The sequence below is a fragment of the Diabrotica undecimpunctata genome, chromosome 1 (assembly GCF_040954645.1).
Source record: "Diabrotica undecimpunctata isolate CICGRU chromosome 1, icDiaUnde3, whole genome shotgun sequence".
In the NCBI taxonomy this organism is placed as follows: Eukaryota; Metazoa; Arthropoda; class Insecta; order Coleoptera; family Chrysomelidae; genus Diabrotica; species Diabrotica undecimpunctata.
This window is the reverse complement of record NC_092803.1, coordinates 68,696,063-68,761,896: the sequence shown is the minus strand read 5'-3', so window position 1 is coordinate 68,761,896 and position 65,834 is coordinate 68,696,063. Positions and strand designations below refer to the sequence as shown.

General features: G+C 34.0%; 1 protein-coding gene across 1 annotated transcript; it reads left to right on the top strand.

Annotated features, from left to right (window-relative positions):
- The first annotated feature begins 5,790 nt into the window (after positions 1 to 5,790).
- Positions 5,791 to 55,379, top strand: LOC140452172 (glutamate receptor ionotropic, kainate 2-like). Its single transcript, XM_072546307.1, has 12 exons — positions 5,791 to 6,187; positions 12,640 to 13,101; positions 18,432 to 18,682; positions 24,552 to 24,830; positions 35,049 to 35,267; positions 42,783 to 42,989; positions 43,102 to 43,186; positions 43,386 to 43,662; positions 47,508 to 47,706; positions 48,134 to 48,356; positions 54,897 to 55,012; positions 55,095 to 55,379. The coding sequence occupies exons 1-12, from the start codon at positions 6,097 to 6,099 to the stop codon at positions 55,377 to 55,379; spliced, it is 2,694 nt and encodes an 897-aa protein (XP_072402408.1). The 5' UTR covers positions 5,791 to 6,096.
- The last annotated feature ends 10,455 nt before the right edge of the window (positions 55,380 to 65,834 follow it).

Here is a 65,834-nt window from a genome sequence, read left to right as displayed (position 1 = left end):
AGACCCTGATTTTTGATCTCCAGTGCGTGTTTTTGGAGCGAAAAGTAAGCTTTATTTCCCCTTTACTATTCTTTTTTGAATTTCTGGTTCTTCTGTTCCATCCGCGTTTAATGTAACTCCCAGATATGTGAGAATTTCTACAGTTTCAATGTCCTCCTCTAATTCAACTGTGCGTCTATTGCCCCTAGCTCTTGCCTGTGTTAGTTTTTTTGTCTTTTAAATATTTATTTCTATTATTTCTGTTGCCTCTTCTGTTCTACGAAACATGATGCTAATGTCATCGGCATAGGCGGAAATCTGTATTGATTTATTTGTTAGGAGGTTTCCTCTTCCTATATTCAGCTGTCTTATTCAAGAGTCAGGTTGAATAGTGTCAGTGCCAGCCCGTCTCCTTGTTTTAATTATTTGATTGCATATAATCCTGGTTTTCCAGTCGCTAGGGATCTTTTCCTTCTGCCAAATCTTGTTCATAAGCATACGCATTTTTCTTACTAGGTGTTCGCCACCTAATTTATATAGTTCAGAGGGGACATTGTCATTACCTGGAGCCTTTTTATTCTTCTGTGCTCGTATTGTTTGTTTTATCTCTTCCATCGTTGGGTGTTCTATATTTTCTGTGTCTCCCTTCATGTGATACATGTCAATATGCTCTTCATTTTCTTGCATCTCTAGGAGAGTTTGGAAATAGGTTTTCCAGACTGATTTTATTTCTTTTGGATCACTGGTTATTTGCTCTTTTTAATTTCTGTATTCTAATTGTTTATAAAAAAAAATCGGCATGTTTATTAAAATAATTTGACAATATTTAAAATCGTTTTTCTTTCATTTTTTTTAATATTATTAATAGAATAAATCTTTTTCTTTTAAAAGCTATTTGTAGATTTATTGTAACTTTATCATTTTCTGGCATATATTGTTATAAAAAAATTAATTTGAGGTAAAAAATTAAATAACTTTTTACGTATTTGACCAATCGCTTTTAAATTTTGATCATACTTTAAGCACCATAGGAACCAATACTCCATAGAATATAAAGGTTCTAGGTTTATTTTTAAAAAAGTTATTAATATTTATAAAAAACCGAAATTTCCAACTTATTTTGCAACTTTCTATGCAAAAAATAAGGATAGAAACATTTAAAAACTCAATTTTGGAGGTTTTTATATGACTTATAAGTTTATTACTCTTAAATTTGTTTCAAATGCTTCAGTTTTTGCTGATAGACAAAAACAGTGAAAATTTGTGACCTTAATTTGTTAATAACTAATTAATTCAAAAAAATCTACTGCAGGAAACATATAGGTTCTTGTTACAAGGTCCATACTACTGAAAACAACTTTCGTTTGCCTGGCCGGTTCAGTGTCACAAAGAGGATACTTTTTTGCTTATTTTCCTGGCCTACAAGACACATTTTTATGCAATAATTAGTAATTTAAATCACAATGTAATTTTCATTCTTGGATTGTTTATAACCTATTTATTACACTTAGTAAAATACGGAAGAAGCCTATTTGTAACTGAAATAAAAATTATTTTTACTGAAAATCGGTATATTTGTTATTTGGCAACTATTTACAAATTATTTAAAAGAACGTTGTTATCTACTTATATTCATTTTTTGAAGTAAATTTCTGAGAGATACCCCCTATGAAACGCAATTGATAGTAAAAAGTAAAGAAGTAAGGATTGTTTGCTAAAACGCAACGTGAATACTGGAACGTTACTTCAAACGTGGAAGTAACTAGAAGGATAGGAAATGAAGCGGAAATAATATTAACTATCAAAAGACGAAAACTTGAGTACTTAGGACATGTGATGAGAGGGCAAAAATACGCATTATTACAACTTATTATGCAAGGCAAAATCCGAGGAAAGCGAAATGTGGGAAGACGAAGAATATCCTGGCTTAAGAACTTAAGGGAATGGTTTGAATGCAGTAGTTCAGAACTTTTTAGAGCGGCAGTCAACAGAGTCCGCATAGCCATGATGATTTCCAACCTTCGATAGAAGATGGAACTTAAAGAAGAAGAACGTGAATACGTCTGTTGTTAGAGCCTAACTATAAAGAATCTCATATTATCCATTAAAATTTAAGGGGAGCTATTAAAATGTTATTAATTTATATAATTTGAATTTTTTTTTGGTAAATGACATATCTTATTTTCACCTCGAACAATTAGTAGATTCTGTATTCTTTATGTATGCGTCACTCTCCTCAATTTCTTATATGTTAAACTATAGACTATAGATGATTGTTCAAAGGCTATCCGATCAAAAATGTGTGATTTCAAACTATGTGAATTACATAATGTAATACTATATGTAACAGCGCTACAGAACTTGTAGGCCCATGGCTTCTTAAAACTTGGTTATTTCCCTCCATTTTTTTGGTCCCTTGCTTTCTCTCTCCAATTTCTTGCCCATATTTCTAACAAGTCTTATTTTACTACTTCCAACGATTTCTTCTTTGGACGTCTTCTTCTTTTTTCCACATTTCTCCCTCCTTCAGTATTATTTTAACATTTCGATTCTCTGGCATTCGTATAATATGCCCAAGCCGACTAGTTCTTTGGGCTCGTATTTTTGCCGTAATTGCTGGTTTTCCATATATCCTCGTTATTTTTTATTCGCTCGTCTTCTCCAAATATTCTCTGCCGTCTTTATTCCTCCCAAAACTCAGGACAGCTCATTGTCGCTATATTCCTGTTATCTTAATGTGGCTTATCCGCGAACTAAAATTACTTACTTGGGCCTCAAGTCTCCGCTCTGAACCAGGCTCAGTTCGGCGACTTGGTGCTCAAGGGGTTGGGCCCTACGTGCCCGGGTTTTGGGGTTTTTGTTAATTTTTTTGTTGGCTTGCGCTGGTTTTTGTTAGTATTTTTATAATTTTTTTGGTGGCCGAGGCCGGTTTTTTGGGTGTTTTTTATAGTTTTTTTTTGTAGGTGGCCCTGAAACATAAAATCAGAATTAGTGTAAAATCTTTACTATAATACTGAAAAATATATAAAATATAGAACATATAACAATATAGAGTTTATCCTCTTTCAAGGCAACCGGGCCCACTTTGTGTTTGGCGATAGTCGATGAGTGTTTTTGAGCTACGAACTATCTTCTTTGTGCATTGTTGTTATTTTTTAAGTATTTTCTCTCTAGTGTTTTGTTTTCTCTCTGGTTTAATTTTCTCTTTGGTATTATTATTTTAATCTACTATTTGTTGTTTAGGTCTTTTGTGCTTCCATCTATGGAAAGCGTCATACCTCATTATCTCTCGTAGTATGTGATTGGGGTGGTTCTCTATTTCCGCGAACTTTGTCCTAGCTTTCTCTTTCATCGTGTCCGTCAATCTGATTTGTTGCAATTCTCTAAAGAAAAATCTTTCTGCGACGTATCTTGGTACGTTGACTGCTTCTCTTAGGCTGTTGTGGTGTGCCACTTGTATTTTCTTTTTTGAATGCATATGTGTCCCCATGCTAGGGATGCATATGTTAGTATAGGAAGGATTATACTATTTATTAGTCTTATTTTTGTTTTCAGTCTGAGTTTGCTTTTTTTTCCTGTTAGTCCTATTATAGATGCTCTTGACGCGTTGGCTTTTTGTACTGTGGCTTCTACGTATTTGCTGAATGTTAAGCCTTTGTCCATGATTACTCCGAGGTATTTTGCTTTGCTTTTCCACTCGATGCAATTGTCTTGCACAGTTACCTATTCTTCTGGTTGTTGGTGCCTCTTTTTGAAAAGTACAGCCTGTGTCTTATCGGAGTTTATTGCTATTTTCCATTTTAAAATCCATTCTTCTATGTCGTCTAGCGCTGTTTGTAGGTTGTTAACCGCTATGTCTACGTTTCTATGTTTGGCCGCTATCTCTGTATCATCGGCATAGAGGCTTAATAGTGTACCTGGTGTTCTAGGTATGTCTGTTGTGTATATCGTGTAGAGTATAGGTGACAGTACCGCTACTTGTGGCACTCCAGCCTCTGGGTTCCCGGTTCGGATAGGACTTGCCAAGTACGACGAGATCAGCCTGTCATTGCTCCGCTGCACCCGTATCTTCTCATTTTATATATCAGTTCTTTATGCCAGACTCTGTCAAATAAATTGCTTACGTCTAGGAAGGCGGCTCCTGTAAATTGTTTATCGTTGAATCCAGCTGCTATGTACTCTGTTAGTCTGAGTACTTGTAGCTCGCTGGAGTGTTCTGATCTAAAGACAGATTAGATATAATACCCGAATTGAGCTTCGGGTATTATATCTAATCTGTCTGTTTCGGCTTGGAGTCTGCTGGGTATTATTCTTTCTACAATCTTGCTGATTGCAGGTAGTAAGCTTATTGGCCTGTAGTTTTGCGGGAATGTGCTGTCTTTTCTGGGCTTTGGTAACATTATGACATGGGCCTCTTTCCATCTGTTTGGGAATTTTTTGAATCTTAGCATTGAATTAATAATGTTTGTTAAATATACTATGGCTCTCGCTGGTAAATATTTTAGAGCCCTGTTCGTGATTTGATCGGAACCAGGTGTTTTTTTCGGCGAGCTGTTTTTAATTAGTTCATTTATCTCCTCCGGAAATGTAGGAGGGATGATTTCATTTGGATTTTCGGATCTTTTTCTTTGTCTTTCGACTTCTTCTATGAAGTCGATGTCCTCGTCTGGGTGGTAATTTAATGTACACTCTCTCGAGAGAGTACTCCTCATTACCTCTGCTTTTTCTTCTGTAGTGTATACTATTCCATTTTCTCCATGTAGTGGAGGGATTGGCTTTCTGTCAGTTCTCAATATTCTTTGAAGTATCCAGATATTTTGCATGTTTGGTCCTTGCTCCTCCATGTCCCTTATGTGGTTTTCCCAGCTTTCACTACGGTGTTGTTGTAGTGCTGTTTTGACCTCTCTGTTTAGTCTATTTGCTCTATTTTTGTCTGCCTGATTCCTTGTCCTTCTTGCTGTCTGCTTTGCTCTGTTCTTTTCCCTTATCAAGTCTTTTATTACTTGTGGTATATCCTTAAATCTTCCTGTGTGCATTTCTACTTCTTCTTCTGTAGTGCTATTTCTGAGCGCTTGTTGGATCATATTTTCCAACTCTAGGACTCTGGCTTCTATTTCTCATCGTGTTCCTAAGCGTCATTCTCACTAGCCTTATAAGCTTTTCTAATATTTCTAATGTTCTCATGGCATCGGTCGATTTAGAGAATCATATGCTTGTTTAAAATCGATAAATAAGTTTTGTTCGTAGCTATTATTTTGTATTAAGTTTAACATTACTTATTTGATCAGTAGTTGTTCTTCCTGATCTAAAACCTCCCTGGTAGTCTCCAATCACTTTGTTATCATATTTTATTAATCTTTTCCTAATCATTTTTACAAGTATTTTATAGACTACTTCTAATAGTGCTATACCTCTATAGTTTTCGCACTCCGTTTTGTCTCCTTTTTTATAGATAGGAAAACTAAGAGCACTATTCTCTCGTTTCGGCATTTCTTCCTTTTGCCAAATTATTAGTGTCAAGTTAAATATGTAATACTATACATTATTGTAAATCCCATATATGATAGTTCATTCAATTTGCTTAACCGTTCACCTTTGTTCATCATATTGTCACGTGAAAAAAATGTACGTATTTGTTACGACATGACTATATAACAAAATGTTATGACTAAAGAGCACTTAATAATACACACCCAACTATAAAAGACGGAACATTTACAAAACTTTTTAGAGGAAAACAAATGAAAATTGTTAATTGTGTCCTCGGTCTCCCCATTTACCGCATAGATGTAGTATGGTGAACTTCATTAATGATACAAACTTGCATAATATCTTGAAACCTCATTTGCTTCTAATTTAGAACAAGTTACTACCGGGAGAGTGTTCCTGAGTTTTTAATTTTTTTTGTTTCAATAACACAAACTATTAGTACAAACAATGTCGCTCTCCAGGAAATATCCCGTCGAATGCTGTCTGACCGACAAGCTAAATATAGGTACCGAGGTCTAAACGAGTTCAATGGAATAAAACTGTCACACCCATCTGTTTAATACTAAGCGATCAATGATAAAAGAATTTGTAGGAAAAAATTGACTTTTTTGAGCTAAAATTTGCAATATGATGTTTGTAAGTCGACTGGTTTGTTTAATTCTGATGTTTTCTTCTTTAAAAACGACTGAATCTTACAAAAAGAAAGTGTATAATATAGGTAAGTAGATTCAAGTTGATGTATTTCATTTTGATTTATGTGTATGAGTTTTGGATGGAGCAATGCAGAAAATTAATTAGAAAAATTATTTGGCAAACGTATCTAAATAAATATTTTGATTACATCACGTCTAACGTATCTAATACACGAAAATTTGAATGAAAATATTTATTTTTATACTACAGCGTACGGTATATCAAATATACAGATTTTTAAATTAAGTTTGTTATTTACTGTAATGATTGTTTTTGCTCATACCTAGTTTCATGTACGCAATGAACAAAACCATAATAATCTGATTTCTAATATGATTATATTAAATACGATTGGGATAATATATACGACATAAATGATATTTCGAAAAAACTAAATTGATCCAAAATACCTTGATACGTGTTTTAACGTTCACATTTCGGCTGCGTTGGTTTCAGCCATTGCTGAAGTTTGTAGCTAACGATTTTAAGCTTAATTTACTAAAAATGTTTCAGTCAGAGTATTAAAAATCTGCATTCAATAAAAAAACATGTTCTGACTTCTAGAAATTAATATCAGTAAAAGTATATTATCATTGTCATTATCTTTGTATTGATCATTATGAATTTGCACACACAATAGATCTAATTTTCAATTTCATCAGAATTTTTCTGTCAAAATAACACTTGCTTTCTTCCACTTCGTCAATTTTGGTCTAACGGTAGCTACACACGTCTCCATGTTTCTCTATTGCTCTACAATATGGAACCTAGATACCTAATTCCTTTATAATTTGAAATGATTTTGTTTAACTAGTAGCCCATCTTGGAATGAAGATTCTAGATATTCTGTTTTGATTTACCAACATCACATTATCAGCATACATGCCAAATAATCTCTCCTTACAATTTCCTGTCAGCTGACTTAACAATAATGATAATAGATATCGATTCATCACGGGGCCCTATTCCCTCAAGTAGATGTGGATATGGAGAAAAGGCCTTTAATGTATGCTGATTATGTGGCTTTTCATTGATTGGTAGTTGCATTTATAGTGTTCTGGACTTATGTCAAATATTTTTAAAATTGGCATAGTAACTGGATCTATATTTCAACATAAAAACTCTACGATGAGTATCTCTGTACTACCTACTAAACCTACTAAAAAATGTATTAATTTTTTACCAAGCTTATAGTACACTAGTTATTTTGCTCGGTGTATGCGACGGGAGATCCAATCATTTGTCATATACAGTCACTCAATAACTTTAAAGAAATAGAAACGCCGCGTGGCACTTGGTAAGTGCCGACAGAAGTGAATACTTCTTATAGTGCGTTATTACGTTAAATAGTTAATATTTTTTTATAATTACACCACACATTTCAATTTTTTAATCTTTAAAAAATTCCAAGTTTTTTGTTTTAATTTTGTTTAATAATTTTATGAATTTTTAAAATGTGTTAAATATTAGGTATATAAAATTCTCTCTAGTTTGAATGGGTTTACCGCTTTCAAATTTGACGAATTTAGTTTTGGAATTACCCGTTACGGAAGTCTTGACATATGGCATCACCCATTGTTTATAATCTCTTACTTTAAGTACCTACTTTGTCACCTGGACCTAGATCTTCGCTTGATCTCAGACTGTGTTGAACAAAAACAACATCAAAGGAATTCTTTTTTTCTACATGTCTTAATCAGCTCAACGTAAGTCTCAGGATTGTTAATCACTTCCAGTTTCAGTCTTTTCTTCTTAATTGTGCCAAAGTCTCTATCCACTGACATCATAGAGTGTCCTAAAAATACGTTGTCACAAAAAATTTTTAACTTTGTGTGCAGCGAATCTTTGTTTTTTTCAATATAATCATTTAAGCAGGTTATAACCTCATTCGGCCCACTCTGGGCAAAATTTTCCGTGTAAGTATACATTATTGTTTTATGTGTTTTTAGATTGTGAACTCCAAAAACGTAAAACTATATCTGACTAATATAATATTCATCTTGTGCGTTAGTTACAGGCAAAGGCAGGTTCTTCTCACAATCAAAACATATCATCATTTCAGAAGAATCAGTTAATTTTTGAACTTTAGTTAGTTGTGTTTTAAATACATTTGCTTTTCTAAGATTAATCTCCTTATCCATTTTAAGTATTTTTAAGGTTTCCTCATTAGATTCCCGTACAGCTTGCCTTATACTAACTAGAAATTTTGTACAGGTATTGCATATATCCTTCCCTGGAGATCCTGGACATAAATGCAAATCTTCAAATAGAGGTTAAGGGTCATCGTCAAGGCCACATACCATTACCGTAGGGATGTAGTTAAAGCCAATAAAGTTTTTTTTTGAAAAATAACGAGTTATGCAATAATTTGTTTTGTTACATATACTTTAAAAAGACTCTATAAAATTAAAAATTCTTAACACTAATAGGTAATAATAAGAAAATAGAAAGCACGAATTTTGTTCAAGTTGTATCTTAGACAGAAAACTACATACATTTTCTTTCCGCCCTTTAATTTTTTCACAAAGCAATCTCTCTCTGTTAATGGAAGTACTATTTTTGGATTGACTTTGACGAATTTGACCAATCAACTTTGGCGTACCGGCCTACCTTCCGACCGAGTAAGGGAAAGATGTGACGAATTTTATATTGTCTGTATGCGTTAAAATGGCATCATCGTTTCAATTTGTTGCTGCTAAATTTAAAAACGGCGCACATTCTCTGAGAGACAAAACTATTGTGTTACATGTTTATGACTCCCTTGTTCATCAACAACCTTTAACAAAAGTTAATAATGTAGTGATTATGTGTTCCGGTATGACAGGTGTTAGTGAAAGAACTATTTACAGATTTTTAAGTAAAAGAAAACAAGGAAACATTACTGAGCCAAAAAGCCATAGCGGAAAACATTCAATGAAAATTGATTACTTTCATAGAAACTTCTTTCGGAGAAAAGTTCACGCGTTATATTTAATCAAGGAGATTCCTACATTGGATACAATATTAAATGCAACAAGAGACAGAATATAGAGAAAAAGATAGAGAAGTGAAAAAACAAATAGCACAGCAAAAGAATGAAGAATGGGAAAGAATCTGCTCAAATATTGAAACATATATAGGAGGTACAAGAACTTCGGAGTCATGGAAAGTACTGAGAGGATTGAAACACAACTCAAAAGAAAAAATTAAATTGGGAAATATACAGGACAAAGAATGGAAGGACTACTACAAGGAACTATTAACAGAACAAAGACCACAATTCATTGGAAAAGAAAACAGGCGAAGACGAAGCAGATTCCCACAACAAGAAATATAAATAACAGATAGGGAAATGAGAACGGCCATAAAAGCAATCAAAAATAAGAAAGCACCAGGACCTGGAGGCATCTCACCTGAGCTTATAAAATACGGATCAAAAAAATTACACCGGATGATACAATGGATATTTCAGAAAGCCATAAATGGAGAACAGCCCCCAAAGGAATGGACGGCAGCATATATGACATCTATATTTAAGAAAGGAGATAGAAAACGATGCGAAAACTACAGAGGAATAAGCGTAATATCATCAATAGGAAGATTATATGGGAAGGTACTGCGAGAAAAGATAGAGCAAGCGATAAAAGGCAAAATCGGGGAGGATCAGGCAGGCTTCACGGCAGGAAGATCATGCATAGACCACATATACACACTGGAACAACTGTTGGAAAAGAAAAAAGCTAAAAATAGAGATATACACTTGGCATTTGTGGACCTGAGAAAGGCGTATGACTCTGTACCAAGGTCAGAACTATGGGAGGCAATGTACAAATTAGAAATACAGACGGAACTCATAGAAGCTACAAAAGCTCTGTATAAAGAAAATAAAGTGTCCATTAAAATGGGAACAAGAATCATAGGAGACTTTACCACAACAAAAGGGCTCCTGCAGAGTTGTTCCACATCTCCAACCCTATTCAAAATATACTTAGAGAAAGCCTTGACTACATGGAAAAGAAAATGCGAAGGCATGGGAGTACCGGTACGGAACGAATACCTATATACGTTAAGTTTTGCAGACGATCAAGTAGTGATTGCACAAGACCAAGACGACCTCAGCTACATGATGAAGAAACTACAAGAAGAATATACCAAGGCTGGCCTAGATATTAACCTCGCGAAAACAGAGTACCTATCTACAAGTGAAGAAGACATAGAAGATCTACAGATTGATGACAACGTAACAATCAAAGGAAAGGATAAATTCAAATACCTGGGGTTTATAATCACGAAAAAGGCAACAACAGAGGAAGAAATTACACAAAGATTAGGACAAACAAGAACAGCAATCCGACAACTTAACTCAGTATGGTGGGATAGACACCTAAATATGAAGACAAAAACGCAGATTTATAAAACATATAAGACATATGGGGCTGAAAATTGGATCATAAACAAGAAAAATAGCAGTAAGATAGTAGCAACAGAGATGGAATGCCTGCGATGATGCTGCAGAGTAACAAGAATGGATAGGAGAAGTAATGACAAAATAAAGCAAAGAACATCAATAGAAACAGACATACTAACATATATAGAACAAAAAAGACTAAAGTGGTATGTACATGTAAGAAGAACTAGCGACAGCAGATGGATAAAGAGAATAACCGAATGGAGCCCCATAGGAAGGAGGAAAAGAGGACGACCCCGAAAATCCTGGAGGAACGAAGTAGACGACGCCATGAGTAAGAGAGGACTAAACGATGGAGAATGGAACAACAGAGAGAGATGGAAACGGTTGAGCGAGGGAAGGCAGTGAATACTGTAGAATCCCTAAAATATATATAACAAGAGACAATAATTTTTCTGGCTTTGGTCGAGATACATAAGTTATGAAAATTACTTAAAGAAATCGGTGTTTACTATGAAAATCAAAGAAAAAAACCTATATTGAACGATACAGAAAAGATTGTTTCTTGGCGAAGGCAATATTTAAGAAAAATAAAAAGTCTTGTATTACAAGGAAGATGCATTTTTTTTATGAAACCTGACTAATGAAAATCATACCGTTTTAAAAGTATAAGTACATAAAAACTATTACAAATTCTCGATAAGCCTTTCTAGAGAGATAGTCCACTGATTTAAATGCTCCCGCAGGAAAGGGTCGAAGATTAATAATCACACATTGGTAGCTAACATATTTTTCTGTAGAATGATTTATTTGAGTTCGTTTTAAAATCCATTTAATATTACCATGAAGAAATAAACTCATGCGTTTTTGAGGATTTCGCTTCTCAGGTATTGAGTTTTCTGCCAAATAATGCTGACGTTGTTTTGATAACGCCAGCTATCACTCAAAATTAGTGTAAAAGTTACCGACCGTCTCATAAAAAAGGAGATATAATTGACTGGCTCCAACACAAATGTGATCAGACTATGCTTAAAATGAAATTATTACAAATTGCAAGGCAACATAAATTGTACCGTAAAAATATGTCATTGATGAAATGGCAAAACGAAAAGGAATAATGGTATTGCATTTGGTCAACTAAATCCAATAGAGCTCTAATATGGGCTCAAGTAAAAGGTGAACCGGCCAGACAAAATAAAACATTTAAATTAAAGGATGTCAAACAACTTTTATTAAATTCCATAAAAACGTAACGAAAGATCACTGGATCAATGCCGTAAACCACTTAAAAAGAGGAAGAAAGATTGTGGATTGTTGATAATAGCTATTTTTATTGAAAATTGTGGCTTATTCCCAATAAAAATAGTAATTACATTAAGATGCCACAAGAAAATAGCTTCAGAACAACGTTGATAATAGCATTGAAGAACTTTGTTAATCTATAATCATTACAATCGGGCCGTACAACGAATCTGACAGAAAAAGATGAAGAGATGGAAATTTATAATTTCTAATTAAATCAGTAAGTTTTTAATTTATGCACATTGCTTAAATGTTAGATATCAATACGATCTTCTTCTTCTGGTGCACTCCATTACTGGAGGTTTGCGATCACTAGATCATAATGTTCTCCATTCTGCCCCACTCTTAGTAATTGTTGAAAGTTCATGACATGTCTGTTTTGCCTACTCCACTTCTTCCCTTAAATTATTATTCGTAGTAGGTTATATTTGTTATTTCTCATTAGGTATCTAATAATAATTTTAGTTAACCTATAATTCTGTCCCTTTTTGATTCTCCAACACTAACCCATGATTTTCGTACCTATTAGGGTATTAGGCTCACCTATGTGAGCAGGGTGAACTCTTTAAAAAAATAATATCTAAAACTACATTTCAACACGAGAGAATATTTTGAGTGATTTTAGTTCAACCACTTTACCTGGTGTTTGCAGAATTCTGAAGATTTGCATTTTTAATTACCTACCAGTTGCAAACAGATAAACAGAGACTTTAATATAGGATAATAAAAATAATCTAAAAAAATTAATTTTGATAAAAATAATTTATACACAAAGTGATTGTTTTTAGGTGGAATATTCACCGATGAAAGTCAAGCTTTGGCATTCAGAATAGCTACCTACAAGATGAACGACAAATATCCACATTCAGACATAGAGCTAGAAACTGTCACGTACCAGATATCTCCTTTCAATACCGTGGAGGCTTACAAGAGCACCTGCGATCTTTTGAAGCAGAAAATAGTTGGCCTTTTCGGCCCCAGTTCCTACTTTTCGTCGTCATTTGTTCAGAGTGTCTGTGATGCCAAGGAGATTCCTCATATAGAGACCCATATGGACTACCATATGGGAAGGAATGAGAGTTTAGTCAATTTACATCCACAACCGAGAGCGTTGTCTATGTTGTTTAGAGACTTGGTTGAAGCTTATGGCTGGCGAAGCGTTGTTGTATTGTATGAAGATGAAGAAAGTTTGTTGACTGTGGAGTTTTTGCTACAGTTGAACGAAATTAAGAACATAAATGAAAAGAAAGGTATGAGACAAAAATTAGAATTTATAATTATTTTTTTATATATTGAGCACTTAGATATGTCTAATGAAGAGGCGTTTGGACTATTCCACTGCGACCTTTTTAGATCTATTGTGGTCCTCTAATCCTAGATTACATTCTCTAGCCTGATCCTTTTTAAAAGGTCTACAACCTTCGAGACTGTACTTTCCATGTAGCTCTTTGCCAGTGGTTATTCCTCGCCTAATGCAAAGAACCACACATTTGTCAGGCTATGGCACTGACACAAAATTTGCTCTGCTGTTTCTTACCCTAGGTGACAAAATCTGCATAGATCGTTATCTGCCAATCCAATCAGCTTTAACTGCCTATTCAGCTTACAGTGCCCTGTTAACAGACCTACTCTGGCTTTGACTGTTTTCCTGTATTTGCTTATTAGGTCTGCTGTAAATTTTGACGAGTGTTCTATAATAAACAGTTTTGCCTGTCTTTCTTCCACCATTCTAGAGATTTGGGTTCTGTAGCTAAAATTTATTTATGGGCCATTTAATTCTGCTTGGTCTTGTGATTGCTGGGACTATTTTTCAATCTATAGAACGTAACCTAGTCTAGCCGTTGGTCTATGTTGATTTGCCTATCTGCATTATTCGAAATTGTTGAGGCCGGAAAGTGCGTGTTTATCTCTAAGACTTTTTTCTTTGGTCTCTGTAAATTTGCCATTATCTTACTTTAGGAGAGCTACTTCTTTAATGGTAGAACCATCCTTTACCAGCACTTTATAAATTCGAGAGCAGACCCGGATATCAGTAATCTCCTCGCAAAACTCTCTCCATGAATTCCTTTGGGCTTTGCGAATTTCTTTAAAGTATAGCTTATACTTTAAATGCCTTACTCCTTGTTTTTTCCAGACAGTTTTCATTGTAGGCCGCCATAATAGCTTCGCTCACCGTTTCTGCTGCCAAATTTATAGCCTCTATGCCTTTAAACAAGTTCGTACTTTCCCCGAGATTTCTACTGAGGGATTTTCAATATCTTTTTCAGTTTGTATCTCTATTATTTTGGTATTTAATGTCCTATGGAAATAAATTGAGCTCAAATCGGATATTTTTGTGATCCGAACCAGAGGTTTCATCATACACATACCAATTTGTTATACTTAATATCACTTACTTTGCTTGTGCAGAGTATTAAATATTGACCACTTATTGAATGCTATAAAAATCTTATTTATCTCAAAAATACTGTATTTGATATATAAAATGATATATATTATGTGATAATAATACAAGAGAAGTATAGAAATAGTAGAAAAGTTGTAACCAGAAATAGAGTAAACTGAATGTCCTAAAAAAATTGGCACAAAATTCATTGTGCACAATGAACAATTTAATTTTAACACAAAAAATATTATCAAGTTGACTTTTGAGACAAAAGTTTTTTTACTTTATTTTGTTTTGAAGTTTTTGTCTTTAAGATGTCGTATAAATTAGAAACGAGAAAAAGTATCTACAAGTTGGTTGGGGGGTAGTCAAAGCTGAAATCTGTCGAATATTCCATAATAAAAATATTTCACGCAGAACCATTTATATAACTAACGGAGTGCGAACAGGGAATACCATGTTCTAACCTCCCAAAAAGTAAAAGACCACGTGCATTTACGGCACAGAGATCAGAGAGATTGATAAAAAGAGCAAAAAAACAGGTTGGAATATTAACGAGGGAAGACTGGCTCGCCAATAGCCTAAGATATCGTTGGAGTTAAGGAGGAATCGTCTTAAATATGGAAACAAACGTAATTACCACAACAACTTTAAAACAAAATTTCTTCGTATACCAAGATGCTGCCGTCAACTGAGACAGGTACACTTGTCCAATGAAAAAATCATTATTTTAGTTATTCTTTGAGTTATTCTAAAATAAAGGGAATCTATGGTTCTTATACAAACAACTTACAGGAATGCCCTGACAATGTCAGATACGAGCACAAAGCAAAATATGTAGATAAAATCCTTGCGTGGTGCGTCATTTCTAACAGGGCAATATCTTGACCTTTTGTGGAAAAAGCCAGGGGTGAAGCTTTGAATAGTCAAAACTATATTTTTAACAAATATTTTGCAGGTAAATATAAAATAAAAATTTTCTTCTTCTTCCTTCTGGTATCTAGGCTTTAAAGCCTGTTTCTTATTAGCCTCCTAAATTGTTTAAATTATCGCATCATCTTTTTCTTGGTCTGCCAATACTTCTTTATCCATTTGGTGACTTATCTCGTGCTATTCATACTATCCTATCCTCTGCCATTCTACTAATGTGTTCGTTCCACTCCTGTTTCCGTTTTGTCACCCATCCATTTATGTCTCCTATTTTGCATACCCTTCTTATGTTTTCACTTCTCTCCCTATCCAACAGACTTTTTCCTGATATTCATTGAAGTATTTTCATCTCTGCTGTTTCTAGTAGTCGTCTAGTTTTAGATGTATCACGGTCTTGTCTCAGCCGTGTATGTTAATATAGGTCTAATTGCTGCTTTATAGATTCTTGTTTTTGTGTCTTGTCTTAGATATTTGTTCTTCCAGATTGTGTCATTTAGAGATCCTGCCGTTTTACTTGCTTTTAAGCTTTATTGTCGTACTTCTTCTTCAAAAACTCCGTAACTAGTTATATATATTCCCAAATATCTAAACCTTGCTTGCTGCTTTATTATTTTTCCATAAATTTCGATTTTACATCGTAGTTGGTATTTAGATGTTGTCATGCATTTGACTGTTGTACTGAAGATGTGTGTTAATCTATGGAGTTCATCTTCTGTCTCTGCGATTAATGAGGCGTCGTCTGTATAACATAATATTTGGATTTCTTTGTTCCCCATTCTTTAACCATGACCTTTACGTACTGCTTGCATTATTTCGTCCATTATTATATTAAGAGAAGTGGGCTTAACTTGTACTGGTATACACTGTGTTAGTTTTCCATTTATCTTTGCCTGTAATCAATTGGAGAAGTAGATGTTTTCGATGGTTTGTATACTATTGATTGGTATGTTTCTTTTATACAGTAGGTGTAAGACGTTTTTATATAGTTTTTGTATAAGTTTTGTCATCTCTAGGGTTATACTTTCTCCTCCGTGTTTTAGGAGCTCGTTGGTTATTTCCTCTGGTCCTGGTACGTTATTGTGTTGATTATTATTTTTCTTTCCTTTAAACAGTTCCGTCAGGTATCTTTCCCATTCGTTTGCTGGTATGTTATTGTATTCCTTTAATTCTGCCATTTCTTTCCGTTGGTTTCTTATGAATCTCCACATTTGTTTTTGTGTACCGCTTTCCATCCTTTTTGTAAACTGTTTCCAGTGTTTATTTTTTGTTCTTCTTACCAACTGCTTTGTTTCATTTCGTATTCTTCCATAGGTGTCTCGAGATTCTGGAGTATTTGATGGTTTGTACTTCGTGTAGGCCTCTCGTTTCTCTACATTTCTCTTTTATTTTTTTTTCTGAACCATGGTGTATTGTTGTTGTTTCTTTTGTTCAGTATAACGTTGTGTTTTCCTAGAGCTTCTGTTGCTGCTTCTTGAATGATGTTTTTAATTTTCTCCCTTGTCGCGTTCATATCTTTGATGTCGTCTATTTATTTCAGCTGTATCTTCTGTGCTAGCCTCCTTTGGTACATTTCTCTTGCAGAGTCATTCCACAGTGATTTTACATTGAATTTTTCCTCGGTGATTTCCTGTAGAAAATGTTTTGGTGTTATTTTCATTCCTATTTTTGCTAGTACTAGATTTGTTCACTCCCTACGTCTGCTGAGTCTTAAGTTCGGATATCTAGAATATGCTTTGGGTGGATTTTCTATTAGTGACTATAAAATCAATCTTAGATTTTTGATTTTACTCTGGAGTTTTCAAATGTATATTTATAAAGGGCTTATGGTCGTAAAATGTATTATTGAATCTCAGTTCTTTAAAAGCACAGAGATTAGCCATGAGTTTTCCATTTGCGTTGACATGGTTCTCATTAAATCTTTGTTTTACTCCTGGAAATATTTCATTTCCGATTCGTGCATTAAAGTCACCCATAAGAATTAAGGTTACTTTATGAAGTATTTTATCGAGGATGGTTTGTAATTGTTCGTAGAATGCCTCTCGTTCCTCCTTAGGTTTGCAGGCCTCGGGACTATAGGTATATATGACATTTAATTTTTGGTAGTCCATTGTGATGTTCGTATTTATTATTCTTTCGGAGATATAACGGCAGTTATTTATGTTGTCTTTAAATTTTTTATGGACAAGTATATATTATGCGCCTGCTCGTGCTCGTTCTTTAATCTTCACTCCACTGTATGCTAGAAAATATTGGTTATAGTCTCTTTGGCGTTTACCTTTCTTCTTGGTTTCTTGGATTGCACAAATGTCTATGTTTTTATTTATCAATTCTTTTATTATCTCTTGGTCTTTGTTGTTGAAAAAAGTAATGTTCGGTGTTACTAATCTGATTGTGGGCTTATTTTTTCCTCTCGTTTTCCTTTTCTTTACGTGGTTCGTCATCTTAGGTTCCGTCTCATTCCGAGGCTTTATATCGGTTATTTGAGCCTGGCTTTCTTTTACAATAGGTAGGATGCTAACCTGGCCCATCAACCCTCCCCTTTTATCTGGACTTGGGACCGGCTGTGGGCATGAACGCAACTTTTGAGCTACTAAATTCACCCAGTCCTTGCGCTTCTAACCTCCAGGTAGAGTTTAAAATAAAAATAAAATAAAAATACGTTTTAAAATTCTAAATTATTTCATAACCTTGTTAATTAATATTGAACTCTCTTTAATGTTGAGCAAAAAAGGTAGAACTGCTAGGCAAACAAACATTTCCAAGTAAGAAAATGATTTACTACAAAGTACTTCTTATTAATACTGTATAAAGAGATAATTAGGATTTTTTTAATTCAATTTAGAAAGTACTGGTTTCATATTTTCATTAATAGAGTCGGTTTCTTTCGTACTTCTTGTTCCTTATGCTGTGGTGCTGTACAGTAAAGTGGACCATTGGTTGTCAAGTGTCTAGCGATAATCCAAAACAGCCGCAAAATTTTAAAATACTTTATACTTCATTTAGAATATTACAACAGTCTTTATAGAGCAGTTATCATAAAAACTGTGCTATCAATTATTTTCGGAGTATAATGTTTTGTTTAATCCCTTGTTTTATTTGTTTATCGCAGGTTTATAATGAATTTAGGGGGCACAATTTTGGGAATTTAACTCTGTGTCTTATAATGTGTCAATAACATTTTGTACTTTTGTACTTTTCAAATAACAATTTCTTTTTTTATAACTAGATATACATTTCTTTATTCTATTTTTTATCTGTATTTAGGCAAAAAAATCCTTCTTAAACAGCTGGAAACCACCGACAGTGGAAACTATAGGGTAGCTTTAACGGAAGTCAAAGCCCTAGGTGAAACCAATTACGTATTAGTCTGTTCTACTAATATTTTAGAAGAAGTTTTAAAGCAATTGCAGCAGGTAGGAATGATGACCGAAACGTATAACTATCTCATCACAAATTTAGATACGCAGACAGTAGATCTGTCGCCATTTCAGTACGCAGGCACCAATATAACAGTGGTAAGAAAACACTTTTTCAGCATATTATTTTGTCATCATTTCCAAAAAAAAAAATTTCATGATTTGTAGAGACTTTTTTTAGGTTAGAAAAATTGAATTGGTAGAGCAAAGTGACCACGCTAATTTTCAATGTTAATTTCCATATTTTTCATTATTTTAGATCCATTATTTCAAAGTTTTTTTAAACTGACAGACTATAAAACGAGAAGCGGCCTGCTAGAAAATGTACTGTTACAGATTACACACAGATAAATGTTTTGTTACAATTTTTTCTAGATCTATCTGTATCCTACAGAACTGCAGCTCGTGGTTGTGGTGTCCCTTAAAACCAGTTTTGAAAATATTTAAAAAAATTAATGGATTTTATCTAAACTACAAATGGTTCACGAACTAACGGAAGATGATCTAGATAAACGAATTGAATATTGTAAATATGATGAACTTTCACTTCCAGTTACGACCACCACTTTTGAACAAAATACTGATTATTTTGTTTTGTGATGAAGCTACATATTTTTTTAACGGCCACGTTTGCCTTCAGAATGTCAGATACTGGTTTGATGTATAGCATCGTTTCATGAAGGTCATACACAATTTCTGAAAAAGTTACATGTAGGAGCAGGTATATTGGTTAATTATCTTGTAGGTCTAATATTGCTGCTGCTGCAGTCAAACTCTTAATCTCACCCAACATATTGAAGATGGGTTTGAACGGAAAGAAATAACAGGAGTAGCGTTCATAGGCCTGACCTTTTTCAAATCCTATTATTAATTATCCTGCTGATATGTTTATTTTATTTAATATTTCGTTAACTATTAACTTTAGTTAAAGGTATTTTATACCAAAATTCAAAAGTAATAATGTAATTGTCTATTTTTCTTCGTTGCCTAGAATAATTGCCTTACATCAGAATTATGCAGCTGATTTGTAAAATCAGATTATCTCGAAAACTGTTGAATTTTGAAGTTATTAACAGGTATACCCTTTGTTTGTTAAAATAAAGTATCTTTAATATTTTTTGTCCCAAATACAGGTAACTTAAAGAACAAAAAAGTTAAGTGCAAATTTATACCACATATGTGGCGTATATGGCGCTCTCTATCAGTTACATCAAAGTGTGCATCAGATTATAATTTCTCATATTTAAAAGTACCCAGTTGTAAATTTTTTTACATAAATTTTTACAAACATGAAAGTTATAGCGAAAAATAAAATTTTAAATTTGCACTTTAACACCCTGTATCTTTCTTTTATTAAAGCAATTTGGCTTAAATCGTAATATTTTAAATTGTAGAATCTACTATTTCTTTTTGTACAATTACTTAAGGACCACCCTGTATATATATATATATATATATATATATATATATATATATATATATATATATATATATATACAGTATCAATTGACACAAAAGTGTAAGAATAGTATAAAGTTTATACAGTCGTAATTAGCTATATAACATGAAATGTGTTTCCAAGAACCAGCTTCATGGTTCTTTAAAATGAGTGGGTAACATACTCGAGAGACGAGTAGCCGAACTAGGCCAAGTCTAGAACGGGGACTGGGAGCTCGACAAGCAAAGCACTATAGCCGATCACATTGTCCCACATAACTTGATCTTCTATTGTGCGATCTCCTTTAGAAGGTGGGCTATACAAATGGCAATTGTAGCCTTAGAAAGTACTGCACGAAAATTTCTGCGGGTGAGTGTTTAAACCATATCCTCAGATCTAGCATCCATAAGTTCTGGCGTCTTCCTACTGATCTTTTGCCCTGAATACCTGAATCAGCGTATCTGATGTTTTCTATACTGATTCCGTTAATCTTGATTTCACTTAGGACCACGTCTAATGCTTCTCTGAATATAGATTGAGAATACAGATTAAATAATAGCGGTGATAAGATGCATCCTTGTCGCACTCCTCGTCAGATTCGTATAATTTGGATGTTGTGAGTAGTGTGATGTGGAGGAAAAATATAAATGATTAAACATAGTTTTATAGTTTTATACAACTTGTATTTTTAACTAACAGAGAAATAATGATTATAAACCTTTTTACATTAACAATTGACATTACATGTGTTGCTTGACTTTCTTCTTCTTTTCTCTATACCTATTATAATATACTACAATACCTCCCCACTATAAGTTTAAACGCACAGGTGGTTTTACATTTCTTTTTGGTCTACTTGGAACTCCTTTCACAATTTCTTTGGTCTTTGGTTTCTCATTAACCTCACTAACCACTGCCTCACTTGCTACTTCATTACCAGACTCTTCAAATTTTCTCGCTTCAATATCACTTTGTTTTAACACTTCCCCTTCTCTTACAGCTGAGAGGGTTCCAACACTGGTACTAATTGTATTATTGTTATTAGTTATATCAGTTACAATGGTTTCATTAAGACTATCATAGTTAGAATCAGATCCTTTATTTCGCAAAATCTAGTCTAAATGTCTCTTTCAAATTAAACCCTCCTGTGTTAACTTACACAAATATATCCTGTCACCTAAAAGTTCGTCTATTATTGCTTTTGCTCATGTTTTACGATTAGGATAACGATAATCTCTTCAAAGGACTTTATCACCCACTTGAAAGGTTTCAATTCGTCTATTACTATTTAATTTATTATCAATTAATTTAGAACTCTGATTCTCACTACATGTCCATAACAAATCTAATCGGGTTTTAACTTCATGTTTAAATACAAGATTGGAGGGTGATACACCTGTAGTACGTGAACTACTTTTGGTTTACCTTTCAGCAACTTCTTAATTCGGTATATTACGTCATCTATTCTCTTTTTAATTTCATACGGACCCTCCCATTATCTTTGCAGTTTAGGTGACAAGCCACGACGACGTTGTAGATTATAAAGCCAAACAAGATCACCTACTTCATAGGTTTCATTCTTGCATCGAGAATCATATTGATCTTTCATTCTGTCACTGGCTAACTGGATATGTTGTAGGACAAGTTCATGAATGTTGTTCATTCTTAACTTCAGGCGCTCGACATAATCTTCGCTTGCAACATGTTCTTCGGAAGGTCTGCAGCCAAACTCTAGGTCGCAAGGCAAACGAACTTCACGACATAACATCAGGCAGGTTGGAGTCTGGCCTGTAGTTTCATTCACGGCCGAGCGGTAGGCCATTAGGAATAAATGAATGAGCTAGTCCCAATCTCTTTCATGTTCTGATACAACTTTGGACAGGTGTTTACCCATCGTTCGGTTCATCCTCTCCACCATTTCATCTGATTGAGGATGCAGGGGTGTAATTCTGGTCCCATTGACACCAATCAATTTACAAACGTTTTGGAAAAGGGTTGACTCGAAGTTTCGCCCTTAGTCGGAGTGGATCTCCAAGGGAACACCAAATCGGCTAAAGAATTCTTTAACAAGTACCTCTGCAACGGCAGCAGCTTCTTGATTTGGTATCGCATAGGCCTCGGTCCATCATTTGTCTCTGGAAGTGGATCTACTATGTCGATTGCTACTCTTTCCATAGGACTACCAACATTTTACTGTTTCATGGGTGCCCTCTTGTTACCAACTGGACCATTACTAGTTGCACACAGTTCACATTTTCGGCACCATCTTCTTACATTATCTTTACAGTTCACCCAATAGAACCATTCTCGAACCTTTTGCAAAGTCTTCGTAATATCAAAGTGTCCACCTGATGCACCGTCATGTAACCGACGCAATACTTCTGATACTTTACTTTTAGGTACAATCAACTGAAGCTTAGATTCTGTACCATCATCATTCTCAAAGGTTCTATACAGAAGATCATCTTTTAGCACTAGGCAATTTCATTGACTCCAGTAACACTTGACTTAGGGACTACATGCACTAATGTCTTGCCAAGAAGGTCTTTCACTTCGACGCATCTAATCCAATACTCTTTTTATACAAGGATCATCTGCTTGAGCGTCTTGTAGCTGTTGAGGCTGCCATTGATCATTAATGACATTGGTTCGTCTAACGGGGCAAAGTCGTTCTTCTAATCTAAGACAGTGATTACAATTTGCACTGCATCGCCGTCTTGACCGAGCCTCTGCATTTTAATGACTTTTTCCAGCCCAGTGTTCGATCTGTTCTAGCTTTCTAACTGTTGTATTATTTTCTTGCAATTTACGACGAATGTGACCTACGTCGCCACCATTCCAACATCTGGTTTCGCGTCTCTTCGACATCATCTTACGAACTACTTTCCGTACGATTTCCTCCAGACGTTTATCGTTTCGTTCGTTGCTCTCTTCAGAGGTTCGTACTCTATAGCTCCGTGAAGCTTGACTAGCTGTTTCGTGCTCCAAGGCAATGGCAAGCGCTTCATCTAAAACTTTCGGTATTGCTAGTCGTAAAGCTTTCTGTAGTTCACTGTCTCTCAACCCATTGACGAAGGTATCTACAGAAATTTTTTCCAATATGTTGTCTGGTGCCTCTGGATAAGTCAACAGCGCTATACGAGCAACATCTGCTTCAAATTCTTGCAAACTCTCACTTGCTCGTTGAATTCTACTTCTTATTTGTACTTTGTGGACTTGTTGTAGATGGTCATTTCCGTAATGTTTATCTAGTCGAGTGAACAAGGTCTGGTAACACTTTTCTTGACCCTTAGGAATCGATCTTAGGATATCCGCAGCATCACCTCGTAAAGCAGCAGTCAAGGAAACAGCCTTTTCTTGTTCTGTCCAATGATTGGCTGTCGCAATAGCTTCAAATTGTCTAGGATATATGGAGCAAGAGGACTTTCCATCAAATGGTGGCAATTTGAATCTCATATGATGTATCGTTTCGTCTCTAGGTGATCCTTCTTTCAATATCAGATCTAAAGGCACTGTATTAACTGGTGGTAGCACTTTTGTATTGGTTATCATGCTTTCTAACTGTTTGATCTTCTCTTCTACTTTATCGAATGTTTTAGAAACTTCGAATTTCTCATTGTTCTGAATACATACTTCGTCGAATCTTCTAGAAACATTTTCGAGTTTCTCGTCATTTTGTCTAGCTACTTCTTTATTAATTTGAGATGTTTCATCGAATCTTCTGGAAATATTCTCGAATTTATCATCATTTTTTCTAGAAGAATCTTCAATCATTTGCGGGACATTTTCAAATTTCTCATTCATTTTTGTTAAAACTGTTTCTTCTGCTGATTGAAACTAGAATGTCTCTGGGTCATCTCCATTCTTGTTAAAAACATTTTTCAGTCGTTCTGGGAGGATCTTCTTGGACCCGCTGCAGTCTTCATCGCGTTCTTCTAGTTCCTCACGCAACTGTTTTACTGAAATTTGTTTATATGGAGGGTGTCGACATCGAACTCTAGGGTTTTTCAAGAATCAGCCCCACTGTAAAGATTAGTTCCGTTCGCATAATGCATTTTATGTGAGCGACAAATGTGATTTTATTTTCCGTTAGGCTGCGCAATATTTTATTAATAATACACATGAGTTTTATATTTTTCATTATATCTTTTATTTAAGAACTACTACATAATACTGTCATCTCGAGAAGTGTCATACTCAATATGGCATCTAACACAAAACATAAAACTAATAGAATAATTCTTAGAGATAAATACATGACATTAACATTTTTTTCTCCTTTTGTATAGCCTTGGTTAAGTCTTGCTTAAAAAATAATGCGATTTTCTCAGAACAAAACATAAAAAGGTAATTTTTTTAGCAAATTATCTTTTTCTTTTCTATGAGTGTATCTCTTTTCTTTCGACTAAAATTTAATTCTCTTATTATTTACCAGTAAGAAGTTTTTCTGACCTATATTGGGTAAATCTGACGAGAACAACACTTTATTACTTTCTTTTCAATAAAATACAATAGCATTTTTTGTTTTAGGTAAGAATGTTGGATCCTGACAGTAAAGAAGTCACACAAATAACAGAAAACATACAAAAAATGAGTGCCCTGCCATTTTCCGGTATTCCAATTCTTCTTCAAGCGTGGAAAACTAAACTGGAAACAGCACTTATCATTGACGCAGTGCAACTGTTCTACGAAACCATCTATGATCTCACCAAGAATAAAAAAAAAGTCATCAGAGGTGTTTCTTTATCCTGTAGCAATAACCAAAGTAACTGGAATGAGGGATACACGATTACAAATCTAATGAAATCAGTTGGTATTATCTGCTTTTTATTATAGAAACACAGATTACACATTTCTATTTTATACTTCACATTTCACATAAAAGAAAGTGATTAAGTTTATCTCCTGAACTAGAAGGACTACCACAATTTTGGCCAAAGCTTTTCTTTAGATAATAATAATGTATACACCTATTTCCAATAACTTTTTCTTTTAAGATTTTTAATTAAAAAAATGCAAACAAAAATAAATTTATAATTAAGAAATATGCCCTTTTATATCGTAATAACTACTTTGTTTATTATAAAACCGTTCTACCGTATGAGGTGTAAGGTTTAATTTACTTCTTAACAAATTTCTTTCATTCTTTGCAGTTTTTTATGTCATCATCATTACGTCTGTTTATGTCATTCTCCTTCTCTCTAATACCTTTCCGGTTTCTTTTTATGTTTTTCAATATTTTTGCTTCCTACATTCTTCTTACTGGTATGTTATCTTTCATCCAGTGTAAATAATCCCACTAACACAGCTATTTCTGTTCTATAAATTCCAATGTGGATTGTATTTTTAGTTCGTTAATTAGATCTGTGTTTCTTATTCTATCCATTTTGATAATGCCTCTAAAGGCGGCTGCACAATTGACCGGAAACGGGAACGAGAACGGAAACTGAAAGCATCAGCGGATTTACAATTAAGGGTAAACAAGGTGTTTTGTGCTATGAATATTTAAATATTTTGTGTCACTGTCACTTGTGCTGTTAATTATTTTTTTCTCAACATAAATTTTGTGGAAATCTTTTCTAATTTTATTAAAAGAGGATGTCTGGTAACTGGTAACTCTGCAAATATGGATTTATTTAATGAGGACGAGCTTTTAATAATTTAGTTTTTTATGATCTTTCAATAATTTTACACAATATGTGTGCAATCACAAAGAAGGTTTGTCAGCATAAAGATAAAAAGCATATCATTCAAATATTTATAGACAAGAGGGTTAGGTTATAAAATGGTCACTCACAATGTAAACAAATTTTTATTCGGCATTTGACAGTATTTTAAATACTGCTTTCTGATTGGTTCCGGGAATACAACGGGAACGAGAAAGTTGACACATGGGCAACTTTCCCGTTCTCGTTACCGGACGGCTTCTCGTTCTCGGTTATTATGCATCTAAACATTGATTTACGTAGAGCTTAACTTTTTTTCCGTTTCCGTTTCCGTTCTCGTACCCGTTCCCGGGCAATTGTGCGGCCGCCTTAAATCTTATTAAAAAATTTATCTCTATAGCCTGTATTTTACTATTTTGCCATTCCGTTAGTACCTATGATTTGCTTCCAAAAATCAGAACAGCAAGTAATTTAATTTAACCCAGTCTGTGAGACTTGTTTACTCCTTAGAAAGACGTTCGGGTGTAACAATTCATTTAAGCAAGGTGTATTAACTCATGTAAGACAGGATTCACTTCACCGCGCTCCAATGCTCCAGACCATGCCTTTCCCCTCTATAGCACTCTGACGTGCTATAGGGGCACAACTATCAGCCAAATGCTCTTCATGTGGGAGTCCTGGGTAATAGAACTGTAACATGGTACAGATCTATATACTGTATTGAAAACTTTTATTTTTATATTTCGTGATATTTCTTTCCGGCATATCATTTTTTTTTCATAGTATGATACAGTTTTCTCTACGATTTCTCTACTCTGCTATTGATTACTACTTCTAGAGATCCTGTTTCTTTTATTATTACTCGTAAGTCATAGTTTCAATTTGTTCGATTTTTGTTCCTTCAATTTCTATATTCAATTCTTCTTTTGTTTCTCCTATCTGCATAACTTTTGTTTTGTTAATACTGATCTTCATTTCGTTTTCACGGATTAATTTTTTCCATATTTCCACATTATTCTGAAGTTCTTTTTCAGATTTTACAATTAGCACGAAATCGTTAGTAAATACTCCTTCCGAGATTTCTATTCTTGGCATGGCCTGTTGTGCATTTCTTATTAATTTTTTCCATAAATAATAAAAATAGTGTTGGACTATAAGTGCTCAGCCATTTATTGTAAACGTATCTGATGTTATAATATTACTAATTACGGCATTGTTGTTCTCATTGTATATTTTTTGTATCATTTTTAGTAACTTGTTGTCCATTTCTTTTTCTTTTAATATTTTCTATAGTTTCTACCTTGATACTTTATCGAAGGCTTTTTCTATGTCAAAGAATACTACATATATTTTCTTTTTCTCTTGCATCGCTTTTTGTGTTACCTGTTTTAAAGTAAATATATGATTCTGTATACTCCTACTCTCAATCCACTTTGTGCTTCGTCTAATGTGTGTTCTGTCATTATTCTTAATCGTTTGTTTATTATTTTGTGAAGATTTTCATACGTGTTCCTATCAAAGTCAATCCTCTGTAGTTATTACATTCTCTCCTATCTCTTTTTTTTGTATATGGGTGCTACTAGTGACACTTTCTAATCTTCCAGTATATCTTCATTTTTTAAAATTTTATTCATTATTTTTAGTAAACTTTGTTCTCCATTTTTCCCTATTTATTTTATAATTTCTGTTGTTATTCTATCCACTCCAGCAGCTTTTCCGTATTTCAATGTTTTATTTCTTCATCTAGTCCTTCCTCGTTTATTGAGTTTTCTGTGTTATCTTCCAATATATTATTTTGTTCTTCATTAATGTCGTCTTGGTTTATATCGTTTATATCCGTTAGCAGTTCTTCAAAGTGCTGTTTCAATCTTTTAACTATTTCTTTTGTTTTTTATTAATTCTTCAATTTTATCCTTAATGCTGTATATTTCATCTTTTTTGTGTTCTTATTGTCTTCAGGATTCTGTAAAAAAGCTTTTGATTATGTTTCTATCTTGTTCCATTTTATCTCCGAATTTTTTCCAATTATCTCTCCTTGCTGGTACTAATATTTTTGCCTGAATATTGTTCTGAAGCTATTTTCTTGTGGCATCGATGCAATTACTATTTTTATTTAGGGTAAACCACAATTTTAGTTTAAAATAATTATATTTTTGACGTTTTAATTTCCACATTAAAAATCGTTCTTAAAACTTGGGAATTTGGGAAAAAGTGGAAATTGAAACGTCAAAATTTAAACTATTTTAAACTTAAACTGTGGCTTGTTCCCAATAAAAATAGTAATTTTTGCCTTTTTTTCATTTTTATAATTATTGTAATTCTCATTTGTTGTATCCTTCACATATTCTTTCAATGCATTTTTCTTTACTTTTACTTGCTTTTTTATTTCTTTGGACCACCACGCTGTCTGTTTCTTTGTTGAGTCTTTTTTAATTGTTCCACATATTTCCTTGAAAGATGTACTGAATAGATGGGTGGAATACTTTATCCAGACACTTTATATAGAGGTAGAAGAAGAAAACCTAGAGAACGAAAGAGATGAGGTAAGAGGAACAAACGAGAGGGAATAGGAATAGGATACCATAATCGCAATACAGCAGCTTATCAAGAAATATGGACACAAAAATACCTCCTCAATGATTGGAATATTGGAATACTTTGCACCATACACAAAAAGGAGATATTTTTGAATTCTCTAACCACAGAGGAATTACGCTTCTAAATGCAGCGTATAAAATATTTTCCACAGTACTATACCACCGTATGGCACTATATGCAGAACAGATAGTAGGAAAATACCAGGCTGGTTTCAGAGGTAGTAAATCGACAATTTATCAGATTGCAACCCTGAAACAGATTTTGGAAAAATTACTGGAATATGGCATTGATACTCATCACATATTTATAAACTACAAAGCAGCCTACGACTCTGTGAATAGAAGTGAAATGTTCAGCCATGAAAGAGCTAGAAATACCAAATGTGATGGTAAATCATATAAAAGGCGATCGAGTACAATAAACCAGCATATCTATGTTTTACAGACCTGACAAAGGCTTTTAATCGCATCCAAGTCGATCGCATCGATTCTGTATAAAAGAAACATACCAATGAATATTATACAAACCATAGAAAACATCTACATACTCACATAATCGAGTACAGGCAAAGATAAATGAAAAACTAACACAATGTATACCAGTACAAAGCTGACTCAGACAGGGTTACTCGTTAAGCCCACTTCTCTTTAATATAATAATGGACGAAATAATTCAAGCAGTACGTAAAGATGATGGTTACAGAATGGGGAACAAAGAAATTCAAATATTATGTTATGCAGATGACGCCGCATTAATCGCCGAGACAGAAGAGGAGCTCCAAAGATTAACACGTATCTTCAATACAACAGCCAAGAAATACAATATGATAATATCAGCAGAAAAAACCAAATGTATGACAACATCTAAATACCCACTACGATGTAAAATCGAAATTGATGGGAAAATAATAAAGCAGGAAGCAAGGTTTAGATATCTGGGAATAGATATAACTAGTTACGGAGATGTTGAAGAAAAAGTACGACAACAAAGCTTAAAAGCAAGGAAAGCAGCGGGATATCTTAATGACACAAGCTGGAAGATCAAACACCTAAGACAAGACACAAAAACAATAATCTATAAAGCAGCTAGCAATTAGGCCTATATTAACATACACGGCGAAGACAAGACCTGACACATCTAAAACGAGATGACTACTAGAAACAACAGAGATGAAAATACTCCGACGAATATCAGGGAAAAGTCTGTTGAATAGGGAGAGAAGCGAAAACATAAGAAGAGCATGCAATATAGAAGACATAAATGGATGGGTGACAAAACAGAAACAGGAGTGGAACGAATACATTAGTAGAATGGCAGAGGATAGGATAGTACGAATAGCACGAGATAAGTCACCAAATGGACGAAGTATTGGCAGACCAAGAAAAAGATTGTGCGATAATTTAAACAATTTAGAAGGTTAATATTAAAGAAGAAACAGGCTTTAAAACCTACATACAAAAAGGAAGAAGAAGAAGATTCTTTGGTTTCAATTTATTCATGTCCGTTGTAATAGCGAGAGTTTTGCCTTTATCATTTTCCTTATTTTTTTGTCACAAATTGCCTCCGTTTTTTTCCCGACTTCTCTTCCTTCTTGTTTACTCCCCATTTTTTTGCATTCCAATATTTCTAAAAATATCTTTCTTTTCCCACCTACATTCCTCTGCTTCTATTCTAATCTTTTTAAAGCCTACTTTTATTGTTTTCCCTGTTTTCTTTATATTTTTTGGCTATGTATTTTCTCATTTTTCTTTCTTTGGTTATTAAATCATCATTTATAAATACCTTTTCTTACTTTTACTTTTTCAGCTAACTCTTGTTTTGCATTATTCTATTTTTTTCACGTGTTCTCTTATTTGTAGCAAATTTTTCTTCCCTAGCTTGATTTCTCTTACTACATTTATTTCCTCGATTAGGTGTATTTTCATAAAAATTGTCGTATCTTCTTTTATTTTTTCTTTATCTGTGTCAATATTTAATCCAATTACTACAAAATTGTTTGTTTTAGATTCCTTTTCAAGCTTCTCCAATCTATTTTCCACCTCATTTAGACCTTGCTTTGTATTTTCTAATTCCTCTTTTATTTTCAGATCTGTTTCAGTTTTATATTCTCTATTCTCATGTCTCTGAGCTCTTTGTACACTTCTCTTAGTAACTCGGTTTCTATCTTTTGCAAGCGGCAGGACTGCTAAAGCAGTTATTTACACCTCAACGTTTCAGAGGAATCACTAGCTATCGATTTTGCATGTACTAATCTCTTTTTCCGTTTGTTATTATAGAATTCAACAATTTTACAATTTATTTTGTCTCTTTACTATCACTGTTGTTCATTTAACTTATATATCACTTCTTCCGAATTATTTTCCATTACAAGTCTTCGTTATTGGAGATGTTTATAGGCGGAAACTAAAACGAAGTTTCTTTAATCAACAAAGGTTGTCTCTACGGGCGTAGGAAATTTCGACACTAAGCAGGTAGCGACTAAAATTTAATGGCAATTTTCGACACCAGCCCCAATTCCCGTTTTTATCTTACAGGTATATTCGACACCAAATAAATATAGCTGCGACATAAATAAAATACCATAATTAATTAATTTATTTATTTTAATAAAAGTAATGTGCATTTTATTTCTTTATAACTGTAATAATATCTAAATATAATACAACTAGTACCTAATTTTTGTACATTTTACCGTTAATATACTTCTATACAATGATTTATTTGCTATTATAGGAATGATAAGATACAGCTTTTATAAAATCTAACCTACGTATTTGTTGGGATCGTAGTTTATCCATCATTTTCTCCAAAAATGCCAATTTAGCCTTAACAGTAGTATCTTTGATTTTGGCTGGTATATGTAAACTATTTATTTTGACATAAGTGTCTACTTGAAATTCTTTTAACTTTTCAATAAAAATAAAAATAGAAGGATGTGTTGAATAAAAAGAAGAATTAAATCTCGAATGAAAGGATTCACAGGCATTTGTGGTCCTCGCAATAGACGGATTCTGATTAGACCATATGTGTGGTGGAAATAGAGCGCTATCGAAAATGTAATTTTCCAGTAAATAATCTGCATATATATCAAGTGTTGCGTTTATAGGTTTATATGACATTAAATCATAAAGAAAGTATTTTTCAACTTCTGCTGGATTTAAATAAGTTAAACCAAACGTATGCCTTAACCATTTTCCAATTTCTAAATTTGTATCCTTATATTCTTGTACCAAACCCAAAGATTGAATTTTTTTAAACCAGTTTTGGTGTAAGTGAAAACGGCATCCACTAATTTTTGCATTGGGCCACATATACAATAAAGCACAGTGAATTGCTTTTTCAAAGTCCACAAATATTTCAGTTGGCTCTAATGATAATTGAAATGTTTCAAAAATCTTAGACCTTAATAAAGAAAATAAATTTTTGTATGTCATTGACAATTTGTCCTTTAACAAACAGTATGCTAAAGGAACATAATGTCCATTTTCCATGCCATGTATAGTAAATAATTGTAGAAAATATTTGATACTGTATGAAAATGTACCATCCATATACAAAGTTTTTAATTTACACAACAAACGAATATTTGTCTCGCATGAAAATACAATTACATTTAATTCAGGATGATTTAAAAACAAAAAACTTTCATTGCGACAGGTTTTAGGAGAATAATTACTAACCGCGTTATGGACTTCTGATATGCTTCTTGGTAACATACCTGGTAACAGTTTACGACGACAGTTGTAAATGTTCTTTCTTATGCTAGCTATGTCAGGAACCGTCAGCAAATTGGCATCACACTCAGCAACAGCAGTTCTTGTAATTTTGGCAGGCTTTTCCGATGTGTCCTCTTGGGCTTTTCTGTTACATGCATTGGTTACCATCTTTACTTCAAGCTTTTTTGGATCGGCTTCATGATTATGTACCAAATCACTTCTTGTGATGGTAAGGTCCTCACAGCCTATTGTAAACACTTTTGCGGAACACTTAGTGTTTCTTTGGATGCAGCGCCAAAAGATCTCGCCGCTTTTTAACACTTTCTGTTTCGAGAACGAATGATGCTCCACCACTAATAAATCTCGACCACGGGAACTTTTTATCAAACTCATTTTTTAAATATCCGTATACGTGCACAAGTCAACGTCAAACAAGAAATAAATTACAACTACAATTACTACAAAGTGCCACGCCCCCCGCCGTGACAATAAATATTGGGAAAACCCGCTTGTCCTGCTTGGGTGCAAATGTCCATCGCCACTAATTACCTACCTACCTGCTTTACGCCGCGGTGTCGAAATTTCCTATAATAAAATTTGACCCTTCGATTACCCCAGGTACAAAGACAATTTTGTGTCGAAAGTTCGCCCGCCGCCGGTCTCTACCTTAGATTAATGAAACGATTTCCGGTTTCCTTAATCTAAGGCCTACTATTTTGTTTAGTGATTTTATAAACGTTTTTATTAGAATTACTTTTATTATGGGTTGCTGATGTAAGTTTCCTCTGACTATTTGGTTTATGATGTTCTCATAGTTTCTCCTTTATATGTTAGTTAATATTGGCAGTGCGATAGATTTTTAAATATATTATTTGGATTTCTTCCTTATTTCTTTCTTCCCAAAACTGGTTTTGTTAAAATTTTATATCTTATTTTATCAGTTTTAACTGCCTCATTCGTTATTTTTTGTCTATTGCCAGTCATATTTCATTTTAAGTCCCAAGTATTCATATGTTTTAGTTGCTGCCCCTTGCAATACATTTTGATATTTTCTTTCCTCTCTGATTCTTTCTAATTTATAAATATTGCTTTACTGTTTTCCTTAGTTATTTATTTATCTTTATTAATTATTTATTTATCTCCTCTTTTTTTCCTTCTTATAATGGCCATATTCTTTTAACAAACCCCGTAAATACGTTACATCACTAACTTTAAAATATCAAATTTTATCTTCTCCTATATTTATTTTCAGATTTTCAAATTAATAACAATACATTATATAATAGAATGCTCGTGTTGCTTATATCTGTATTTTTGTGTTAAAACATGTTTGCCTTTTAAATCACACTATGAACATCTAAATAACACACACAAATAACACACTAGAAAAACACACATAGCCCAGTCTGGTTATACAAAAATCATCGATTTCACGGCAAAATTTTTCGCAGATATCTGAACCTTTTAAGACATAGGTGGAGGTTACTAGATGGCGAATAGATGAACAGGTACTCGTATTTTTACCTTGCGTTTTTTTTTAAACAATAATTTATGGTCACAATTTGATTTTTTGTCTATAAGTTTTTTCCCTTATATTTTAAATAATAGTATATTACTTTATGAGGCGGAGAAGCATGACTTTTCTTGACGCGCCCGATAATAGCGGGCAAGTCAAGAAAAGTCGCTTCTTTGCCGAATAAAGTATACTATTTTTTCTTCAAACGTAGCAATTTTCAACCATAAATAGTACAATTCATATGCTATTTTTACTCTAAATTAACTGTGACAACTATCAAAGTCGTTTAGATGTTAGAAATTAAAATAATTAAGTCGTCGGTGGGATTTGCGTCTCCCTGGTTACAGTTGTTTGACAGTTGTTTGCAATTATTAAAGACAGCTTATTGTTGTTGCAACCGCAAGCGCAAATTTAGTGCGAAAATGGAAAACCTAAACGAAATTGAGTCCGCGGCTAATGATGCAGTAGCACGTTTGGGGCCCTCCAAGTCCGATAAGAACGATAATGCTCAAAAAATTTTAAACCCTCATGATTTGCCAACATCGGGAATGATTGCTGAAAGTTGTTCTCGACCATCAGTATCATCAACAATTACCAATGCGTATCAAGAGTCGGGAACATTTTTGCACGGTTTCAATTTTAAAAATGCCTCATTAACTAATTGTACTTTTAATATTACTATAAATAAAAATGATGTTTAATTGTTGTTAATGACATTTGTATTGTTGCTTTGTGACATGTTTCATATTGTTGCCATGACAACATTTTTCCCTCCGCCGTAAAGAAATGGAAAAAAAACTGCTGCCGGCGGAGACATCAAACTTTGACAGGATCAAGTTAGATAAGTAATGTCATCATTATTTGACGTATGAAGAAAAACAATTTTTTATATCAAGAATATCTTTATTTTCCCGTTTTTTTAATTAGAATTGATAAATAATTTACTGATATATTTGCAAAAAGGCAGTTTTTTGCACTAATTTATAAATTTTATTATTTTTTTTTATTAACACAATAAAATGTTATTATTACATTTGAATATCGAGGAATTACCGTCTTTTAAATTTGTGCGAAATTTCCCCCCGATCGGTTAAATAGTTTAAAAGTTATTTAATTTATTTACCCCCGAGGCTAATTATTTAAACTATTGAACTTCCTTTTTGCATAAAAACTGCTTTTTTGCAAATATCTCCGTAAATTATTTATCAATTTTAATTGAAAAAAACGGGAAGATAAAGATATATTTGATATAAAAAAATGATATAAATATTGTTTATTTAAAATATAAGGGAAAAAACTTATAGACAAAAAATCAAATTGTGACCATAAATTATTGTTTAAAAAAAATGCAAGGTAAAAATATGAGTACCTTTTCATATATTCGTCATCTAGTAACCCCCACCTATGTCTTAAAAGCTTCAGATATCTGCGAAACATTTTTCGACCTTTTTTTTTAACCAGACTGGGCTATCAATTTTTTTGACTACGATAAATGAATATTTAATTTATCTTTTATCTCTTATTTATATAGAGAACATTTGAAGGCTTATCTGGCACGGTAAAGTTTGACGGTGAAGGTTTTCGAACAGATTTTAAGATAGATCTATTGGAATTGACACTAAGCGGTTTAATAAAGGTAGGAGAATGGAATGCGAGTAGAAGAATGTTGAATTTTCACAGACCTGTTACAAAGAACCCAAACGAAGAAGAAAATCCTTTTAACAGGACTTTAACAGTACTGATTAGTATAGTAAGTATTATATTGTAGTTCATTTTAACATCACTAGACTGTCGTGTCCGCTAATATACGTACACTCTTCTTTTTTACATGCCATTTACGCAGCGCAAGTTGGTAATCATCATGGCAATCTTAATCTTAGATGTCCTTGTTTTGAAAAGTCTATTTGATATGCATTCCTACCATTCCCTTCAGTTTTGCAACTATTATATTTTTCTTTTTGCTATGCTTCTCGTGTCATGGACGTATCTTTGTTTAGTTAATTGAAATATGTAGTATATTTCTGCATAAGATATCTCAGGTATTGCAGCTTTCTTGATCTGATGGTTTGAATTATTTATGTTTCCTTATGACTTCTTTGTTTGTTATCAACTCTATTAGTGATATCTTCAGCAATGTCCTACATGTCCAATTTCCGTTTATTGCTACTACATATTTATTAATTTTGCTCTTCTTCAGTTTTTCGAAGAATTCCTTTAGAGCAGGTATGCATGGAAGAAAACTTGTAACAATACCTTACCATTCTTCTAATTGATATTGCATCTTGTAATAGATTTCTTAAGATTGAAATAAACATTGATTTGCTATGATTTTAAGATTATTATACACACACGCATACGCTGCGCGTTCAACTCTGCCCCTAAAGTTCATGTGTGACATGTGTGTACCATTGTATAGTAGGACCCATAAGTTACTCTAACATAACCTCGGGACTTAAGTCCCTAAAAAAGTGTGTGATTCGAACAGAGAGCCACCAACCTAAGTTAGCGCCTCTTTGTCCGAAATATGTGTGTGCTCGGGCACTCAGCCGCCGATTTGGCAAAAAATAAGTTTTGTTCTCCTCGCCGGCTGGGCACTCGAGGGGTCTGGCCACCGAAATTCTGTTATAGATATATATTATTTTTACTACGATGTGGCTATCTCAGTCTTTATTATTCCTGGCCCACCCTATATCCTGCAGTTTGGGACTCCTGTATACCATCCTTACATTCTGGTCATTTTTAGATCTCCTGGTTTTTTTGGTTTGCGTTCATCCATTGTACATTTGCTAGTACTAGAATGTTTGTCTTGTCTTAAACCCGTTTTTTTAAAAATGATGTCGGCTTTTTCTTTGCTGATTTTTCCTTTTCCTTTTGCTTTTCTGCTTTTTGGTTACTTTTAACTATGTCCGATAGAGGAGTAATTAAGATACTATTTTAATGGGAATAAGCCACAATTGAAGGTTAAAATAGGTTTATTGACGTTTTAATTTCCACTTCGGAAGTCATTCTCAAAATACAAATATTAATAAATTAAACAAATTTTGTTTTTTGTTACTTGGTAAAAAATTCTTCTAATAATTTATTTTACCTGACTAATTTATATTGGCAATTCAGACATATTCAATTGTGGCTTATTCCCATTAAAATAGTATCTACTTTAAAATGCCACAAGAAAATAGCTTCAGAACAATATTGAGGAGTAAGTTGATCCATTGTTACAAGCAACTTTCTTGTCAGCATTTAATTTTCTTTCTCCATTTCTCTGATTATTGTTTGCAGCTCACCTATTTGTGCTTGCATGGAATTAATTCATTTGCCATATTTTTGATGTAGGCATCGGTTGTCACAAACAAACAAAAATAAAGAGTATAAAGAAAAGATAAACAACAAACTAGAAAACAGAATAACACATGAAAACCTAAATAAGGAGTGGGAAGAATGCAGAGACATCATAAAAGAGGCAGCTAAAGAAGTACTAGGCATAGAAGGTAGAGAAAGAAGAACAAGAACGAAGGACTGGTTTGACGAAGAATGTCAGATCATAACAGACAAAAAAAACAGAGCATATTTACTGATGCAACAGGGGCACAAAACCCGACAAGCAGAGGAAGAATATAAACGACTACGCAAAGAAGAAAAGAAAACTCGCCGAAGAAAAAAGAGAGAATATATGAACAAAGAACTTCAAGAACTACAAGAACTAAGTAAATCAACAGAGACAAGAAAATTTTATCAGAGACTAAATAAAAGCAGAAAAGACTTCAAACCGAGAACAGCGATGTGTAGAGATAAGGAAGGTAATATATTGACAGAACAGCAGGAGATACTAAGTAGATGAACAGAACATTTTACAGAAAAGTTTGAAGGGGATCGGAGAGAGACGAAGCCTGACATACCATTAGACCAAGCAGACAACAGAGAAAAGACTCTACCAACAATAGCCGAGATTAGAGCAGCAGTAGACAAATTAAAGAACAATAAAGCACCGGGATCGGATCAAATAGCATCGGAGTTACTGAAGGAAGGAGGAGACGCACTACAAAAAACAATACATGAATTAATAATAACAAAGATATTGTCGAATTAACAGCTACCAGCGGAGTGGAATAGCGGTATTATTGTACCATTAGATAAAAAAGGAAATCAGTTAGAATATAGAAACTACCGTGGAATCACGCTGCTGAATGCAGTCTACAAAATAATGTCCGTCATTTATGAAAAACTTAGACCACACGCTGAAAAAATAGTTGGCAAATACCAAAGTGGCTTCTGTAGACAAAAGTCAACAATAGACCAGATATTTGTTTTGCGACAGATCCTCGAAAAAACAAGTGAATATAACATCGACACACATCATCTCTTCATAGACTTTAAAAGCGCATATGACAATATAAACCGAGAATTCTTAATAAAAGCAATGAAAGAATTTAATATACCAACACAACTAATAGAACTGATAAAAGAATCTCTAAAACTAGAAAGTAGAATCCGGATACAAACTGAATTAACGGAAACAATAGATGTGAAAAAGGGACTACGCCAGGGAGACGCTCTAGCATGCATCTTGTTCAACATTCTTACTCGAGAAAATACTGAGGGACACAACAGTCAATACACGAGGAACAATCATTACTAAAAGCGTGCAAATACTAGCATTTGCAGATGATGTTGACATAATCGCAAGATCAAGAAGAAAAATGATAGAGGCATACAACCAAATAGAACGAGCTACACAAAATAGTGGTCTTAAAATCAATCAGACCAAAACAAAATATATGCAGGTAAGTAAAAACGCAGAAATAAGGCAGCCACAAAATATAACAATAGGAGAATACAACATAGACGGGATAAAAAACTTTATATACTTGGGATCCCTAGTCACGTCTGATAATAACGTTACGGAGGAAGTGAAGAGGCGAATATTTATTGCAAATAAATGTTACCATGGCTTAATTAGGCAACTAAGATCAGATAACGTCACAAGAAAAACAAAATGCCAAATATATAAAACCCTAATAAGACCGGTACTCACATACGGCTCAGTAACCTGGACACTCACTTAAAGAGAGGAAACGTTGTTAGCCACCTTCGAAAGAAAAATCTTGCGACACATATATAAGGGCACAAAAGAAAACGGAATATGGCGAAGAAGATACAACTCTGAACTATACAAATTATTCCAGGATCCGGATATTATAACATTCATTAAAATAGGACGGCTGCGTTGGATAGGACATGTAGAAAGCATGGAAGAAACTAAGATACTTAGAATAAATAGAAAATGATATAACAGCCTTAAAAATAAAAAACTGGAGAAAAAAAGCACGAAACAGATCAGAATGGAGAAGAATCCTGGAACAGGCCAAGACCCAAAAAAGGTTGTCGAGCCAGTGATCATGATGATCGGTTGTCACCCTCCATTTTCTTAATCTGCTTGACCAGAGTATCCACTGATCGGACTATGCTGCTGTCCGTTTCTAGTCATAACCTAATAAGTTTCCACTAAGAATTGGGGTGCTATTTTATCTAAACGGTTCTTCGTTAGATGCGTTAGTTTTTGCTTTACTTAAGTTGATATCAAAATTGGTTTGATTACCAAATTGAGGTCTACTTCAGAGTTAAATTCTAGAGTTGTAGGATGGCATTTACACTGTTTAAATAGTCCAAATCGAGCATGTGGTATTGTGAGTTTGAGTCTAGAGCAATATCGGTTTCTAATTTAGCAGATAGTTGTTCAGAGCCATCGTCATCGAGGCCTGCCGAAGAGGGGGCAGAAGTTACTCATGATAGCCTTACGGCTGTGGAACACAATGTGTTTAAGAAAGTTAAAAGTTTTCTGTTTTTTTTTCACCGATTGACCGCTGTAGATTATTATAGCGCATTTATTTTGATCCATAACTTGATCTTGAAAGCAGAGATATTACCGTCCAAGTATCTCTGAATTAATATATTACATGCAGAAGAGCTTTTCGTATAAATCCAAATTGTGTTTCTTCTCTATAAATGTCAAGGTTTTAGTGCATACGTTTGTGAATGATCATAAGAAATATTTTTAGTGTGTGAAATATCACTGAAGGTACGGTAATTGCCACATTCTCTAGCGCTTGTCTTTTTGGGAACAAATAAAACTTGAACTCAACCATTACTTTTTGTCTGTATTCCTTGTAGGTTTTTCGTCTAAACGAGAAATTTTTCCATTTTGTGTGATCTTCAGAGCATATATTACTTCTTTCTTTGCAATCTGTCTAATTCTTCTCTAGCAGCTTCGAATAACTATTTAATATACTCTTTCCACCGTTTAAATGTGTTATCGTATACGATATCATATTTCCATTTTTAGGTGAAAGTATACATTCTTCTTTGTAATTCCACCATTTCTTTAATACGTATATAATCATGTTTGGCTGGTCCAAGTTATTCCATTATTAAGTCCTTAAAGACTATAGGCGACAACAAAGAACCAAAGAGATTTTAACGCCAAAATGGTGAGAGAGCATGAAAACAAAATTAAAAAAATGATTCGGTGCAAGAAATATTGGAGTAAGAAAACATGTATACCATGAATACTTTTTACAAAAAGAAATATAACAGAAAGTGATCATGAATCGCACCTAACGAAACTACCAAAATTGAAATAGACTATTTTCTCTCAAACAACAAAAGAATATTTGAAGACGTCACAACAATAAACAAAGTAACAACTGATAGTGACGATCGCATAGGTAGGGTAAAAAAAATATTGTCACGAAAGAAGAGAGAAAAACGAACTTAAAAAAAAACAACACGATAGATGCCTTCAAAGTAAGAACAAATGGAGACTTCCAAAAGGTCTCAGCGAGTAAGTTCGAATCAAATCCTTGAGAGGACCAAATTGATGATGTTAAGAAATACATAAATGAATGAAAAAAAACGGCCTTGAAGCCGGACCACAGGTCAACAAGAAAACAACAACTAAACAAGACAAAATAAGCAACAACACTAAGCAACTAATAAAGGAAAAAAGATAACTAGCAGCTGAAAACAAACGCAATATTCAAGAATATGTAGAATTAAATAAAGAACTAAAATGTGACATAAACAAATGGAACGAAAACTTATAACACGTCATAGAAAACAACAAAGACTTAAAATATCTAAGACCAATACTGGTTATTCAGAAAATTATCAAAATTAAAGACATCAATAATATGGAAGGGAAGAACAAATATAAAATAACAAAGATAATTGAGACGTCTATAAAATCTTGTACAGCTCGCAAAGCCAGTCTTACGAACCAACAAAAGAGAACGTGAAAAGAAAAATAAAAAAACATAGGATCAGAAATGTACTACTAAATATAGAGGGATTCGAAAAATAGAAAGAGGTTTAAAAGAACTGAAAAATAATAAAGCTTCAGGACACGATGATATAATTGCCGAGCTTTTGAAAACAAGCACGATAATTATAATCCCAATACTAACAGGGCTATTTAATAGATGTCTCCATAATAGCAAAATCACTATAGACTAGAACGACAGTCTAGTAATGCTCTTAAACAAAAAAAGACAAATTTGACCTAAAGATTTACACCTATATCGTTGCTCAATCAAGTATAGAAACTATGAGAATTATTAACAACCAGTTGACTTACAAATCGGTAGAACAGGCTAGCTTCCGCAAAGGATATAGTAATATTGATAGAGAAGGTAAATGAATACCAACTACTCATATTTGTTGCCTTCGTAAACTATGAAAAGGCATTTGACTATTATTAATTGTAGAATAGATTCGAGATAAAGGCAATTAATACATAGTATATATAAAAACGCAACTACTATAGTACAACTAGACGAAAACACAAATCCCATCCCCACTAAGAGATCGGTTCGACAAGGCGACGTAACGCCATCAAAGCTATTTCATTTAGCTCTAGAAGACTCATCATAAAAACTTTAAATTGGCCAATCTATGGCATTATCGTTAATTGCAACAAGTTAAATAACCTCAGATTCGCTGACAACATCGTGATTACAGCGGGCACATTCGGGTAATTACTATGGTAAAAGAACTCGCAGAAAAAAAAACCAACGTTAAAACTCCACAATAAAACATTGAAGACTGTACAAAGGTAGACGACCAAGAAGAAAATCACAGATGAAATAGGTAGATGGCATCAAAAAAATAGCCGGAACAAATTGGAGGTATGTTACTAAGGATATAGATTTATGGAAGGAGTTAGGAGAGATCTATATCCAAAAATGGACGATAGAAGGACGACAGGAAGGTTGTATGTATATGACTCATCGAGTGTCTCAAATATTTTCTGTTGAAATTTTTTCTTATATAAGGTTCTCCCAGTTTTCTTATTTCTAATCTATGAAAGGTATATGGCTTATTTGGTATTTATTGTATAATGTTATAAGTTAAGTGTAATATACCTTAATATAATAATATAAGTTAAGTGGGTTGTAGTTATAATCTGAATGTGTTTTCACTGTTTTAAAGTTAACTTTTGTTAATATATATATATATATATATATATATATATATATATATACTACTAGTAGGTTGTAGTTATAAAAAACACGATTCTGAATGTGCTTTCACTGTTTTAAAGGTAACTTTTGTTAATATATATATATATATATATATATATATATATATATATATACATTTAGTTTACTCATTTCTTGATTAACGTTATGTATTTTTGTATTTTAATGTCTTGGTACATACTGCAGACGTTCTATGTGGCAAAGCTGTTATGTTATTTACGTTTCTATTCTAAATTGTTTGCTTCTTTTCAAATGGTTACACCGGTTAACGTTTAGGGTTATTGTTTTTCTCCCTCTTGTACCGATTTCCTCGATCACTTATTGTCATGATAATTCTACTAGTTGCATTCTAAGAGACTGTAATATAGTGGTTCCTCAATGTTTTTGAAACACTCATCTAGATCGATTTTTACCAAAAGATGCTATTATACTTATTCGTCCACTGTCCAGTAAGTGGAATATTGCTTATAGAGGCTACTACTGAGAGATATTCGCCATATCTAGTTACACTTAGTTTAGCCTGCAGTATGCTCATAAATGACAGTTGGTGTCTTATAAGGACTAGTTGTCTCGGACTATCCCCCATCTATTATGCTCGATGTTGCCGTTCTAATAAGAAGTTACAATTTTGTAACGCATCTAAAGCATCTTTGCATCCCATGCCTCCCTTCAATGTCTTTCTTCTTTCTATAGTGAGCTTTCTAATACCTACATATTTAGTTCTTTTACAGAGTCCCCCCTATCAAATGTTAAAAGACTCCACTACTCAGCTCTTAGGCAATGATAGATACGAAGGTTACGGTATTGATTTAATAGAGGAATTGTCAAAAATATTGGGCTTTAACTACACATTTGAATTACAAGAAGATGCGAAATATGGCACCCTGAATAAGGTCACAGGAAAATGGGATGGAATGATGGGAGAAATTATTGATGGGGTAAGTGATGTTTGTGTTTCCTTGACATCTAGTTTAGATAGATAATAGAGATTTATATAAACATACGCATATTATATAAATAGAGGCAAATATTTAGTTAATTTATTTTCAGAGAGCTGATCTTGCAATAACGGACCTAACGATAACGTCAGAAAGGGAGAGCGCTGTTGATTTTTCAGAGCCATTCATGAACTTGGGTAAGTAGAAAAAAATAATTTGATATTTAATACCAGATAGTTTAATACGGAATCTGTACTGTTTGTTTATTTTTATATTTACTTATAATGGAACTTAATGCTGGGACTGTTAAGGTGACAGACAAAGGGTTGATTTTATAATTTTGTTTTCTTTTCAAAGGATATTTGATTTAGACACAATATTTATTTTTATTTTTAGGTATAAGCATTCTTTACAAAAAGCCGGAACCAGTTCCGCCTAGTCTTTTTATGTTTATATCCCCATTTTCCATCAAAGTATGGGCAATGTTGGGAATATCTTATCTCTTTGTTTCCATATCTATATTTATAATGGGAAGGTTGTCACCGACGGAATGGCAGAACCCTTATCCTTGTGTAGAAGAACCAGAATTTCTGATGAATCAATTTTCCATAAGGAATTCGCTCTGGTTTACGATTGGAGCATTGATGCAGCAAGGATCGGAGTTGGCTCCAATGTAAGTACTTATAATTCGGAAATTACTCTTTCTAATATTTAATGGTTTCTGATATCCCCTGTTACGATCTGGTATGTTCTATTTCTTTTTATTGCTTCATGTTGTTTCTTATTTTCTATTCCGTCTTATTACACTTTAATGCTTTCTCTTATTTCCCATTATTTTTTTGGCTCCTGTTGCTTATGTTACTTTCTATTATTTGTTGATTATTTCAGGGGTTGTTGTTGTTTTTACTATTAGTCCATTTTATGTTATGTTATTTGATGTTTTTTTTTCATCCTTTCCAGTTGTATCCTATTAATATTACTATTGCCCACATTTTTAAAACAATTATTTGATACAATTTGAGATTGCATAAGTATCTGAGAAAATATAGTGCCAGATTTTTAAACAATGAAAATTAAGTTAATCTGCGTTAAATGTTTACTCCAAAATTTTTAATTTTAATAAATTTCAAAAACTTGTCATTCTAATTGAATATGTAACTAATAAATCCAGGAAAAATCCTTAAAGTTCACATAACTCATTGGCACTTGACGATGCAAGGAAACTCCAATAATTTCATACTTTACTAAATACCCTGCATTTCACAGTGTTTATTATATCTTGGGTTAAGGAGACGCCAGGGGTTATGTATATTGTTGATATAAGATGTTATCTATTTTAATTCATAATAGGGTATATGAAAGGAGCTCTTTTATAAGGCTTGTCTTGTTTGAACTATTAAATTCCTGCAATGTCTTCTTCTTCTATTTATATAGATATGACTCTGTTTTTCAATGTGACTCCAGTAAGTTGTCGTTCCAACGTTTTCGTGGTCTTCCTACTGATCGTCTTCCTATTGGGGAATCGTCGCTTGCCGTCTTTACTACTCTATTTGTTGTCATTCGGCTTATATGATCATTCCATTTTACTCTTCTATTTCTTACCCAGTTCTTGATGTTCTCCACCTTGCATCTACGTCGTATATCTGTACTTCTAGCTCTGTCCCATAGTATCTTACCATCAATTTTTTAAGTCTTTTCATCTCTGCTGTTTCTAACACCCTTTTTGTCCTCTCTGTGTCAGGTCTTGTTTCTGCCGCGTATGTCACTATTGGTCTGATGACTGTTTTGTAAATTCTGCCTTTCATTTCTTTCCCTATATTTTTATTTCTCCATATTGTTCCATTCAGCCAGCATACGGCTCTGTTTGCTCTATTTACTTGATCTTCCACTTCAGTTTCGAGCTTTCCGTAGCTAGATAGTGTGATGCCTAGATATTTAAACTCCATCACTTGTTCTATTATCTGAACTTCCAGCTCCAATTTACATCTTAATAAATTTGTTGTTGTAACCATGCATTTTGCCTTCTTTGGGGAAATTAACATGTTAAATTTTCTGGTGGTTATATTAAGTTGGTGTCTTTTGTAGTTCTTACTTTTTTATTATTTCACCATAATCAGGTTGAACAATAGAGGACTCAGGGAATCTCCCTGTCTTATCCCATTGAAAGCTACAATAGAGTCGGTTAGATCTACTTCTACTTTTACTTTTATTGTGTTGTTTTGGTAGATATTTTCGATCGTTTTTATTATTCCTTTATTATGTACCGTAAGTGGATAACGTCTTTTAATTTGACCCGGTCAAATGCCTTTGTAAGGTCCACGAAACATAGATATTTCGGTTTTTTGTATTCTAATGATTTCTCTTGCAAGTACCTCATTATAAATATAGCGTCGGTGCATCATCTTCCCGACCTAAAACCTTGTTGTTCTTCTGCTAGTGTTATAATTTCATTCAGTTTATTTGTTATCACTTTGGTTACTAATTTTAGTGTCGTGTTTAAAAAATTAATTCTTCGGTAATTTTCCGGGTCCGATTTTTCTCCCTTTTTTGAAGAGAGGTATTAGGATGCTTGATCCCCATGCTTGAGGAATTCTCTTTTGTTCTATTATTTTTTGGATTAGTTTTAATAGTTGTTTGGTCAGATCTGGTCCTCCGTACTTTAGGAGTTCATTCGGTATTCTGTCCTCTCCTGGTGATTTTTTTAATTTGCTTAAGGCTTCCTTTACCTCTTCCTCCTCAATATTTATTTCTTCGTTTGTCTTCACCACTGGTGTTGGTGGTCCATTATCGTCACCTTTAGCAAATAGTGATCGAAAGTAGTCTACCCATGTTTCCTTCTGAATGTGTTTCGTTTTTATTAGTTCTTTCATATCTTTTTTTTGTCCTCTGATCATTCTCCATATTTCTTTTTGTGTTCCGTAGAAGTGTTCCTTCTATGTAATCAAAACCTAAATTTCGAAATACGCTACAGAATGGTCAAGTGCTACATATGGTCCATCTTGCTTTATGGCATGGAAACGTGGACTTTGAAAAAATCATCTATCAACAAACTTGAAGCATTTGAAATGTGGTCATTAAGAAGAATGATGCGCATACCTTGGGTGGATAGAGTTCGAAACGATGACGTCCTTAAGAGAGCCGGCGTGGAAAGAGAACTCTTTAAATTAATTAAAAAACGCAAGATTGGTTACCTTGGGCACATATTGAGAGGAGCAAAATATGAAATACCACAGTTAATCCTACAAGGGAAGATCGAAGGTAGGAGAGGAGCCGGCCGCAAACAATTATCCTGGTTAAGGAATATTAAAGAATGGACAGGAATATACAATACAGGCGAGCTATGTCACGCCGCCAAGAACAGAATTCTAGTAATGAGATAGTCGCCTACGCACTTTGGTGTATGGCATGTTAAGAAGAAGAAGAAGTGTTCCATCTGTTTTGAGAAGCTCTGTCAGTGTTCCCTTTTTATTTGTCTAACTAATTCCTGCAATGTGGTATTTAAAAATATTGCTGCATTCCATAAAGAGCTAGGTAGTATAATTTTTATGGTACTGAATACACTTTTTGTAGAAGGAATCTAAATCTGAAATAAAAACGGCAGTTCCTATTTAAGACTTTAATGTTACCCCCACTCCCTAGTTTGGGATATTTATATATTTAATTCAATGTTAAAATCTGATTACTTTCCACTCAAATGGAAAGTTGACGAAATTATTCTTATTCCAAAACTAAATAGGAACCACGTAGAAACATTTTCATATCGCCCAATTAGCTAATTATTAGTGTAGAATGAACCGTTCTACACTAGTTCTGGACCAGCGATTCTGAATGTCAGTTACGCGCTCGAAATCAATTTTTAAAATGAAATTTGTATCAATTCGACGGTAAAAATTCTAAACTTTTTGATCAGAGTGTCCTATCGACAACAATCAAAATGAGTTTTAAAGGTAGAGAGTGCATCTTTCGTATGAAATATTTGCATTTTGTCGCAAATGAAGTTATTTATTTATTTAAAAGCTTTATAGAAACTGACGGCAAATTTCCAAAATTTCACACGAAAGTTGGACTCTTCATCTTTAAAACTCATTTTGATTTTTGATGATAGGACACTCTGAACATTGAAAATCGGCAGTCGCTTCAAGCATTGTTGATTGAGAGAGTCCATTCTACAGAAAAAGTGCTAATAAACTTTTTTGTTCAAAAGTATCTTAGCTGTATTTCTGGTTTAAAACATTTTTTTTCGTTTTGAGCTTTTTAATAAATCAATGTTTTCCTTTTTACCCTCCTACAAGGGAGATTTTAGGGGAAGCTTGGAGTAGGAGTGGCAAACTTTTTTGCGTCTTTTTTGCGATCGCATTATTGACATTTTTAGAAAAATTCAGCTTGTTCTTATGACGTTTAGAGGTTCAGTGACATTTTCGTCTCTGAAGATTGAAGTTTACTTTAATATATTGGTCTAATGAAAACATTTTGTCAACAATCCAAAATCGACATTAACCACCTAATTTCATTTTTTAGATCAGTTTCTACTCGAGCAGCTTCTGGATTTTGGTGGTTCTTTGTTTTGACTATGGTTGCCTCATATACCGCCAACTTAGCTGCTTTTTTGACTGTAACCACCTTGGTAACTCCGTTTAACAATATAGATGAATTAGCGCAACAAACAGAAATTCAATTTGGAGCCAAAAAAGGTGGAGCCACTGCAAATTACTTTAGAGTTAGTATTTTGTTGTTATTTAAAAAAAAAGGAACTGAGGAACGTTTTGATAAATGTAATGACACAACAAGTCTTCCAGAAATAATTTTAATTCTCTTATTATATAATGTATAATGTATTTAGATCTAAATAATATATTAAGATTTGTATAAGATCTTTCTAATAGGCGTAGCATGCATGATGCTTATTTACTTTTTTGTCCGAAAGTTTGTATCCGAAAGTATCCGAGAGTACCGAAAGGTACTCAAGGTCTATACTATTTGTCATAAGTGGACGACAAATGTAGCCTTTCTCATATAAGTTGGTCTTTAAACCTACTTCAAACTATAGTCCAAACTTTTGGACAAAAAATTGCGAAGCAAAAATTATCCTAAGTTATGTGGTTCTTGCACTATGTTGTTATTTCTGTGTCAATTATTGGTTTTAGGATTCAAATTTGACAAAATATAAAAAGATTTGGAGTTATATGGCACACAACTCAGAGCTGATGATGGTCGACAACGATGATGGGGTAAAAAAAGTTGAATCAGAAAATTATGCCTTCTTGATGGAGTCCACAACAATAGAGTATGTAACTGAACGACACTGTACATTGGCCAGAGTTGGACCTTTACTAGACGATAAAGGATATGGAATAGCTATGAAAAGACGTAAGAATCATTTTTCTTTGTATTAGAATTATTCTTCCTATTCTATTTTTTTATGAACTTTGAAAAAACTTTTCAGTTACATTATTCCACGTAAATTCTCATTCAGTCAATAAATTTCATTCGTCCTTAAATATCTTTGTTTTTACTATTTTCTTCGTATTCTTTTCATTATTCTTTTGTAATTTATTTATTTTCTCTTCTTGCTTTTCCTGCCTTTGTTACCCTTTATTTACTCTCTCCTTATTTTTGTTTTTCTTTATTATCTTCTATATAAAAACTGAACCTCAAGGATGAATATATTTATTTACACTGTCCTTATGTTGAATACATCTTCCTATTTGAGTTTTTGGAGTGAAAATGGGGTGGTGAAGCGGATATATGATGATGTTAGCTGTTAGTTCCACTCAACCTCTCCCAACCAATTTTTCGACTCTCCCCGGAAATCTGAGCATGCTTCTGGAAGATCGTGAAAACCAATTCCGGTGGGAAGCAGGATCAAGACAGACGAGAACGGAACAACCGATCTTTCGAAAAATAGGGGGTTAAGGTGATGGGTCTACTTTTTTGCAAAATGAGTGTGTAAGGTATTTGGAATAAGCTGATGAGGTGTTGAAAGAAATTAAGAGATTTAAAGTAGTTGTAATCTTCCTTAAAGAAACAAAAAAGAAAAGAAAAGTGACAAAATAGTTTAAATATTCTGTCTATTTCTATATTGGAGGAGTAGAAAAAGACAGGAGAGCAGCAGTACCTGTAAATATATTATTAAAGAAAAGGCTGACTTGAAGTAATAACTACTGGGAACAAATACATGAAAGATTATTAAAAGTTGAGATAAAGCTAAAACTCATCTGACTTGGTAGAGAGTATTAAAGCTAGGAAGGAAGTAATCCTACTAGGTTACTTAAATGCTAGAACTAGAAGAAAAGTAAATAGCACAGTTAGCGCTCCATTTAGAGAAAAAAAAAATAAGAACGGCTAAAGATTATTAAGTTTCTGCGATCATATGAATTTAAAGATAATGAATTAATACTGTAAGCACAATAATATACATAAACTCACGTGGAGTCAACTGACGAGCAATTCAAAATTAATACTCAAGTACTGTGTATACAAGGAAAACATCAAAATAAAGGTTATGGTCTATTGGGGAGCAGAGTGTGAATCTGATCACATTTACTTAAACCGTCACTACTATTTACATTTAAAGGAAGCCAACAACGAAGTGAAGATGAACGTTGTATGGAACTACAGGACATTTCAATAAGGAGATCTACTTCTTATTATTTATCTTCCTCAGCTTTTCCATTTTCAGAGGTTGCTATGCCTTACTTTTCTTTGTCCCTCGTTTCTATCTATCTCATCTTATACATTTAAACCTTTTTCTCTTAAGTCCTCTGCCATACAGTCCTTCCATCTTCTCCTCGATTATCCTTTACCTGTCTTTCCATCAACTTCAACCTAACACCTCGATCCTTCGACCCACCTAGTTTTCATTTCTACGACTGATGTGACCAAACCATTGCAATCTTTGTTTTTGAATCTTTTTTGATACTGTAGTTATTCCGCTTTCCTAATCAAGTCGTTTCTGATCCTGTCCCTTCTATAAGGAAGGTATAATCTATACTCTACCCAGTTTCTTTATCTAATGAGGCTGAATATGAAACTAAATAATGTTTGTTACTTCTCACCAATTAATACATACAACAAAACCAGTAACCTCATTGACAAAGCTGCAAATGAAGCTATTAGAGAAGTGGGTATTATAAGTAATAGAAATTAATGGTGGAATTAAAAGTGACAAGAAAGATAAATGGTAACCAAAAAACTTTGCCAGGGCTGCTGCATTACTCTACGCTCTTTAAGATTTATTTGGAAGGGGTTTTAAGTGTCTGGGAAAGTATGAACCTATGAGTATTCCAAATGAAGATCATCAGCTTACATTTTGCGGATGACCAAGTAATACTTGTAGAAGATCAAGATGATATCCACTACATGCTAAGGAAAATAGATGAATAATATAGTAAGTGGGGGCCTTACAAGCGATGATCTGAATACAAAAGAAATAGCGCCTAGAATTGGACAAGGTAATTTAGCAATGCGTGAACTGAATAGTAAATTATGGAATAACCACATCACTAGGAACACTAAAATTAGGATATACAAAAATATCATAGAAAGTATTGCTATATATGGTTCAGAGCTTTGAATAATAAATAAAAAAGACACGTTCCAAATAAAAGCAATGGAAATAGACGTCGTAGATGTTGTCAACTCACTAGAAAAGAAAGAGTAAGGAATAACGAAATCAGAGAGAGTATGGACATAGACATTCTGGAAAATATAGAATTCAAAAGGCTAAAATGATACGGTTAATGAATTACAGCTTAATTAATGCACATGCCCCGACCGACAACAAACTAGAAGACATTAAAGAACAGTTTTTCGAAGACCTAGAACAAGCCTACAGAAGATGCCCCAAAAATGACATTAAAATAGTGCTAGGTGACATGAATGCAAGAATAGGACGAGAGCATGTTTTTATGCCGACTATAGGAAGGCATAGCCTACACAACATCAGTAGCGATAATGGATTACGACTGATAAACTTAGCAGCAGCACTGAACATGACCGTCGCTAGCACCTATTTTGAACACAAGAATATACACAAGGTAACCTGGACCTCCCCTGATTTAAGAACAACTAGTCAGATTGATCACATCTTAATAGATTCAAGACACGGAACGGACATAATAAACTGCAGAAGTTATAGAGGCGCAAACATAGACTCAGACCATTGTTTAGTGATCTCAACACTTAGGGCTAGAATTTCAAACTCCAACAAAGAAAAAGAAATAAATAGAAAGAAATGGAATGTACAGAAGCTGAGAGATGCAACTGTTGCAAAACAGTACTGGGAAAATGTTACCAATAGGTTAAGGAATCAAAGTCTAGGCGAAGAAGACCAGAGAGATATAGACTCATTCTGGAACAGGATAAGGGAAGATATTGAGTCAGCAGCACAAGATGAAATAGGAACAGAAACTTGTACCCGAAAAAATCACTGGTTTGACGATGAATGCAAAGACGCAACACAGAAAAAAAATGAAGCCTATGCAAAAATGCTTACCCGCCGAACTAGAACAAGTATAGAGAATTACCAGACAAAGAGAAGAGAAGAAAAGAAAATACACAGAATGAAGAAACGAAACCACTTAAAAAAGGAACTTCAATATATAGAAAACCTCAACAGAGAGAAAGAATTCAGAACATTCTATAAGAAAGTTAACATCAACAGAAAAGAATTTAAGGCAAACACAAATCAATGTAGAAGTTTAAATGGCGATCTCTTAACAACAAGAACAGACGTACTAAACCGATGGACGGAATATTTTAACCAGATACTTAATATAGAGGAAGAAGAAAACCCGGAAGACGAAAGCTGCGAGGTAAGCGGAGCCGACGAGAGGGAGGAGGATCCACCAACGATCATGGAAGTTAAAGACGCTGTAAACAAACTAGCCAGAAACAAATCACCCGGAATAGATAATCTCCCAGCGGAATTATATAAAGAAGGTGGCCACGATATCATAATAGCCCTACAGCAGCTTATAAAAGAAATATGGATACAGAAGTCCCTTCCCAATGATTGGAATATTGGAATACTTTGCACCATACACAAAAAGGGTGATATCTTTGAATGCTCTAACTATCGAGGAATTACGCTCCTAAATGCAGCGTATAAAATATTCTCCAATATACTATGCCATCGTATGGCACCATATGCAGAGCGAATAATAGGACAATACCAGGCTGGTTTCAGAGGTGGTGGTAAATCAACAATTCATCAGATTTCAACCCTAAGACAAATTCTAGAGAAAACACTGGAATACGGTGTAGACACGCACCACATATTTATAGACTACAAGGCAGCCTACGACTCTGTAAATAGAAGAGAATTGTTTAGAGCAATGATAGACCTAGGAGTACCAAATCAGTTGGTAAGTTTAACCAAACTAACCCTTGAAAAAGTTGAATGCAAAGTACGAATCCAGGGGGAACTCTCTGAACCTTTTAAAACAAATAACGGGCTACGTCAGGGAGACCCACTCTCCTGTATACTATTCAATCTAGCTCTGGAAAAAGTAATACGTACGTCACAAATCACAACTACCGGTTCAATATATAACAAATCTGTGCAAATCTTAGCATATGCTGATGATATCAATATTGTTGGGAGAACGGAAAACGCAGCACGAGAGGCGTACGTAGCATTAAAGGAAGCGGCTACAAAAATGGGTTTAATAATAAACACCAACAAAACAAAATACATGAAAATAGGTACGCAACCACAAGCACTACGGCCACTTGTTATAGAAAATGACGTCATCGAAGCAGTTAACGAATTTGTATACCTGGGAAAGCTCGTCAATACTGAAAATAACACTACCGCAGAGATAAACCGCAGAATTTGCACGGCTAATAGATGCTATTTTGGGCTTAATCTCCTTTTTAAATCTACAGTTATATCAAGAAATACAAAAGTAAAACTCTACAAAACAATAATACGCCCAGTCCTAACATATGGTTCAGAAACCTGGACTTTAAGAAAAAGCAATGAAAACATGTTAGGATGTTTCGAAAGAAAAATACTAAGGCGCATCTATGGAGCGGTAAATGAAAATGGTGTCTGGAGAAGACGATACAACTTCGAACTCTATAGGATATACCAGGAACCAGATATCGTAAAACACATAAAGATAGGACGTCTGAGGTGGGTAGGCCATGTAATGCGGATGGAGCAAACCGACCCAGCTAGAAAAACGCTCCTTGATAGACCTATTGGTCAAAGAAGAAGAGGAAGACCCAGAACAAGATTCCTAGATAACATAGACCAAGATATGAGAAATATGGAAATACGTGCTTGGCGGAGGAAGGCGATGGATAGGGACGACTGGAGAAAAATTCTTGGGGAGGCTAGGACCCACACAGGGTTGTAAAGCCAAAATGATGATGATGATGAAAATGATACGGTCATGTCGCCATAGTTACATGTTACAGTTGATCCCACCAACCGCAGAACAAGTGAAAGGACAAGAAGATCGTAGAGACAAGAAGTAGACAGCGCCATGGAAGATACAGTTCTACGAGCAGATATCTGGAAAGACCGCAAGCGTTGGAAGCTAGGATGTGGAAAACGGCGACAGCTGTAATAAACTTGTTGTTATATATGTTTGAATTTATAAAGTCGATATATTGACCTTTGCAAAAAACATCTAAAATTATAAATTGTTTTAAAACAACTCGTCTAAACTCAAACATGACCATGTGCTTAAACTGTAATATTATGCAATGTAAATTACTACTAAACATTATAATCTTTACTACTTATCTCTAGGTACAATCATTTACAAATAAATTTTAATATTAGGAAAAACCCGAAACCGTATTTTAATTTTAAATGTTAATTCTTTCGTAAAACTCTTGGGCCTATATTTGTCCTTTCAAATCTATTGAGAGTTAACAGTTCTTAAAAACCGTTTTGTTATTTCTTACTTGTTAATGATTGTTATTCGTATTTCCTGATATAATTTACTCCAATTGTCACTCCTAAGTATTCAAACATTTTCAACTGTTTAATTTCTATTCCTACAATCTGGACTTTTATATCCACTCTATATTTTGCTATGGCCATTATCTTTTTCATGTTAATGTCTAATTTGCTTAACACTTTGTAACATATTGTGATGTCATTCATAAACGTAATAAATAATAAAGGAGTTAAAGACCTCTACTCTCCCCCTCTGTCTTTGTTAACTCTTCTGATGTTATGTTTTTACTCATTACTATTAATCTCTCCTAATATTATTGATTCTGTCGTTTTTTCATTTTTGTGATTTATTCATTGAACTGTTCAAACAATTCTTCTACTGCAACAGCTTCATTGTCGTCAGACATTGCCCATATTTTTTTATTAATTAGCACGGATACGATGATTATTGCAATTACAATCTGATCATCAATGACCAATGGGCAATTGTAATAGGACCTAAATTACTAATGTTCCTTCAAATTAATAGCTTACCCTGTATCTATATAATAGCATCTATTATCTAATCTACCAAGATAATACACTATTCTAGAGTGCGTGCAAGCTCTGCTCTTCATTTCTGCTCTGCTCTGCTTTTCACTTTCACTCAAACTACTGGCCTTCTTCCTTGCCTTTATCTTCTTGATGATTATAGCTAGTTTCCATTCCTAGCTTATTATAGAAGTCACTGTTTGTCAAGTACGTCAAAGAGCCTTTACTATGTTTATAAGTACGTTGTACTAGAATTTTTGAAAGCTACGACACTAGGTAATCTTTTATCAAACAATTTAGGCTTTACGTTACACACTAACAATTTTTTGTTAACAACTTTATTATCAGTTATCACCTAAGTTAATATGAACGTAGGCTAAATAATCTTCATGACATTAATATTTCTTTTGTCTCAATCTTTTTATATTTTTAATTGCAACATTTGATTGTTATATTTTCAGAGTCTCTTTATAGAAATGATATCAGCACAGCCATCCTTCAGCTACAGGAAAGAGGTGTTTTAACAAGCCTAAAAATCAAATGGTGGAAAGAAAAGAGAGGTGGAGGTAAATGTACGGTAAGTAAACTTTTTGTTTATTGCATTTAAGCTTTATGAATAGTATGATACATTTTTTAAGTTAAAATATTTTTACTTGTAGTCTAAAAATGAAAATAGTGAGGCTACTCCATTGGATCTTCAGAATGTTGGTGGTGTCTTTTTGGTTTTATTTGTTGGATCCATAATGGCCAGTATAGGATCATTGATCGAGCTTACCTGGTCTATTTACAGAAAATCTAAACGGGATCACATATCTTTCAAAGAAGAATTTAAAAAAGAAATGAGGTTTTTAATACAATTCAAGCAAAATATACGAGAAGTTAATATTTTACCTAATGAAAATAGTAGTGATAAAAATTTAATAAATGGTAACACATATATTTAATAAAAATTTATATATTTTTTTTTCTATCTCTTACCCAACTACCAAGGTTGATCGATAAATACGTTGCGTAACATAGAAAACAGATCACCAAAATCTATTTGAACTAAGCTATTTTTTGAAACAATTAATAATCATCGGGAGCAAAATGTGATGACTAATGTTATGACGTACCCCTCTGGAAGCCGTATGACTTTGTCGCCGGTTAGGGGGCTTAAGCGAGCTCCCACCCCTCAGCCGAAAGACCAAGAAACGGCTCGACCCTACCGAGAGTAAGTTGCCGTGGCGAGGGCATGAAAGATACTAGGGTACCAGTATAACTAACAGTACCTTTAGGGAACAGGGCAAAACCCTATTGTATACAGCCTTACTTCTATATGCGAAACTCGGCAGAAGCGAAAACCTTTTCTCTAGCACTATCCCTAGTTATTTGTGGAAATGAAATGTACACGAAATAACAAAAAAGACAGCAAGAGAAAAGAGATTAAGAGACCACTGACTTGGAATCTTCACCAACAAAGAGAAGGGGAGAACCAGTAACCAATAACTTAAACTCCCTGGTTGCAACACTTAGGTAGATGAAACCCACTGACAATAAATAGGAAGCAAAAAGAAGCCAGGCCTCTGCACAATTATCTAAAGGATCAGAAAAATCAGACTCGACTCGACTTATCGAAAAATAAAAAAGCTTTCGAGGACGCAGAGGAAAAGGTTTACCAAGAAGTGGGAAATGGTTTGACAGAAGGATGAAAATCCTCACAAGAAGACCAAGACTGGCGAGAAGAAAGATGTACTCAAGAAACAGAAGAAGGGCAAAAGCATTGGAATAAGGGACCCCTCTGTGAGTCTTAAACTCCTAAAAGTGACAAGAAAGAAGCCCAATATCATCTCGAAAAGCATGAGATACAGTGGGTAGGGAAGGGCATCAGGATCGCGGTGATACACAAACACCATCCCGATTATATATTAAGTCAAGAATAGGCAGACCTGGTACAAAGCAAAGTGCTGGAAGCACTCTATGCTGCTCCTAAGCAAGTAAGGTCAGAAAGACTAGCTTAGGTAGGCGATTGAAGGGTTTGGCACTCTCTGGGCGGGGGCCAATTTGTCAGTGGTCCAATTCAAGGTTCCTTCCAGTAAACACCAGGGTCGTGGTCTTTATCCCTGAGCCAGAATCCATAAATTCACAAATGATCAGGACGTGCCTTTAGCATCTTAATCCGATGCTGAGGACAGAGAACTGATCCATGTTAAGTAGAAAAATAGAGAAGGGCGTCAGTTCCTGGCCTCCTCTTTAGATAGAGAGTCCTGCAGGAATCTGAAGGATAAAAACTACAAAGCTTACTATGGGCTAAGTAGGGTAACATTCAGAGATCTGCAATGCAAGAAAGATAGGTCTAAGTTCAGATTAACCTCCAACACTGCAAAGCAGCCTCAACAGTCCTTGTAGCGCTCTGAAGGGCGTTTGATATTGCCCTTGTACAAGAGCCTTGGGTAAGCCAAAGAGGGGTCGAAGGATTAACAGGGAGAAAGCGAAAGAGAGAGATCTTTAGTGTAAATTCTATGTTAAACTAAACTAGTACGCCCTGTAGATTTCTCGGATTCAAAAATGTAGCAGCTTTCTTTAATAAATATATTAATTTTGCTTAATTCTTTCGTTGTTAAGTGATCAAAATGTTTGATTAGTTGTTTTACGAGTATAGTGTCAACTGGTAACTTCAAGCTGTATTCTTTTTCAAATATTTTTCGCGCTTGCTTATTTTTTCTATTGGTGTACAGAATGCTATTTGTTGTTCTTTCTTCAATTTAAAAGGCCTTTTAGACAAATTAGCAGCCTTTACTGGAATTATCTCATCTACATTGAGGTATCTGGCTTACAAAATTCCGTCAGTAATGGGTTCCACGCTCTCCGCAACGCCGAAATGTAGACCTTCAGGTTTTTTACTCAGTCTCGCCAGGACGATACTTTCAGAATTTTGAGGAATTTCTGTATCCTCACTCACTATAACTCCTAGTTGTGGTATCGATTTTTCCAAATAACTTCTTCATTTTCAATAAACAAAATTTTATTTTAAAGATCTATGATAAATTTGTTCTGCGTAATATGCATCCCAAGAACGCATTCATATTTAATATCGGCTGCAAGAAATGGATGTTTTATCAAAGTGTTACCAATCTGTATGGATATCGTTATCTCTCCGTAATGTGGCCTGAAGCTGTTTCAAAAACTAAATTTGTTTTAGTTGGCTGTAGTTTTCCATTTAGAAATCCGGTTCGATTAAAGGATTTTTAATAGTCAACGCAGCCCTTAAGTAGTAAATTTTGTTCATTTTTATTTAAAGTATAAGTTAGTTAGTTTAGTTAGTTATATAGTTTTTACTAGATACAGCGGACGCCCGCCCGTTAGTATCGTCTTTTATTTGTTTTCCTGGCTATTGTTTGCGTATCTGTGGTCAGTTGTGGGATTTTGATATTTTGGAGACTATGTGATGAGCTTCTGGATGTCGATCTAGGCGACCTTCTGACCTCACTCTTTGGATGTTATTTCATTGTTTGGTATCGGTTTCTGTAATTGTTTTGAAGATTTCAAAGAAGTTTTCAGTTATTAAAGATTAGCCTACACCAGGAAATTAAAGGGGGAATTAGAAGTTTTCTTGGACTATGTTCATATTACCGAAAATTTATTATTTTGGCCACATTGCTAAGCCCCTTTATCGACTAACCGAATACAACATTGAATTTGACTGGACACCGGATTGTCAAAATGCCTTCATAAATTAAAAAAAAAAAAAAAGACTAACAACAGTACTTATCCTAACCCATCCACGAGAAGATGGCAAATTTCTGTTGGATTGTGAGGCATCTCAGCATGGTATTGGCGCCGTATTAACACAAGAACAGTAAGGCGAAGAATAAGTTATTGCATAGTTTAGTAAAACAATGGAAAAGGCTTAAAATAATTATTACTTTACTAGAAAAGAGCTCCTAGCTCTTACAAAAGCCCTAAAACATTTTCAAACTTTCCTTTATAACAGAAATTTTATAATTATAACTGACCACAGTGCTTTGCAGTGGCTAACGAATTTTAAAAAGTTAGAAGGATAAGTTGCTCGATTTTTGAAAGCTATATCTTCGCACCAAATATTTCCCTTTCCTATGTTTGCGTTGAAGTCTCCTCCTACTATAAATATGTGAAGACTATTTACAATGTTATTTATCTGTTCATAGAACACATAAATTTCTCTGTCTTCTTTTTTTCAGCAGTGGATGCATAGAGTTGCAATATATTACATTTAAATAAACCACTGTTAATTTGAAGAAGTATCACTCTGTCGGAAATACAGACATAGTTTGAAACATATATTCGGTATTCACTGGTTATGAATACTGCAAGTTAATTTTTGTGATGTGTTGTTATTGGGGTGACTGCAAAACTCATATAATGTTTCAATATCTCTGTCACATGTTCTTGATCCAGTTTATCTTAGTTCGGTAATGCCCATGATATTTATTTTCATCCGTTCGATTTTCTTCTCTAGGTTGCTGCTGCAGTAAGGTTGTTATCATTTCAAGTGCCGATATTATCTACGATTTCACTATTTTGAGCTCAGGGACTATTAGCAGCCCTTGTCCATCTAAGAGCTACAGGGAGTAGGAGTCAATTTTTGTTTTGTTTTTCGCCACATTCCTGGGAAGTCGTATGCGTTTTTTCTCTTTTGCATTTTGGATCGCAGTATTTTATCCGATTGAATCAGTACATAACTCGCATCTGTGACTGTTTGGAATAAACCGTATGGAATATGTAATCTTCTTATTATCAAGATTCGTATTATCAAGAAACTCTAGTAGGCCTTAAAGCTAGCCTGGTAGTTCCGCCGAATTCGTCTTTTCGAATATTCTTTTTATCTGCCATTGTTTCGTGATAGTCTTCATTTTTCACCCCAGACAAGGGGCCTTTAGCTATCAACCAGGCTACCTGAATCCTTATTTTCTATGCTAGCCTTCTCCGAATCTCATACGAAAATCTCCGAAGATTTTCGTCGGTACGGCATGTACCAGTTTCTTTATTATATTTTAAAAATGATTGAAGCAGAAATCCTTATTAATTTCTAAATGATTGTCTTTAGGAGCATATTATATTGATAAATAAATTAATGTACTGCTATCGTACCTTCATTTTTACGACTAAGGTTCGCAAGTATATGTGGTTGATTACATTATTATATACAGTTTCAGTACTTTGTGGTGTGTATTTTTCATTCCTTTTAATCCACTCTACTATAATATATTACTGTGTATTATAAGTACAGCAGTTGGTATTATCATCTATTTTTCGTTCCTTGCAGACCAGATATATAAATTTTGTTATCTTCCTTGTTCTATGTGCTTAGTTCTTTTACTGTTTATAGTTGCTATGTTTCATGTAGCGAGAAGCATGATGTCGTTTTCTTTCTAAATCAAAAGTCCGTTTTCTTGACAAATCCATCCTATTCCAAGCAAATTTCTAGGAGTTACCGTGATCGTAGGTTTTTTTATTTTGTATAGTGCTAACATTTCTCAACGGTCTATTTCCAGTATCTGTGCCCAAGACTATCAAAAGGATCCTTGAGCTACTCAAGGAACAATATCTATTGTTGACTGTTGGTTAGAGACTGAAATTTTATTTTCTTTCCTAACAAGTAAAACCATTTTTCTCAGAAAGTTCATTTCATCATTAAGATAGTTTCACAAGAATCCCCCAAAACACTATTTTTCCCATTTAGTTTTACTATGAATACAATTATTCACAACACGATATATTCTTCATCTAGAAAAACTCTTTCAATTATATTTTTAAATTTCCACTACGAGATCCATATTTGTGTCCCTCTATTATTCTATTCTTTATATAAATATACTATCGTTTGCCTATCTCCCTGAGCTAAATACCACCTGCATACTTTCTCGCAGAATTAAATATATTCCTCCTCTTCGTACTTAGCATATTTTTTCATGTACATATTTTTTTTTGAACTCTCAAATGTTAATATGTGAAAGTCTGGCGATGTCTCAGATCTAATTTCGATGAAATTAATTATGTACAAGTTATTTAAAATTTGGAGCATGGTAAACTAATTGGTAAAAAAAATGAGTTCCAAACTAATAGGTAAAACTATAACACGACAATTTTAGTCATAATTAAACTGTTGTATGAAATAATCGTGCAGGTAAGTAGAGGAAGTTGGAACTGAAATTATATTTCATTAAATCCGAAAAAGTCTGATAAATAATGTACTTTTTCTAAAAAATGTATGGCGTAAAAATGTAAAGAAATAATGAAATTATTCTAAAAGTCGGACAAATCTCAGCTAGATAATAATTTATATCACGGACCATTCATAAGTACATCGTACAAGGTGTTTTAATAAAGTATGATCACGCATTTTATATTATAAAATTAACAAATAATGCTATTCATCATAATCATATTTACAAATTTTGTAAAATATACTTGGTGGTGTATTAATTTTTATATTTTGAGGGTGCTGATTCATTACATTTATAATTGAAATATTTATTAATATATTATTAATCAGGTAGGCTGAGTAGTTTTCCAAATGTGCTAAAAGAACTTGTTGCGTTCGTATTAATAAAATCTATTGTTAGAATAAGATTATTTAGATAGAATAAGTTTGCGGATGACCAGGTAGTAATTGCCGAAGATAGGTACGATCTTAGCTATATGGTAAGAAAACGGCAAGAAGAATATGAGGTGGCAGGTCTAAACATGAATATGAAAAAATGTGAATATCTCTCAGTGGGAACAGATGAAATATGTGACCTAGTCTTGGAAGATGACAAAATCAAAGGCGTGCAATCCTGCAAATATTTGGAGGTCATTTTCAACAAGAAGGGAAATAGCGCAGATGAAATCAGGGAAAATCTTCTCTGCTTTTATTTGGCCGTGGTCTCTTGTTCATTTGACGCCTGTTCTTTTTAGCTCCTGTTACTTCGTTTTTCCTTTCTTATGTATATTAAAATGATCATGCTTATTTTGTAGTTCTTCAACTTCTTGATGCTGTTTCTCAATTTAACTTTCATTGGCTTCTTTTATTAATCTTGCGTTTTTTTTGTTGATTTCCTTATATCTAACATTGTCACTGTTCTTATATTTTCTTCTTTTGTCAATCAGTAACAAGATTTAATTAGTCGTCGTTTTCGAGCTCTCAGTTCACTTTCCTGCATTTCACGTATATTGAGTTTATCATATTACATTCACATATTGAGTCTAATATGTAGTTTAATTTTTTAACTGCATAGTGTATTACAGTAAATAAGAAAAGCTAGTGACCCAGTCAGCAATAATTCAGTATAATATTTAAATAATTTTAAATGCTCTAGACACTTAATGATCATTCAGCATTTTTACCGCTCTCTGGTATAATAACAATTAAAAAAATCAATTGACCAACTTTCAGAAGAATAGTAATTCAGCAACTAACACCACCAATAAGCTGCAAAGAAAAAGTTGCAGAACTCGAAGGATTTATCCAAAATGTAATGTATCACAGTAAGTACAATCACAGAAGAAAAGCATATTGTAAGAAATAACCAACAATCTACAAGAACTCCTGAGAAAAAAAATAGCATGCGGAGAAGAGTTCAAGGAACAAGAAATCCTGAAGTTAAGAGATAATCAAACCTTATAATCAGGAAAGTCAGGAAGCAATTACAAGAGCAAATAACCAATTCATAGGGTAAATTCCTTCAAAAATTATACCCAAATAAACTCGTTATGTGAAAAATATTAAAAACCTTAAGAGAAATGAGAAAAAACCCATCCCTTCAATAAACGGAGAAAACGGGATGATCGAAGAAAAGGCTGAAACAATGAAAAACTCCCTCAAAGGAGACTTTAGACTAAACTATTACAAAGACAAAGATATTGAGTTCTTAGAAGAAGTAGAATATAGCTACATACAACTATTCAGAGACCTAGATAATTGCAGAAATAGTTCGCACAAGTCAAAAGAATAATAAAATACACTAAAGCAAAAAAAAACCGGGAACCAAACGGTATCACAAATAAGGCACTAAAGAGTCTGCCTAGAAACATGATTGTATATATAAACAAATCACAAATGAAATCGTCAGGCAGAGAAGATTTCCAAAGGGACGGAAGGGAAGTCATGTAAACATGTTAAAAGTTGGAAAAAACAGCACCTTCTCTCAGAACTATAGGCACATCATCGAAAAATAAGATAATAATTTTTTTTATAGCCCTTTTTTTATCCGAATTGTCGAATAAAGACCTCTCCCATTTCTCGCCATTCATCCCTGTTGTGTGCTAGGCGTTTCCACATTGGTTCCACATTGACGATATCAAAAGAGTCGCAGGACCAACGTGGAAACCAGAGATTAATAATAGCTAACACATTAGCATCAGAACACTTATGCGAATTGAAAGTGCTACGGTTAACAGAATACATCAGAAAGGGATTCAACCAGAACAAATATACCGCGACTGCATTCATGAATATCAGTAAATAATTTGATAAGGTGTGACACTAAGGGCTCATTCGCTTTAATTATTTTGATATAGGAAGGTCATGATATGCCTTATCTCCTCGTACTTGGCCAACAGAAAATTCAGGGTTTAAATAGAGCAAGTACAGTCAGAGACTGAAGTACTGTGTGCCGGATTACCACAGGGAAAGGTACCGTTACTTTTCCTGTGCACCTGAAGAACTGGTGGAAAATTGCCATAAATCCGGAAAATCACTGGCTGTCATATTTCAAAGAATATTTATTAGAAAGATCAAATCACCAAGTGAGGATATTCAACATAGAAATAGACTTTTACAATAGAGCGAAATATCTAAAATCCATTCACAAATTGTTAAGAGCACGAAATGTGCCTTAAAGTCATAAAACGGTCTTATAATTTGTATCATCATAGGCGTTCCTCAGGTGTTTATTTATTAAAATTAATGCGTTTTACATTTACGGCTAACGTTGGTTATTATATTATATTAATAAAAATAAGAATTTAACCATTAACAATTTTGTAAATAGGAATACCTTATCTCTTTGTATATTTCAATACTAATCTTCGCGTTTAATCACTATTAAAAAAACCTGGAATTCATATCCGAAGGTACTATTCGTTGCAAGATAATTAGGATGGAATTCCCCAGATTTTCAATAATATAATGGGTATAAAGATGCCGGCTTTGGCCACGTGCCACGTCTGTTCAGTTTATATTCGAAACTTAACTTAAAAAAGTAAAGTTATTACGAATAAAACAATTTTTTTGTTTAGTACGTTTTTGATCGCATGTAATTTACGGCTCGTCGGTGTTTCTGCGTCTACGGCAGTAATTAGCGTCTCGAATATTTCTTTTGTGAATTATATGCAGTGCGTGAGTGATTTTTTATTCCATATACCTACGAACATATACGTACCTTTCGCTCGTGCTCGTTTTGTTGGATTGTTTGTGATGGCTTCATCATCAACATCATCAAGTTTTACACCGGTACTGTTGCGTACAGTCAGTAAGTCTGTCTATTCACCAAGAGAGAAGACTATTGTCCTGAATGTTCACGATGCTCTGGTTTCTCTGAATCCCACAAACACTGTTCTCAACATAGTCGAAAGTTGTGCCAACATGAGGGCCAACATAAGGAGAGGGAAAAGGCCTATTGAAATTGATGAATTTGCCATAAATGGTATTCGAAGGAAAATTCATGGATTTTTTTTCAAAAAAGAAATACCAAACCTAAACAAAATTTTACAAGAAGTTAGAGACGACCCGGATTTGCCTCATATCGAACGAACTAAATTGTGGCAAGTTTTAAAGGAATTAAATTTCCGGTGGGAGAAATCAGACCGAAAATCACTTTTTGATTGACCGGGAGAAGATAATATGTTGGAGAAGAAACTATCTAAGATCCATACAAAAATTCCGGGCTGAAGGAAGGCCAATCTTCTACCAGGATAAAACGTGGGTAAACTCAGGTCATAATCTAAAAAAATTTGGTCAGATAAAAATATATTAAGCTCCAGGCAAGCCTTTATGGAAGGTTGGTCTACTGGTATCTCCCCACCTTCTGGTAAAGGCAGTAGATTAATAATTTCTCACATTGGCAGTAAAAAAGGATTTGTTAAGCATGGTTTGTTGGAATTCCAGTTCAAAAGCACAAAAGACTATCACGAGGAGATGACAGCTGATGTTTTCGAAGAGTATTTTGAGCAGATGATTGAACACATACCACCAAATTCAATTATAGTATTAGATAATGCACCCTATCATTCACGACTAGTCACGGCTTCCAACGACTGCGTGGAAGAAACAGGATATTCTTGAGTGGCTGCGGAATAAGTATCTGCCTTACGAAGATGGAATGGTAAAAGCAGAACTTTTAAAAATTGCCCGCCAACACAAATCTAAGTTCAACAAATACGTAGTTAACAAAATGGCGGAAAGGCGAAACAGTCACGAAAGGCGAAAAAATCACAGTCCTTAGACTTTCACCCTACCACTGCGAAATAAATCCAATTAAACTCATTTGGGCACAAATGAAAAGTTATGTGGCTAGAAAAAATACGTCATACAAGCTGTACGTTAATTGTTATACGAGTCTTTACAACATATTACAGAACAAAACCGGAAAGATGCAGTAAGACATGTAATGTAGAGGCTCGCGTGGGTAGGGTCGCATCCCTGAAGTAGGACTATCATCTATTGGGTTTATAGATGAACCTCTACCCGCTACCCTCGAGAATATAGTAGAAGAAACTATAGTGATTCGTCTGCCCTTGGAAACCTAATAGCCATTCGGAGTCGGAAGAAACAATAATTAGCCAAGAGAGGCTGATAGAAAAGATTAAAGGTATTTCAATCAAGAGGGGCTAAAAAAGAGTAAAATGTGAAGGCCTTTATGATAAACCAGGTGCGTTTCGTAAGCGTATGAGTATTTATATACTTTGGTTTTTCGCTTATACCTCGGCGTGTTAACTACAGACTGTATGGCTCGTCCAGCATGCCATAGTATGGAATATAGGGTGCACGTCATTTTTACAATGCAGACCTCCTAACTCCATGGCCTGACCTAAGCATGCATTCTAGATAACCATAAAACTTCATTCTTCGTTTTCTTGTGTTGGTAACAATTTTTTCCAAGTCTTCATGATTGTGTCTTTGACGAAATTATTTATTTTTCTTTGATTAGTCCTAAGATTTTTCTCAAAATTTTGTTATCTTTTATATCTTTCCTATAATATATTTAATATTGTTTTCCTATTTGTTAAACTTATTTATTCGGTAACAATATATCCTGTTAAAGTTGGCGCTAGAATTCCAGAAGTAGTTCCAAATGTATGTGCTATATCGTCGATAATAATTCCATATTTTTTATTAAGATCTAGAGGATTAACCGCTAAAACAACCATCAGCAAACCACCCAAACCTACAGCCATAA

Bases quoted from the DNA above. Each gene is read 5' to 3' on its own strand.
- LOC140452172 (XM_072546307.1), top strand. From the start codon at position 6,097: ATGATGTTTGTAAGTCGACTGGTTTGTTTAATTCTGATGTTTTCTTCT. The intron at 6,188-12,639 runs GTAAGTAGATTC...GATTGTTTTTAG, and splicing joins AAAGAAAGTGTATAATATAG to GTGGAATATTCACCGATGAA. The intron at 47,707-48,133 runs GTTAGTATTTTG...TATTGGTTTTAG, and splicing joins CCACTGCAAATTACTTTAGA to GATTCAAATTTGACAAAATA.